Raw genomic sequence first — 72,089 nt, forward strand, 5'->3', positions numbered from 1 at the left:
CATCTCCCCTGGCTCCCCAGGGTGTAGAACAAAGCCTTCCCTATTGTTGGCCCTGAATCCAAGTTTCTTGGAAGAATGAGTGCATTTTCAAGGTCATTCTAGATTTTCCTACTCTTGTTTGTTCTGCTTTGAAGCGCTCTAAACAATTCCAATTTTTCTAGAAAAGTCCTTTGTAACAATTTGGTATAGCAAAGCTAGGCACATTTCATGCAATGAGCAACAGCATGCAAAAGCAGAGTGCGTTAGATTCCTGACATGGGTGAGGTTTCCCCATGTTTCCAGTGTTGATTCTAGCCCCTCAATGAAGAGAACGATGAGGTTTTAGTCACCCCAATTCTAAGCAGCCTATAATACAACAGAAGCTAAATGCTGTGAGAACAAGTTCAGTCTGGAATTTTCCTTAAGATCATGTATAAAAGACACCATATGTACCGTGGTGTTAATGGATGTCTCTGGATGGATTTTTAGACAAATCCTGGATTTGTCCAGAACTTGCCTTGGGCCATAGCCTCTGTATTCTTGCTCCTTACTCTTACTACTGGGCTTTTGTAACATCCCAGTTACAGCTTTTTTAAAAAAATAAATAAATTTATTTATTTATTTATGGCTGCGTTGGGGCTTCACTGCTGCGCACGGGCTTTTCTCTAGTTGCAGTGAGCAGGAGCTACTCTTCATTGCGATCTGCGGGCTTCTCATTGCGGTGGCTTCTCTTGTTGAGGAGCACAGGTTCTAGGTGCACGGGCTTCAGTAGTTGTGGCACGTGGGCTCAGTGGTTGTGGCCTGTGGGCTCAGTAGTTGTGCTGTGGGCTTAGTTGCTCCACGGCACGTGGGATCTTCCCGGACCAGGGCTTGAACCCGTGTCCCCTGCATTGGCAGGTGGATATTAACCACTGCACCACCAGGAAAGTCCAAAGGTTTTTTTTTTTTTTCTCCTCAACTTCCTTTTTTCCCCTCCAATATTTCTAGAAGAAAACACAAAATCTTCAGTCTTATTGCCTGTACACACAGGAGGTTAGCAAAGGTTTTCAGTGTGTGTGTGTGTGTGTGTGTGTGTGTGTATTAAGATACGGAAGTACAGAAAGAAAGAAAAGTACTGCTTTTTTCCAAAACTTAAAGGAAAAATTAAGGCTTAAAAATTTGGGATGCTTCTAACTTTGTACTATATCTGGCATATAGCAAATGCTTAAAAAATTTTAGGTACAATTCTATTTATAATTATTAATATTACTCTTGGTAGGCATAGGATCCAGTACTTGGAAGCAGGTTGTCTTTATAATAAAGCAAGTGTGGGGAATATACTCTCCTGGCCCTACATTCTCCATAGGAAGTGGAGATTGTATATATTATCTGGAGTTCACCCAAGCTACTTTTGGGACAAACAGGATCATGTGTTCTGAACAGAGGTCAACAGCTGTTACTCCTCTGTGGCATTCCAGAGATGAGGACAGATGTATTCAGATTGACCTTCCTTATTCAATGAGTGTGGGAATGGTTGGAAAGCGTAGGGGGGGAGGAAGATACAAGAAGGGGGAGGGTGGGAAGTTTCCCATGGGCGCCCAGTAACACGAGAGACCATTGAAAGCAATGTTGAAGTTAACAGTCCTATTTCCTGTAGGTTCCGTGCTAAAAAACATGTGAGGGGACAAAGCCCCTTACGTTTTTTCCAAAAGGAGGGAAGCCAGGCATGATGGTTTTCCAAAGACCTGGACAAGATTGTACTTCCTGAAGAGGTCAGAGGTTGCCTCCTTACCATTCCACCGATTGCAAAGCCGGGTTATAGAGGAGGGTCAAATCAGGTTCAAGACAAGCTGTGGAGTGAAATACATTCCTTACCTTGCCCTCCCAACCTCAGTCATGTTTAATTAACATTCCTCTTTCTAGAAAATATCCAAAATGTCCCAGCGGCTTTAAAAACTCAGCCAGCTCAGGGCCCTTGGTACCTTTGTTTAATGCCGACAGTAAGGCAGGGGGTGGTCTTCTCTGAGACTGAAGGAACGTGGCTCCATGAGACCATTAGATTTCCAGAATAATAGGACTGGAGAGCAGCACAGTAGACTTCTTTGATGACAACATCTTTGGGTCCTAAGACTGTCCCTTGTCACACTGTCCTAATGGTTTTGCCCAAGTCTGATTGGCAATAGTCTCTCTCAATCTTTAACGACAGTGATCGAGGTTTTCTGTATTTACCACTCCCCTTCTGCTTTTTTTCAGATTACCAAGTGGATGAACTTGTTGTCATAGAACCGTCCTAAAGCTCAGATCAGCATTGTCCGGGCTCGTGATGTATCCTTGCTGACAGCACACAAATTCCTGGTCTCATCAGGATTCATTCCTCTAGGATGATGTCAGGCATACACAAAATGTGTTTTTTCCTCTTGACTGGGTCTCCATGAATATAGGGTCAGCAGGGGAGTATGAGAGTCCCATACTCCTGACTGAGGAAGACTTTGCAAGTCCTATGGAATTCTTGCTGAATTTTTATGAAGTTGGTGCTGAATCATAGATGTGTCTATCGAGAGGATACATGCCTCTTTAGAAACAATGCTCCTACCCACTGCACTATCAGTCACAGATTCGAGCTGTTGGTTGATTTGATTGGGATGGTGTCTACTTCTCCCATGACGTTCGACTCTAGTTTAAATCCCTGCTTTGCTACTTACTGCGTGATTGTGGGTAGATTACTCAACCTCTCTAAGCTTCTGTTTCCTTACCTATGAAATGGAGATATTAATAGTAGCAACCTCTTACGGTTGTTGTGGAGATGGAAGGAGATAATGCATGCCTGATGCTTAGCACATACCTGCTAGCTGGCAGCCCCCCAGGAAATGTTAGCAACTGCTTTTACCATATGGAGAGACAGGCCTGCCTCTGTTAGTGGTCAAAAGATTTTTAGGTAATTGTTTTAAGCTACTTTTCACCATATTTTTTCATGTAATCCTTGGTAAAGCCTCCCAGATTGTTCCTGCAAATATATCTTTCTGTAATATTTCTTTACTTGGTGGGATTAGTCAATCAGTATAGCAGTTATTTCTTGTTTTTTGCTTTTTTTAGTGGTAGCCTAATTTTTTTCAGGCTTTGGTCCTGCTGGCTTGTGATAATATGCATGACTTTTTAGACTTCATTTTTGTCTATTTTTCGAATAAGATTTTCATACAAACACCTGGGGTAGAATCAAAGCTCAAAGGGAGAATCTAAGACCTCATTATTTTCCCACAATCGCCATGTGAGCATTTGAACCTCTGTGAGACAGAGGTTTGGGAAAACTTAGAAACTAAAATGAAAGGCAAGCTTCTAGCTGGAATTTAGATCAAAGAAGATATTATCCTGGTAGGCTTGCTCTATATGAGTTAGAGATTGCCAGGGCTTTCCCACTGACTAGCTTGGCCACTCTGATTCTTGAAGACTCTTCAGTGATACTTTGTAGCTTATACTGGTTTGTGTAATTACTAAAGGATTGTCCGGCAAGGAGGAATACTGGGCTAATTTCTAAAATGATTCTGATGGCACTCTTGCTATGAAGTAAAATCAATCCACAGAAATAGATGGAACACATATTCAATGGTCTATTTTGGTTGATCCAACAAACATTTATTCAGCCCCTTATAATAAGAATGACGTGGAGATTAATTAAATCTTATTGGGGAGATTCACACATTGTGTGACATGTGAGCAACTTATTGAGTGAGGCATTTTGATCCCCATTTTACACACGAGGAGTTGATATTATGACTTTCTAAGATTATATGGCTACAAGGTGACCCAACTGGGATTTGACTCCTAAGCCCATGGGACTTCATGTCCTGTGCTTTTAGCCACTGGAATTCCCAAATGTGTGATTTTTCACCCCACATCAGCTGGCTGTCCTACAATTCAATTCTGTTCTGACACTATTTACCTGGAGTTAGTGTCAGATCCCACAGGTTAAGGGCTCAGTCCCATAAGACCGGCCCCATTTCAGAAGCCAACTGCACGTCCCAGGTTATCACTTGTATTTCTGACCAACTGGCTACAAGTTGGGTTCCCACAACCCCCTCCTCAGGTTCAATAATTTGCTAGAGTGGCTCACAGAATTCAGGAAAACACTTAGACTTACCAGTTTATTACGCAATAAAGGAAATGATAAATGAACAGCCAGATGAAGAGGTATGTAGGGTGAGTTCTAGATTCCAAGTGCAGTAGCTTCTGTCCCTGTGAAATCGGGGTGCACTACCCTCCCAGCTTGTGATGTGTTCACCAACCCAGAAACTCCCTAAAGCCGGTAGTTCAGGGATTTTTATGAAGTTTTTGTCACTTAGGCATGATTAATTTTTAACTCAATCTCCCTCCCTTCTCTCCTCCCCAGAGAATAGGGGGTGAAGCTAAAAGTTCCAAGCTTCTAATCATGGCTTGATCTTTTTGTGGCCAGCTCCCATCCTAAAGCTCTCTAGGAGCCCACCAAGAGTCCCTTCGTTAGGACAAAAAAAAAAAAAAATGTTCCTGTCACACAGGAAATTCCAAGGGATTTAGGAGCTCTGTGTCAGGAACTGGGGTCAAAACCCAACTATTAAAACAAAAGATACTCCTAGCATCTTTATTGATTAGGGAATTTCACAGGTTTTAGGAGCTTTTGCTAGGAGCCGAGGATGAAGACCAAAATACATATTTCTTAATATATCACAAAAAAGAGTCTTTTTCTTTTTCTTTCTCTTTTTTAAGGCTCTTACCCCTAGGCTTAATTCTTATTATGTTTCAAACAGCCTATAGAATTTGGTCATGTGTATTACATTTTCCTTTGACGAGCCATGTATTATAGGTGGGACTTCAGTATACGTGTTGATTTATTAAGGTCATTTGTTTCATCACAGAGCATCTGTCCTTGAATCTCAAGAGCACGTGTGGATTTAAAGAATCTGGAATTTCTCCAGAAAAATACAGGTGGGTTTTTATGAAACACAGTTTGATTAAGTCTGCCCAGTGCCCTCTTGGGCCACTACCCCGTTTCCTCTCCACCCTCTGGTCACTCAGGCTCTAATAAGACATAGTGTTAAATGACTTGTACCAGAAAGGTAATGTACATTCCCTATTCTTTTGTCCTGAAGGAATTTACAATCCTGGAGAGGGTTGAGAGTAGGGAGGCAGTCAAGTACTGTGATTATGGCTTGGTAGTTCAAGTTAGAAAGGTGTACATTCTAATCCTGGCTCCACTGCTTCCTGAGACTTCTTAACCTTCTCTCGGGATCAGTCTTCTTATCTGTAAAATGGGGATAATAATAGCATGTTTCTCACAGGTTGTGTGTGTATTCAATGAGATCAGGCATGTAAAGTATTTGGTTCATAACTGTTATTATTATGGGAAATGTAGGAGGGTCTCAGTACTCCATGCATTGATGGATTGAAGGTCCCTTATTTCATCTCTATCATTTCTACTTCTTAGTATAAGTGAATGCCATTGAATTTCAAGAGCAAATGTGAAAGGACTCTAATGAAATGATTTGTTTCTTTAGTGTGTTAAAAAAAGGAAGGTGGGCTTCCCTGGTGGCGCAGTGGTTGAGAGTCTGCCTGCCAATGCAGGGGACACGGGTTTGTGCCCCGGTCCGGGAAGATCCCACATGCCGCGGAGCGGCTGGGCCCGTGAGCCATGGCCGCTGTGCCTGCGCGTCCGGAGCCTGTGCTGCTCCACAACGGGAGAGGCCACAACAGTGAAAGGCCCGCGTACTGCAAAAAAAAAAAAAAAAAAAAAGGAAGGCAAATGCCAAAGTTTGTGTTTCTTTTTATTCTAAGGAGTGAAAACCAAATACGGTTAGTCAATTCATAAAATCAAGTATACTTAATTATTGTTTGTGGGTTTGTGTAAATCAACTAACCTCTCTGGTCTTCAGCATCCTCCTTTCCAAAATAAAGGAGCTGGACCAGATAATTGCACTCCTTCTTTCCAGCTAATGTTGATTCAAGTAAGCATTACCATATACATATTATTAACTACATGGTACATGCTTGAAGCATATTCTTTTATATGCTTCACAGCAGCTATTAATTTGCTCCTTAACTTTTTGTTATCAATCAGAGGAAATCTGGGGGAGTCTTTGTTTCTACTGTACATATTCTTCATCTCTGTGATGAATTTCAGAGCCTCTTGTTCTAGATCTGGGTGGTCTGGGGACTCCTGAATAAGGGTAACCTTTTAGAAAAGGGCATACTGCTTTCTATAAATTGTCCTTAGAAAGACATCAGGCCCTGGGTAAGATATAACTTCCCCTATATCTTAGAGAGTCAGAGCTAGGAATACTGGGTCAAATTCTAGAAGTGAATCTTCTCTCAGACTGGAGACATAACTTTATCATTTACCTTTAGTTCAGAAGTGTAAGTGAACCATAACCAAGGACAAATTGCTCCAAAGGGCAGAAAGATATACTGGTATGGGTGGGGGTCACAAAGACTGTGTTTGTGAGAACATTGAAATATGGACAAAGAGGGTCTATTAGGAGGGAAATACTTTTGATCTGTCATTTATCAGGCAAAGAGGGAGGGGCACGAAGCCTTCTTTCACTTCAGCTAAATCATGAGAGATGTTCAATGTGGCATTTGAAAATAGCAAAAATTTGGTGACAATACCAGGGGATTGTTAGATAACTTATGAGGTGATTATATGATGAAATATTATGCATCAGTGTCAAATGATGTTTATAAAGAATACTTACAGGTCATGGAAAAATATTCAAGATAAAACAGATAATAGTATAGATCTGTTGAAAATGATAAGTAAAACCTCATATTAAATACGTAAAAATCTTAATAGGAAAACACATGGAAGGTGAGGTGAGTTTTGTTTTACTGATTATTTTTGACATTTAAAAAAGTAAAATGTATCTTTTTTCTAAATTTTCTATATGTAATATGTCCTACTTTTATAGTCAGAATAAAAATCAATACAAATTGTGTTTTTTTTAAAAAACCACATACACAAACCCCAAACTAGGGTAGTCATATAAAGCTTAGGGTTTTCAGGAAAGCAGAAAAATGTTACTGGAAAGTTTTTGAGAAAGCCATCGAGTACAGGATCCTGACCCAGGTGCCAGAAGAGGAGAGTGGAGCTGGCCACGCCAGGGGGATGGCCCTAAATGCAGAAGTCTTGGCCAGAGGGCAAGGGCACCAGCCTTGGGGAGGCTGCTACGGAGCCTCCTTTCATGCCTGTCACTTAGCCTGAATGATTCCTTGAGGGACATGGAGACCATGAGGTACCAATGGGCTTTTGGTTACCTTACTGTCCTCCTAAGGACATGTGATACTTTTTTTTGTTTGTTTGTTTTGCTGTACGTGGGGCCTCTCACTGTTGTGGCCTCTCCCGTTGCGGAGCACAGGCTCCAGACGCGCAGGCTCAGCGGCCATGGCTCACGGGCCCAGCCGCTCCGCGGCATGTGGGATCTTCCCGGACCGGGGCACGAACCCGTGTCCCCTGCATCGGCAGGCGGACTCTCAACCACTGCGCCACCAGGAAGGCCCGATACTTTTGACTCTCCCTTTGCTTAGGGGACCTCCTCCAGATAGTCAGTAGGTGGGGTGCTTGCAAATGTGTTTCTCAAAGTTCCTAGAAGTGAGACGGGAAAGGCTTGGCATAAACTAAGCAGTGTGTGCGCTAAATGCTCCATGGGGCCGCTTACATCCAACACAAACGTTCAATTTCTAATATTCATAACTCCTTTCAACACTGATAACAAATATTTCTCAAATCCTCAATATAATTCTTATTGGTGCCTTTTGGACACAGTCTATCTCCATCCTATGAAACTCTCTCCCCTTTTAGAACACCTTGTTTTTCTACCCTTACATTCCTGCTGGATTTCAAGCACCCATTTTTCACAGCGCTGACGCCCGTCCATGGAGAATGATTTCCATGAGCCCATTATAGAGTGACTGACATTGTCTTTCAGTGACAAGAAAACACTTGCCTTTAAAAGAAGAGGAAAAGTCAAAAGTCATCAAAACAATGTGATATCCTGTGTGAAATGTTGCAGTCACAAAAGTTTGAGGTTTGAGTCCCTTGATCATGTGCCCCGAGGGAAGTAAGTGGTTTGAGTCCCTTAATCATGTGCCCTGAGAGAAGTAAGTCGGTGGTGGTGGCTGCGGATGACGAGTCAGGTTGCTCAGGTGCGTCTCCAGCTCACCTCACACTTGGGCTTCTCAGGGAGGAGGGGCGGAAGCCCTGGCCCACCGTTAGCACGATGATCCTCAGCCTGCTCCTGGCTCTCAACTTCTTCCCCTCAATTCAAGTAGCAGGTAAACAATTTTGATTTCTTTTCTCCCCCAACGTTTTCGTTTGAGGTCTTCGGTTCATTGTCAAATTTCAAAGAACTCATGAAATTTGGGCATTTGAAGTGTAGTTTTTTCTATGAATGGCAACCTGTTATTTAGAAACTCACTGATTCTCAGACTATGGCCAGCAAAATATTTTAATGAACTGCCTTTGGAATTAAATCAGATTTATTTAGCTATCAGTTGATAGTGTCCCAAGAATTGTTAGCTTTTGTCTATACATATATATTTTGAAATGTAAGAAAATTGCTGTAAGCAGGTTGGTTCTGAAAGCTCTGGACTTGGACTGCCTGGATTCACAGTACAGATCCATTTCTTGCTAGCTAAGCTTAGGCTAGTATTTAAACTCTCTAAGCCTCAGTTTCCTTGCCTGTAAAATGGAGATGATAATAACCTCATCTCAAGGTCATTGTGAGGATAAAAGGAAACAATCCATGTGAAATGTTTAGCACAGTCAGTGCTTGGCTAGCAAGATAAAGGTTGCTTGTAATTACCATGTCTACCTGAACTGAATGAGTGCCAGAATGAATTCTGGAGTTGTCACAGAAGCTGATACAATACAGATGCTAATAAATTAGTTTTTTTTTTTTTAACAGCTGGCTGAAATCTGTTTTCTTAGTTGAAATTCTTTTACGTTTCCAGTGGTGATGGGGAGAGACTAAAAAACTTGACACTATCACAGTTAACTGCATTTCAGATGAGGAGACGGGAGTAGGCATGTTAATTTGGCTAAGGATATACATTATAGGAGTTATTGGAACCAGGGTCTGAACTACTTTGGTCTGACTCTAGAGCCTGTGCTTCTCCGCCTAACATGATGTGCTTTATAATTTCTTAGCTCCAGATATGTCGAAGGTTAAATCGTCTTTGGAAAATTACAGTTCCAAACAGAAAGAGTTTGTTGCTTATGTGGGCTGGAGTCCGATGTTTGTTCAACTCGTTCTCAGAGTTAGAAAAGGGTCCCACTTGGCTCAAAAATTGGACTGATAGGGGTTAATCAGCATATTGAAATAAGCAGAGTTATTTTCCCCTTGAAGATACATTGAAAAGCCAGTATCTTCCATTTTCTTTCTCACTTATTTTGGTAATGTGGGGACTGCATGATTTTTTGTTGTTCTTAAATATCATGTACATGACTTCCAAAGAATATAACTACCCAACCTGCACAAGTACGCCAGCTACATATATACCCATCCATTTTGTTGTCTGAGGTGCCAGTAAGCACGTTTACAAATTGTGTGTATTTATAAAAGGTGTTGATATAATAAAAGGCATGAACAGGTGATGAGACAGGTTATGCTCCAGTATCTGGAACCCAGTATTGAGAGTTACCAAGTATATTTTAAAAGAATCTTCGACATCGATTTAAAAAAACTTTGTTTTTAAGGGATCTCTAAAATTTATTTTTAAAGAGTATTTAAAATTTCTTAATTTATTAGGCAGTAAAGAATGGGCAGAAAAGAGAGAGAAGCCTCACTCTGACAGAAAACTTTAAAATTGATAATTGTACACAAAATACTTTCCTCTGTGGAAAGCCATCCATCATCATTTCATTCACTCTCCTTTGAAGATATTTTTTGTAAGACTCAAAGCTTTATATTCTTCCTTTAGAACATTTATTAAAAGGGGGATAGCTAGAAAAGCAGTGAAGAGATCACACACATGGAAACTGTTTTTGACTTTGAGGTGCTTCTACTTTTCAAATGCCAACTCACCCCCATAAAAACTTTTAAGATTTGATGCTGAGTGGCCATCTAATGAAGTAGGAAAGGGGTAGAGAAGGCCCTTTCAAAATGTCTCTTCCAGTAAGAAAACTTATGAGAAAAAATAATTACAACATACAAAAATGTCTAATGATCCAGTCTAATCAGTGGTGCAAAATCGTCCATGTGCTTTTTGTTTCTGTCTTCACCCTCCACAAAGAAGTTACAGTTAAGGACATTTGCTGGTCACAGTGTACTTGTCCTCCGTAGGATTGTGAGAGACTACTTCTATGTCTGTGTTGAGATATGTGTGTGTATGTGTTTGTGTGTGTGTGTGTGTGTGTGTGTGTGTGTGTATGAAGAACAGTTTTTCCCCCGACTAATTTAATAAGTCTAACTCATTGCCTCACAGCAATGAGTAACCTAACCCGATGCTTCATGATTAATAACACTATAGAAAGATCTTTATGGCTAAATTAAAGAAATATGACTTAGGAAGCATGAGAAAACCTTAACTTACAGTTTCTTTACTAACATGACATGTTTTCTACCAGATAATTGTGCAATTGAGATCCACAATAGAGGATTTTGTTGGATTTTGGAATATGAATCCAGCATAGAACTGCAGCCCTTGAAAGGGAATCAATTCGTGGTTGATGATAGAAGTGTGCCAATAATATACAGCATTGTTCATAGGTTTTTCAGCCAATATTAGTTATTTTTCAGCAAGCTAATCATCCATGATAAAGGCAAAAATCAGGACAACACATTTTTTTTTTCCACGAGAGCATTTCTTTTCATTTCTTCCCAAACCTTAGCAAAGAAACAGTCAAAAACGGCCAATTCGAACACAACTGGTTTCTGCAGTGCTTCTGCATTCCCCCCAGCACTTCTTTTTCTGAGACAGGCACAGACGGCAGGAAAATGATTGGTATTTAATAAAAAAAATCAGCAAAGCAAGGTAATTAAAGACCTTATTTTTAGTTCAGCAAATGACCCCTCTGAGGTAGTTGTACACAAAAAAATCATTTACTTCTCTCAGGAAAGTGTTGCTCCAAGGCGGGGCTTGGGAAGGTAAGGTAAAAAGATGGACATAGAAAATGCAATGTAACCAGCAGCTTGCTGTGTCTACATGACACCCCATACACAGTAGCCAGTTCTTCTGACTGTTAAAAAATTGACTGGGTGTTTTGTCAGTTCCAGTAAATTTGATGGACATTTCAAAAGTGTAGCCATTGCTTAAGAATTGGTTTTACTCTGCTTTCACACCCTAAGATACTTTTTTTTTTTTAAAAAAAGGCAACCATCCAGAAAGAACTTTTACAGCAAGGAATGTAAAATTAATACCAATATATCAGTACCAGGAAATAGAATGAGTCATTTTCACAGATAGATCAGAAAAAGAAATGAATCTGTGATCGTTACTCTGAATCTCTCACGTTCAACCCTTTACTATGGGGGGTGGGGGAGGATCTCGCTGCCTTTCCTTTAAACATAAACCTTCCTCCTTTTTAATATCCTTACTCTGTTTTCATGAGTATCAAAATGCCATGTGACTACCATTCACCTTTTATCATGGGTGGCTATCTTCCTCCAAGTACTGCCTGCATGCAGTGTGTTGACATTTACAAAATGAAAATTATGCCACCAACATGGCAGAAGAAAATTCCGTTTGTGGTTTATCATCTCTAAAACAATAGCTCTTTATTAATGCATATAGGCATTGATAAGGATACACGGTTCATTGCAGACTTTCTTGTCTGAAAATCAGAGGGCAGGCCCTCCTTCAGAGCACAGTTATTTATCCTTTTTCCTTTTCATCTTGGTTAAAGTTTTGTTTGCCTTTTTCTTCAAGACATTTCTTATTTATAAAACTTCACAGAGGCTGGGACTTTTCTTCCCAGTAGATAGTTTAGCTGAACTTCAGGAAAAAAAAATGATATCTGGGTGGCTTTGTGACGGACTGAAGGGGTCTCTGGTTTTCTAAGACTTGTTGAGGAATCTACGTCTCTTTTATGTTAATTTCTTTGACCCTTTTTGGTCAATGACATGATGTTGTCATCCAAAAATGTACCCAGAACTTTCGGTCTGAGAATGGTTGCATGAGAATTGGTCCCAGAAGCTGGAGGGAATGTAACCCAAGCCCTACGGAAAGTAGGTGCCTAATTTCTTGCTTATTACTCTCATTTTAATGACTCTCAACACTAGAAGAGAGGTGTCCTGGATGGGTTCGAGGGCTACTCAGCCCATTTTTAGAGGATGTGAAAAAGAGAGTTTAGACTTCTTGGGCCTTAGGATTTCAATGCTGATTTCATAGGCATCTTAATTCTGTGTGTGACCATTCAGGTTATGTGAGTTTATATTTTCATTCTTGGAAGACGAATGCATGGTGGTGGTGAATTTCTTACTTAACTCTGAGCTGCAGCTTTATCTCTGCATCACCATTACCATCATCTTTTTCATTTGTCATCATCTTTATTATCTTGGGGACTCTGGTTGCCAAGGTAACCAGGTTAATGGTTCCTGATGGTGTCATAAGAGTCACCCACTCACCGTTCACTCTGACCTCTAATCTAATTGTGAGCCCCTTTCTGCAGTATCTGAGTCACCTCTCTGGCTCACAATCCACTACTTAATGTATTGATTATAACAGTAACTCCTAGTCATTACCCACTCTCTCACACACAAGAATCTAAATTAGTGACATGTCTTACATTTTTAACAATGACATGGATTCCCGTGTTAAGGACTTAGGTGGGTGTTTCTTTTTTTTAAACTTGAGAAGATAAAGGGCTGTGCTTTTCATTTCTTAGGGATACTTGACATGTGATAAAATGTCAGAACATCACTGTGGCTGTATTTGCAGCTTCCATGTGACCTGACGACTTGTGTTGAAATTCAACAGTACTAATAATAAGGGTACATAATTTAAGACCAGCTTCAGCAGTGTTGAGTCCAGGAGGGTTCCATTTCCAATTCACAGACTCTATCCCATAGGAGGTGGATGAGAATGGGCACATAGGAGGAGGAGGAGAATGTTTCCTCCCACCATGAGGCTCCTGTGGGGACTAAAGCAGGGTGTTAGTAAGTTACTGTTCTCTAAAGTTCCTGCTCCTTCTTATGCTTTGGGAAGACAGATCTTCTTTCATGTGCTCATTCCATAGGTATTTATTAACATCTTCTACGTGCTATTTTAGGTTCTGTGACTGGTACAAAAACCCAGTTTGAGCTACAATGAAGTTAAAAATGAGAACTGTGAAACCTTTCCAGAATTTTTTTTCTCTTTCAGTTTAGGACCACTGTGAATGATTTCCTATCCATGCTAATTTATTTCATGGAAAACAATGATAAGCCAAAGCATCCACAGAACTGTTGAATTCAACCACGGACAGTTTTTAGAGATGGGAGGGAACTTAGATATCTCTCGATTTATAGAAAAGGAAGTTGTGTTGATGGTTCCTCGAAGATGCTAATAGAAAGATGACATTGCAATGTTTCCTGACATTTTGGGATGCTTTTAGGCTGGACCCATTTTACTTATCCAATCTATCTCCTTTTATACCCCAATACAAGATCCTTAACCTAAATACTGAGGGTTTCTTCAGTGTCTCACACACCTGCACTTTATGACCTTTCTGATACTGTTTCCCTTTTGGAATTCCCTCTCCCTTTCCACACATCCAAATCCTACCTGACTTTCACTTTATATCTTTAGTGCAAGATCCAGCTCCCTGAGGAAGCTTTCCCTGGGTATTCAGCCTTTACTACGGTCTTATAAGAGGAACCCCAATGGGAGTGTAACACAATCTAGCAAATATTTATTAAACCTCTGTTATATTTTAGTCTCTATTGGGATCTGAAGGAATATAAAAAGAGGAAAAGAACTATAAAGACTTCATTAGCACACAAGAACTGCTTGTGTAATGAATCAAGTTCTCTGTGCTTTTACAGATCTAGTTGAGAAGACTATATGTGACAGGATATAACAGCTGGAAACATAAATAAAACTTGGCAGTTTCCTACCTCATCATGCTATCCGATGCCTTAATGGCTTTGCATATATTATTCTTGTAATCTGTTATGTCCCCTAGTCCTCTCATCTGAAGAAGTCTTCTCTGAGACCCTACATGGCCAAGTGAGGGACTTCCTTCCTCATCAGGGTTCCTAAAATTATTATTGTGTGTTGATACATCTGTTTTTTCCCCCTAGACTGTGAGCTTCTTGCAGACAGGATCATGTCATATCCATCCTTATAACCTCGGTACTATGTACAGTGCAGGAATCATTGTAGGTGTTGGACAAATATTTGTTGAAGGAAATGAATGAATTAGTACTAAAATGGGGCAGGATAAAATAAATAGTAAGCTTTTACGGAAAGCTGGGAATTAAGCTGGACTTTAAAGCTAGATAGGATGTGAATGCATGATGTTATTAATAATAATTGTCAGCTAATATTTATTTTGCACTTATAATGTGCCAGACACTTCTATGTGGTTTTCCCTGTATTAAATCATTTATTCTTTCCTTAAATCCTTTGAGGTAGTTACTATGATTATCTTGTCTGTAAGATGGGAAGACTGAGGCATGAAACAGATGGAACGACTTGCCTGTGGTCACACAGTAATCGAGCCAATCCATACACACTTGTTCCAGGGTTCATGTTCTTACCAATGCCATGTTGCCACAGGAAGGAGAAGAAACACAAATGAAGAAATTAAACCAGGAATATCATTGCATGTTCTTGGAACAGTTGACCAGTCTGAATGTATAGAGGCTTGGAGAGGCAGGGTAGAGTCAGGTCCAGCAAAGGATTGAATACTGATAATAGAAATTCACACTTCATTTTCAAGATATTGGGAAACAGCTGAAAGTTTGTGGAAGCAGGATGGTCTAGAGTGTATGGAGACTAGTGACCAGGAGATCATGTTAGAACACTCTGTCACTTTGTCAGGAAGGAGTGACTATTCTGAGAGATGTTTTGAAAGTAGAAATTTCAGGACTTAGTGCCTAGTTTGTGAAAGAGAGGGAGGGATAAAGAATGATGCCAAGATTTTTGGCTTAAGAGGAATGGTGGTGTCTCCGCCTGAAATCAAGATGTTGTGTAACTGAGTTCTGGAGGAAACTAGTGTTTAACTTTAGACACACCGGGTCTGAAGTAAGGACTTGAGGTATCAGAAAGATGTTTGGTACAAAGCTGAAGACATGGGAACTGGGTAAGAATAAAATATTTAAGCATCCTCAACTTTGGAATAAAATTGAAGCCGTGGAAATGGAAACAGGCAGCTAATAGAAAGGAGAGGGTATAACTGTAGAAAAGCAGAGTGTTGAACGGAGTCTGGAAAATAGGCCTGGTTTGGAGTCAGCTGAAGAGGAGGATGAACTAGTGAAGGAGACAGAGAATGTGTTTGGGGAGGGAAGAGGGGAATGAGGCTCCTGGAATGTCACTAGAGCCAAAAGAGGAAAGAGTTTCCAGAGAGACAGTGATTAATGGCATTCACTGCATAAGGGAAGAAGTGCGTAATGACTTGGAAAGGCCATTGGTTTTGGCCAAAAGGAAGCCATCTGGGGCTTCTGAGTTTAGGCAAGTGATGGGGAAGGAAGATAACACTTCGAAGGTTTAAGAAAAGGTGGAGGGGGACAAAATTGAGAGAGTGAAAAGGAGAGGAAATTGCCAGATAAAGTGAAGACAGTCAGGAACTTATAACACTTATAATGTTTACCACAGTATTTTGTACATAGTAGGTGTATAATAAATGTTTGCAACTGAGTGACTTAATTATATTCGACAGGTGGAAGGAGCCAAGTGTTGGTTTTGAGTGTGTGTGTGTGTGTGTGTGTGTGTGTGTGTGTGTGTGTGTGTGTGTGTTGCATGGGTGGAAGAGAGAGAGGGCTATTAGGAAAGACAAGAGGAAGAGGGAGAGAAAAGCAAGAGAATGGAGGCAGTTTTCTTGAGGAGATGGGGATGGAGATTTGGAGAATGGGAGTATTAGCGAGAGGAGGACAAATGTCTAAGAAGAACGGGAGGAAGGGTAGAGATTTATAGGGGTAGAGATGTGTTAGGATGAAGCCAGGGTAGATGAGTGGTTCCATACTGGCAAATATATATTTATATATGTTTGATTCTCTCAAGACAGGTCATAGTGTTAAACCTGTCTCAACAAGGGCCACTGGGATAGAATATACCTCGACTTTGAAGAGTTAACCTGTTTGTACTGTAAATTTGCTTGACTCTTCAAAACTGCACACTGTGGCTGGGCTTGGCCTCGGCTCACGGCTGTGATAACAGGGTCACAAGGTTCAGACCAAGCCTGCCCAGCGTCACAGGCAGGGTTCCAGTTTCCAGTCAGGGATGTTAATCTTAGCAACTCTCTGTGCTTTTCAGAGAAAAGACATGGTGGCTTGCCCTTGACCTTAGGGAGGCCACGTCTATTATTCGTTTTCCAAACTCAAAATCTAAAACCCCTGATTTATCAAGGTAGGGGGATGTAATGAAGAGTTTTAGTTTGTTACACTCTGACAACTTTTCTAGGCCTTCATTTCCTCATCTGGTGTATGAGTGGGTTGGACGAGAAGGCATCTCAGGTCTATTTCTGGCTCAAAAATGCTTCTTAAGTGGGATAAAAGCTCCAGCTTTTATCAGCTCTAGCAAGGCAACCCCACCCCTTTGTGGATGCTCTTATGACATGATAGAGAAAATACAAGAACTGCAACCAGCCATCTTGGAAATTGTTTGAAGAGATTGTGAACCAGCATCTTAGATGCTAATGTGCTTAGAAATGACTGCAGAGTTTTGGGGGACAATATTGCCTTTGTTCTCCCCTATCTTCCAACATAATGTTAAAGTTTAACACAGTAATTATTTTCAAACTTCCAGGCCATGACTCTTATGTAGAAGAAGCTGAATGTGCTAAGGTGGCCCTAAGCAGACTTTGCAAAGGTATAAGATATAGGGAGAATGAAACAGACAGGAAAAATGTACTGTCGTCTTCTTTACAGAGTTGTTTTGAATGAGGGTTTAGAATGATGGTGGCTCAGGAGGAAAATATGGTTCCCAAATTTGGTCACCAGATTAAAATATGTATTTAGGATATAATATATTAATACCTGAGGTCTCTAGATACCTGTGGGTATCTGTTAACTGGACTGCTGTCATAATATTTGTGTAGAAAGCTATAAAGCCCTGATTACCTCCTATCTGAACTACAGGTAACCTTTTAAGGTAATAAAATTTGAATTTTGGAATGGTCTGGTGGCTTTTGGTACAGGCAGCTCTTTCACATAAATTAAGGTGCTCTGTCATGTTGTCCTCTCAGATGGTTCTTCCAGCATTAGGAGCTGAGAGGACAACACAGACCCTTGAATGGTAGGGCCTGGGTCACATCACACCCAAGTTTATGTTGCTTTGTGTTTAGGAAGTTTTGGTCCTAGAGTGCTCATACCCTGCATTGCTGGGTAGCGTCTCTGAGTGGTAGGGATGGGTTGTAGTACAGGTAGTGGTTTTTTAGCAGGTTTAATAATAACTGTCACCCTAATACAGATGACATCCCAATGTACATGTCTATCTCTGACTTTCTTGAGCTCTAGTCTGACTCATCAAACTCCTGGACCTTTCCTCCAGGATGCCTTACCTACCCCTCAGACCCAACATATCTAAAACCCAACAGCTTTTTTTCCAAACAGATTTCCTTTCTTCACGTAGCTAATTTTGTTAATAGTCCCTTACCCATTCCATGTACTCCATGTCATTTTGATTCCTGTTCACCATCACCAGGCATAACCCAGCACCAACACCTTGTCCATCCTTTCTATCCCAGCTGCTACCTCCACAGCTCAGGCCCTGGGAGCTCACACTGATGCTATTGGCTCAGCCTCCTGACTAGTCTCTGCCTCAGCCCTGCCCTCGCTCCAAGCAAATGCACGTGCCCCTCTGGCTCCAAGCAAATGCACGTGCCCCACTGTGCTAATCTTGCCAAAGCGGTGCTTACCATCCTAGTCTCAGCTCAGGTGTTTTCAATGTCTCCCATTGCCTTTCTAGTAAAACCCATGTGCCTTTTTCTTGGCATTATAAAGGTTCTCCATGATTGGTATCAGCCATCTTCACTTACTTCCCCCCTATGTAAATGGAATGCTTAGCTTGTTCCCAATAAACCCTTACCCTAAAGGGCATTTCCTTTACCTTAGCCTGTCTAAATGTACTCCAAAGTTCATGGCCCAGTTAAAGGCCAGTCTGTACAGAAGCAGACTCATCTTGTCTGGAAACAAGGGGTCTTCCGTGTGACTGTCAGTGACCCTCTACAGGGCTCACACACCAAACCTGGTTTTGGAGTGTAGCTAATTGTGAACCTGCTTTAGGATTTCTCCCAGGAGGAAGAGGCTGCCGCTTCTTTTACAGCTTCCTATCTCCCAAGAACCTAGTACTATAGACCCCATTATTTACTTGCTGAGTGAATGCTTGACTTTGTCAAGGCATAAGTCAGAATACCAGAAGAGTTTTCTGACACACTGAAATTTCTTTTCAGAAAGAATTCATTGATAATTTTTCTCTCTCAATAATTAGTGCCTTAGGTCTAGGTGCTTGGATGGGACCTTTTGCTACTATCTGGCCTCTGAGTTACTTTCTGACAGTTGCCTGGAGCACAACAATTTTTTAAAAGGCCAAGGGTGATGGTCCTCTACATTACAGTGTCTGCCTGTCTGGAAACACAGATCGAGGCTGAAGGTGGTGCTTAGACTGGTGCTGGCCAGTAACAACTTCTATTTCTATTATCATCTGTAGCCGTATGTACTTGTTTGAACTAAGGTCTCTTTAGATTTTGTTTGAAAGTCACACTTGCTCTGGGTAAGAGTTAATGTGCTTGATAGAACTTGCTAGTTGTGCATATGCAGTCTTGGGCAGGGCTGGTTGCTTGGCCTGACTGTTTTTCCCTATAGAAGTCATTGCTTCTGTCGTGGTGGCCTCCTCTACACAACTCTCCTTTCCTTCTGATTCTGGAACCTCTTCCTCCCCTTGCCCCTTTAGATCTGAGCGTGGTTATAACTCTGCTGCTATGAGCTACAGGTTCTAGTACTATCCCCTGTGGTTCCAAACCACTGCCAAGAGTCTTTTTATAAATAAACCCACCTCCTATCGCCCAGTTTTGAGTGCCGTCTGTTTCCTGCTAAGATCCTGAATGAGACCATGTATACGTATATGGACCATGTTTTTCAAAGCTTTTTGTTTTTTTTGGAGAGGCTTTCCTTACATCTCTATTCCTTGTGAAAATAAGGAGAGTTTCAAGATGACAGTCAACAGAAAACTAGATGAAATGACCACAAAGTTATTTTGAAAACATAATCTGAATTACATTTTTTTCCCCCATTTTGACATGGATTTCAGAGAGTCTGGAGCCATTCAAAGTTTGATAGCGTTGTTTTTCTCTCTGTTTTCGCTGAGGAGGATGGTGAAAGATGCTGTAGTCTGAGTGTCTTGTGTTCCTCTTTCTCACATCTCTATGAATCCAAGCCACAAGCTAGAGTTACCAGAGCCACAGATGGTTGAGCATTCAAGTCCTCCCAGAAAGCACAGTTTGTCTTACGAGTTCCTGAGGCCAGCACTGCATTGGCCTATGGTCAGCCTGCTCCTTATGGAGTCTGCAAAAGGAGGAAGTGGTCAGATGGCCATGTGCTGAAAGGTATCCTGGGCCTGAACAGGAAACGTGCTCAGAGGAAAGTTACGGTAACTTCACCAGCTCTGTGGTCAGGAAGGAGGTGTTCTGTGCCAGGGAAACCAGTGTCACCTTCACAATGTGTTCACAAACATCACAGGGCAAGATGGTTGAAAAGAGAAAGCTTCATTTTCTTTGGTTCCTGCCTAACATGCTAAACTCTGTTCGGTCAGAATTTTAAAAAGGAAGCAACGTGATTAGGATCTTTACAACCTGATTGTTAAACTGCAGAAGAAACTCTGATCATGGTGTGCAGAGATGGAACCCAACAAAGTTCTTAAGAGGTCAATGGACATTGACAACAAGGTCAAGAGGTCAAAGGACAATGACGTTGCTAAAGAAACATGTACTCTATCTTTTTTAGGGCTTCCTTAACTTTAGTTAAGGAATGCGGCCTTCAGTCTTGAGTGCTGCGTATTCCACTCTCTGGTTCACCAGCCTCTGTGTGCCATTTGATTTCTCTATGGTGCTATGATAAGGAAAAGGAAAGATGGAATATCCTAAATTAATCATGACAAATAAATGTAATTCACAAATGCCCTGAAGTTAAGGGTTTGCCCAATGAGGTTTAGATTGAAAGTGATTTTATGTATTGACTAATGTTTGTGTTCAAACTCTTTTGGACATGTGGGCAAGCTGAAATGGAATTGTTGCAATGGTGTAATTATTGCGTGTGGATCTGAAATAATTTATAAGAGGCATTTCATGGGACCATATTGTCTGTAGGCTTTATCTAGGATCCATCTATGACCTTCAGGAAGTCTCTGCAATTGTAAGCAAAATCTTCTGTGTAGAGGCAAAGCAAGTTTGGTAACAGACTTTTTCTAAATATGAAAAAGTCAAGATTGACATGAAATCAAGTCAAACTTGCTGAATGTACAAAATTGGTTTTCTATTCATTCATGATTTAAAATATTACTCCTAGAATCATAAATAAATAATATCTTAGATCTTCCACAATTTCTGTGACCTTGTTTAGAAAGCCATTTACTTCTTTGGTTTTCAGTTGCCTCTTGTGTAAAATAAGGGATTGGCTGAGATCATCTCCAACTTCCCATCCAGCTGAGCACTTTTTGCGGGATGGTATTCCAGCAAAACGGGGTAGAAAAGGAAATTTATCTTGGTCCTGTCCTCTTCCCACTCCATTTACTCCCCTGCTCAATGATATTCTCCTCCTAAGTCTCACTTCTGTGCCATCCAACTATCAAGTCCAACTTTGAGAAGGTCTAGAAACAATCACCAAAATTGATTGAAATTTTGATGCAACCTGGCAGAGGGAAAAGAACACTAGCTTAGAAGTCATGAGGCTTGAGCCAAGTCCTAAGGGTCATGTACTTGTCCTGTAACCTTGAGCAAGAATTAGACCTTTTTGACCTCAGTTTCCTCATCTATAAAATGGGCATAAAGATGACTGTCCTGCTTATTTATTTCACAGGTTAATGTAGAGTTTATATGAGATAAAATAGGAGAAAGCACTTTGTAGCCCTATGAATATAGACCATAGTTACTAATTTGTCAATGTATTTCCCACATTGCATTTTAGGCTTCACCTTATTTTGAAATCAAAGCATTAACTGAGCTGGTGGGGAGTGTCCTTTTAGGGTCAGGGCTCCTTCTCTGGTGTTTGGAGCCACACCTTAGAGATGGTTATCCACTCCACCTGTGCAGAGAGTTGTTTATTATTATAGTAGTTGACCTATTTACCATAGGCAAAAAGGGAAAGTTTTGTTTTGTTTTGTTTTTGGTAACCAAGCTCCCTTCCCCCCTTTCTCATGGAAGCACAAGCAACTTTCAATTTTCCAGAAGTCAACTACATCACAAAATTCACAGATTATCTGTGGGAAATCTTTCAGCTCTCACTGCCTTGCTCATAGGTAGCAGATAAGTACCTTCTCACCTCCAATCTTACTCTTCATGTTGCCTGTTGTCAAGGAGGAGTTGTGAGGGAAAGAGGTTTGAGGTTACTGCTTCCTGTCTCCACACCTTTAGCTAGTTTAGCTGCTAGGAAAGGCTTTGAAAAGCAAGGCACTAAATTCATCATCAAAACAACTTGCCAGTTCAATTAGAGCCATGTCAGTCAAGCCAATCTTTTGCCACCAGAAGCAAATACAACTGATAGATTGACAATGTCTCTCTTTTAACCTAGTAGGTTTGACCTAGGCAGACCTTGCCTAACTACTCACAAGAGGGAAAACTGAATATTTACAGGGAAAGGGGTAGGTCTGCTAAGAAAAAAATTGACATGAGAAGGATGCTTCCCACTCCTAGCACTAACTGGAAAGCAAAAAGGAATCAAACAGAAGCTAGTATGGGGAAGCTAAATATTTCTCTTATTTCTTCTTCTGAGTCTAGATATGTCCTTAAATTTTACAATATGTCCTTAAATCATTTAAGTACTGTAGATTCCCTGAAACTCAGAGAACCAAAATACGTATCAAAGCCAAATGTCATTTGGTGTTCTGGTTATTTGTTGCTTTCACTGATCCATGTTATTACTTTACTCTCGCAGAGTAAGGGGTATGCATTTTCACACTTGCTCCATTTTTAAGAAAAAATGAGAGCAATCAGAATTACTGTTTCTATGGGAAGTCATAATGATCACAAATATTCAGTATCACTTAGAGCAATTGATTATCTTTTCCTACCACCCAGAGTGAATTTCCTTCCCTTAGTGTCTCTCCAAAGCAGATGTGGATTTTGAAGTCCTATGAGATGGCTTCTCACTTAGGTTTCTCTGAATGACTGACATGAATCAAGGTGGAAGCAAGTACTATAAGGAGATACATGTTAAAAAACAAGAGGTTCTATCAGTCAAACTTGAATTCAAGTTGAACCCTCAGCTAGGAGGCTGTTGTCACACCCTAGCACATACTGAGAGAACTATTGATACTTCAAGCATAGTACCTAATTTTAAAATGATCTGTGCTGACATAGAAGAGGGAGGAAAGTAAACCTTGACGGATAAATTGGACATCTCTTTCCCCTCAAATGACCATGTAACCAATATATTTCAAGCTCTTTCCCAACAAAATATTAGTACCTAGGGTCACACAGGAAGTGACTTTTCCTTGCCTTGCTCAGCTGTTGGATAGGCCATCAACCAGGGCAATATTGAACAGGTAACAGCCAGCCTAGATCCTTGGACCTCAGATTACTCTTCCCTAAGAAGCTTCTCACTTTGTAGTGCCGAGGGAGAATGGGTTCAGGAGAAATGTGATCCGTTTTAACAATGCTGAGGTTTGAATTTGGAGGCCCCATCATGAACAGAAGGGAAATCTATTTTCCAGTTATCTCATTATATCATGCTCTGTGAAGGGAAGCAGAGGAAGACCACTGCTTCTCCCTCTTCTGAAAAACAGCAAACACTGACTAAGACCCAGGGCGTCGACTATGTGCCCAGGAACCTTTGAGGTAATTTCCTTTTTCTTTGCAATGATCCCCTAGGCTGGAAGAATGTCTTCTTCACAGCCCAGATGTCCAAAGGTCACCTCAGTTTCTGAGCTGTCTGCTCCGGTCACGTAATGAATGAAGAAAAGACATAGGCAAAAGGAAAACAGTGTTACTTACTGGTTGGTCTGTGTGGCCTGAGGACAGCATTTTTAACTCCCTTACTCATCACATCTAAACCCATGCTGAGTTCTGCCAACTTCAGTCTGGAAATGTTTCTTGAGTTCATCCACCTCTTTCTAACCATAGTTCAGACCCTTATCACCTCTTCCCTAGACTACTACAATTGCATCCTAACTGGTCTCCACGTTTTCACTCTTGTTCTCTTCAAATTCACCTTCCACCTTTGTGCTAAAGGGATCTGTATAAAATGAAAAGTTGTACGTATGACTCTTCTGTTTAAAATCCTTCAAAAGGTCCTCATTACCTGCAGGAGAGAGTCCAACCTATGAACTATGCTTACCTTGCCAGTCCTGTCTTTTACAACTCAGGTCCAGCAAATTCAGGTAGGTGCAATTCCCAACACCTGCCATACTCTTTCTTCCCTCCTCATCTGCTCTGCCTAGACCATTCTTTTTTTTCTCTTTGTCTTTATCTTCCCCACAGTCGCCTACCTCACCCCTACCCCAACACACATTCTCCTACCTCCCCCGCACCCCCTAACACAAAGACTCATCTTAGCTAGGATAACTTTTACTTCATAAAAACCTGTTGAATCAATGTGTGCATAATCCTTATAAGACTCAGGTCAGCAGTCACCTCCTCCAGAAATCCTTAGTTGGTTCCCCAGTTGCCCTCACAAACACTTGCAGATCACTCTGTTTAAAGTTGCTGTCTGTTTTTGTATCTTTCTTCTCCCACCAGATTGTGAGCTGCCCAACGATAGTCACTGAGCCCTGCTTACCTTTGGGAAATCAATTTCTCTCTCCCAGTGCCCCTTGGGACGGTGTCTCACCCTGAGTTATGCAAGAGGCACTAAGCAAACTACTGGAGTGTAGATGCTTGAGCTACTCTGGCCCCCCTCCCTCTCCAGCTTGCTGTGGGTGCTGGGAGAAGGAGGCCACACTGAGCAGCCGTCCAGGATTTCTCTTCAGCCTTACTCAGTTTCCTTGCCCATGCTTCCCCTCCCCGCTTTTAAAAAATCCCTGCAAAGGAGTCCTATTCTCATCTTTTTTCTTACATCAGCTCTCAAAGGAAGATCAGGAAGAATTTGAATGCCCATTAGAACAGAATTCAAGTAATTAATAACAGAAACACACTTCTTGGAGTCCTCAATAGGCAGAAACACAGATACCTAAGCTGAAAAGGAACGCAGATGTTGGCATTTCTTGCTGGGGTTGGCTCTTCCAATCAGAACCGGCCCAGTGATTCTTGCTCAGTAAGCACAGAAAAAGGCCAAGCAAGATACAACAAAACAGAAAATGAGTTGGATTTTCCTATCAAGACAGGCTGAACTTTTTGAGTCTTTACGTGTTTACTTTTCAGTGCTTTTAGAGAGTATTTGTTATAATGAATAATAAATGAAGCTAAAGTTGTTGTTGAGACAGATTTTGAATGAGGACTTAATGAGATGCTAGGCAGAGCTAGCTGCTGCCAAGAATGGTACAGTCCGATCACCGTCTTTCACTTATTATTTAATGAGATGCTATTGTTTGCACAGTATCATGCAAAGAAGCATAACCCCTTGTCCTTGCTCAAAAGGGACTTGGGAACTAGGGGTGTAGAGGAAATACACACAAATCAAAAGTTAAACAAATGGAAGCCTATGAAACAAGAGGTGTTCAAAATGTAGAACAGAGAGTAATCATTTTGAGACCTGAGAAGGGAGAGACATTGTAGGCCGTGGAGTTGGTGAACAAAGTACAGAGAGATGAGTACTCACAGTGTGGCCCTAAATGATCTGGCTAATGGGGAGGGTTTTGGTTCGAGGAAATGAGATTGGAAATGCTAGTGGAAGCCTATGAATTGAGGATTAAAAGTGAGTTTCAACTGTTAAGCCACTGCTTCGCAAACTTGACTGCAAATTAGAATCTCTGAGAAACTTTAAAAATATTGACGTCTGGGTCCTACACCCAAAGATTCTGATTTAATTGGCCTGGGAATCAAGGGTTTTTAAAGTTTCCAGATGACTTTAATATGCTGTCAGCTTGAGAACTCTGTTAGGCTATAGTGGTTTTCAACCCTGACTGAATATTAGAATCAACCAGGGGAATTGTTAAACCAATGCCAAACGCGACATATAAAATAGGAGAAAATATTTGCAAATCACATATCTTGATAAGGAACTTGTATCACAAATATGTAAAGAACTCTGATAATTCAACACTAACAAGACAACCCAGGTAAGTGGGCAAATGATCTAAATAGACATTTCTCTAAAAAGGGTATACAAATAGCTAATAAGTACATGAAAAAAATGCTCAAATCATTAGGGAAATGCAAATCAAACCACAATGAGATACCACTTCATAACTCTAGGATGGCTATAATAAAAAAGATGGACAACAACAAGTTTTGGCAAGGATGTGGAGAAATTGGAACCCTTATACACTGCTGGTCGGGCTGTAAAATGGTGCAGTTGTTTTAGGAAGCAGTTTGGCAGTTCCTTAACAAGTTAAATACAAAGTTACCATAATGACCCATCAATGCCACTCCAGGTGTACACCCAAGAGAATTGAGAACATTCGTCCACACAAAAACTTGTACATGAATATTCATAGCAGCATTATTCACAATAGCCAACAAGTGAAAGCAACTAATGAATGAAGAAACAAAATGTGGTATATCCATACAATGGGATATTATTTGGCCATGAAAAGGAATGAAGTTCTGATACATTTACAACATAGATGAACCTTGACAACATTCTACTAAGTGAAAGAAGCTAGATACAAAAGGCAACAAAAAACTAAAAATAGAACTACCATACGACCCAGCAATCCCACTACTGGGCATATACACTGAGAAAACCATAATTCTAAAAGAGTCATGTACCACAATGTTCATTGCAGCTCTATTTACAATAGCCAGGACATGGAAGCAGCCTAAGTGTCCACCGACAGATGAATGGATAAAGAAGATGTGGCACATATATACAATGGAATATTACTCAGCCGTAAAAAGAAATGAAATTGAGTTATTTGTAGTGAGGTGGGTGGACCTAGAGTCTGTCATACAGAGTGAAGTAAGTTAGAAAGAGAAAAACAAATACCGTATGCTAACGCATATATATGGAATCTAAAAAAAAACAAAAAGTGGTCATGAAGAACCTAGGGGCAGGACGGTAATAAAGACGCAGACCTACTAGAGAAAGGACTTGAGGACACGGGGAGGGGGAAGGGTAAGCTGGGACAAAGTGAGAGAGTGGCATGGACATATATACACTACCAAACATAAAACCGATAGCTAGTGGGAAGCAGCCGCATAGCATAGGGAGATCAGCTTGGTGCTCTGTGACCACCTAGAAGGTTGGGATAGGAAGGGTGGGAGGGAGGGAGATGCAAGAGGGAGGGGATATGGGGATATATGTATAGTTGATTCACTTTGTTAATAAAGCAGAAACTAGCACACCATTGTAAAGCAATTATACTCCAATGAAGATGTTAAAAAAAAAAAAGGCAACATATTGATGATCCCGTTTATATGAAATGTCCAGAATAGGCAAATCCACAGAGGTAGAAAATAGATTCGTGATTGCCAGGGGCTGGAAAAAAGAAGGAATGGGGAGGGGCTGCTAATGGGTGTGGGATTTCTTTTGGCGGGTAATGAAATATTCTGGAATCAGAGAGTGGTGATCCATTCACAGCTTTGTGAATGTAATAAAAAGCCACTGAACTTTTTTTTTGTGGCCTCTCCCGTTGCGGAGCGCAGGCTCAGCGGCCATGGCTCACGGGCCCAGCTGCTCCGCGGCATGTGAGATCTTCCCGGACCCGAGCACGAACCCGTGTCCCCTGCATCGGCAGGCGGACTCTGAACCACTGCGCCACCAGGGAAGCCCAAGCCACTGACCTTTTAAAGTTTACTTTAAAAGGGTGAACTTTCAAAAAAGGGTGAGCTTTATGGTACATGAATTATATCTTAATAAGTTGTTATAAAAAAATGAAAAGAATGGATCCCTCTCTCCACCAGCATAGACCAGTTAAATCAGAATTTTTGGGAATGGGACCCAGGCACAGGTTCTTGATGTACAGCTAGCATTGAGAACTATGTAAAAGATGAAAAGCTATTAGTGATTTAGTTCTATGCAGCTCCGTTTTCTCCAAAGCAAAAACAAAATACTTGAGTACATGGATTCAAATCCAGGTTAAATTGTAAATTTCATTTTAATAGATGATTTGACCCTTTAGTATGGGTATGGGGGATATTGCTTCAAATAACCCTTAAAAAAAATGTGAACAGGCGGACAATTGTTAGTATACCTGAAAACAATAGCAAAACTGTTTTTTGTTTGTATTGAATTTTTAATCAAAGACACAAAGTGATTTATTGTTTTAAAGAAATTTGGGAGAGTGTTGGTTGCAAAGTCGATTCTCAGTGCTTGAGTGGCCCATTGCTCAGGTGGTTGTAGTTTACTTGGGTTTCAGTCCTTGCTTTGCTCACCATCCGCTCAGTGATATTAGACAGATCATCCAGTGTTTCTAGGCCTCACACAGTCACTACAAGAAAAGGGAATATATTGTCATGTGCTAGGGAATGGGGTATAGTGGGGAAAAAACAGGATAGAATAGATATGTTCTCTTCCATCATGCAGATTTCAGGTTCTTTGCTTTAAAAGTGAAGAGATTGAACTAGGTTGTCTCCAGATTTTTTGATCGTTTACTAGGATAGCATAAAGGTAGAAGATGGGCTAGAGAAAGAACTCTTGTGGGCCTCTTGGGCCTCTTCCATCTTCTGTGATTTAAAGAAACAAATATGCAAACTTCCTGACAAGGCTGTTTTCAGAATTTGCTATGGAGGATAAATTAAATTCTTTGGATTACATTTTTCTTACCTCTTTATCCTACTCTTGGAACAGCCAATAAAAAAAGTCAAAATGTTTCAAAACATTTAAATTCCTTCACAAAAGGCTGAATCACAACTTAAAATACAAATCTATTTGTTTATGTCAGGTGTTAAAAGCCATTTCCAAGTAAAACACTCAATTAGAAAATTAATTGAGCATGATTAACATGTTAGGAACCTCAGCACAGATTCAAAAATTCCAGATGCATAGCTGTGATGTTCAATGCCAACAGAAGGCCACGTTCTGCCTTCCAAGTGAAAACATGCTCCACTGTTCCATTCAAAGGAGGATGAAAATAATATCAAAATGTAAACTCTCAGGATAACTATCTTCCAAAGAGCTCCTGCGTGTTCATCTGCCAAGAGAAATCCTTTGCTGGAGATCTGTTTATTTTGTTAACTAATATATCTTGACTACAGAAAAAAAGTCCTTATATCCTTGTTCTAAGCAAATGATTTTTTCCCCATCCAGAAAACAAGATTTTGGTGAATCAGTCGCCCATGCTTGTGGTAAACAACAATGAGGTCAACCTCAGCTGCAAGTATACCTACAACCTCTTCTCGAAGGAGTTCCGGGCATCCCTTTATAAGGGAGTAGATAGCGCTGTGGAGGTCTGTGCTGTGAATGGAAATCACTCCAAGTCACTTCAGTCTACAAATAAGGAATTCAACTGCACTGTGAACTTGGGCAACGAAACAGTGACATTCTACCTCCAGGATTTGTACGTTAACCAAACGGATATTTATTTCTGCAAAATCGAGGTTCTGTATCCTCCTCCTTACATAGACAATGAGAAGAGTAATGGGACCATTATCCATGTGAAAGGTAACGCACGGCTCGACCAGTGTCCACTCTCAAGTAGTGGTTTTCAACTGCAGTCTTGAAAACTAGCTCATGATCAGTGGTGGGGTTGGCTAACTCCCAAAGAGGACAGACCAACGAGGAAGTCTACACCTCTTAAGCCAGTGATATTTTGCATATTTTGATTCCTCTCACATTCTCCTCTAGGAAGAAGAAAGGAAATGTACCCAAGTGCCATTCCCATATCATTTAATCTAATCTATTCTATTTTTCAGAGAAACATCTTTGTCCAGCTCCCCGGTCTCCTGAGTCCTCTAAGCCATTTTGGGCACTTGTGGTGGTAAACGGAGTCCTAGCTTTCTATAGCTTGCTAGCAACAGTGGCTCTTTCTAACTGCTGGGTAAGAGAAACAGCATTGTTTTCATGTAACTTTTCTATTGCATATGCAGTTGGACATATTCAAGAATTTTGCCTATGTGGCTTATTTTCTGTTGAACATGTGATTATTTTCGTTTTCCCTGCTAGGTTTCAGTAGGTTCTCTTTTAGCCTATCCAACTTTATCTGAGATAAAAATCTGATGTGAGTTTATGTTCAGAAGACACTGATTAGGTGGCCAAGCAGAGTAAGAAGCTAAACAGGTAAATAAGTGTGGGAGATAAATTAGGGTAGAAAATTACCTTTCTTCTCCCCACTTTGCAATGTCATTATGACATATAAAATAGCTCTAATATATACATATGTATAAAAATCTAAGCGACTTGGGAATCTAAGAAACAAGCCAATGAATAACTTTGGTTCGGGGTCAAAAATCATGGGAAATTTGTCTACTGAAATTATGCATTCAAACCTAGCAAGGAAACTAGGTCTGTTTATCTGAGTCATATTTTTATCTCCTCTGAAGCAGTTGAATTTTGTGAGGCCAAGTATGGTGCTGTCATTATGAAACTATAACGGGAGTTAGACTTTTCTGAGCTCTTACCACTGAATTGGAGTTTACGAACTTTTGCAAATGTTCATGCAATAAACTTGGTGTGTTTTTCTCTACCTTCTTCCACGTTGAAGTTTTGGCCTAGATTTGAGTGCGTATTGATAACCATATCTACTGCGAGGCAGGGACCTCCTTATTTTCTCTCCTTTCTCTTACTCAGGAACTTCCAGTTCTTATGTACACAGTGTGGCACTGATTCCATATTGTCTTTGAATTTTTTTCTAGAAGTTAGATTCATGTATGAATCATTTCCTCAACAGGATATGTACGCTTCTCAAGGATAGAGGAGTATTTCTCTTGACATTCACCATCCATCTGGTATTAAGTACATTTAGCTTAGTGCTTAAAGAATGCTTATGAACTGATGAATTGATAATCCCCATAGAGGCCACACTAAGGACTTAAATGAGTATGCCTGAAGTATCATACTTATCTTTAAGGCATATTCCATACATCTAACTAATTCATACATGGATCAGTGATTTCTGGAAGCCATGCCATGTTGAAGCCATCCTATTTACTATAGCCTTGGTGCTGGGCAGGGTCGGGGTGGAGGAGGAAGGAAGCCCTGGGTTCACAGTCATGCCAAGGATAGATTCAGCCTGGGATCCTTTTAAACTCTTGTCAGCCTATTGCCAAAGTTTGCCTCTCCCTTGTTCCCCAAATGCTACTCCCATTTTGGGAGACTAGGGGGCAGATAGATGCTTGTCAGGCTTCCTGTTGCCTAATCTGTACCTCCAACAAAATCTGTAACCACCAAAGTGGCTGCTTGTCCCTGAAAATTCTTTATATCAGATCATGAGAATTTGCCTATCTTGCCTTCTTCAAGTTGCCCATCCCTGATGGGGGCTTTTTATGTAGTGAAATATTGCCTAAGTTCTTCCTCTGATGTCAGTTGAGTCTGGATCTTGGTGTCTTCATCCTAGTTACCTTTCATCTTTGAACCTCTGTGGAGTTTGCCAATAACATTAGAATTTAGGCTCCGGACGCGCAGGCTCAGCGGCCATGGCTCACGGGCCCAGTTGCTCCGCGGCATGTGGGATCTTCCCGGACCGGGGCATGAACCCGCGTCCCCTGCATCGGCAGGCAGACTCTCAACCACTACGCCACCAGGGAAGCCCTCAGGTCTTGTTTTTATCTTGATTCCCTTGGAATATCAACTTCTTAATCTAAAAGCCAGGAGCAGTGCCTTTTGGGGTACATTTCCAGGACAGGTGCTCCCCTGTAGTATGCTGACCTAAGTCAATGTACTTTACCAGCTTTGTAAGAAGTAGTTTTGGAAAACTGTTTTAACTTTCAGTGGCCAGAAGGGTACTGCTCGCCATTTAAAACTTATTGTCAATATACACTAGAATATCAGTTACTATAAGCAGGGACTAATTTGCTAAGTGACTCGAGTTACCCAAAGGGACAAGAGTAGCTTCTATTTTCAATGAGTTAAAAAAGTTTACTTTTAAATTGGAAACATCATAAATGCAATATGTTTTTCTTTGGCAGCACTACTAATTCCTAGTGAGGTTCATCTTCCTTTGTCTTGAGAAAACTTACTTTGGTCTTATTCTGTCTCATGAGCTCCCTGAAAATTGGGAAGTCCCAGTGCTTGGCATACCTTATCTTCTTCTGTGGCCTCTTGTGGTTAATTAGGTTACCCAATAAGAAGTACCCTTTATCTGCATCTCAAGCATAGGTCTTTGTATTCTCTGACCAAATGGGCGTGAAATAAATATATATGTATATTTCATAGAATAACAGAGGATTTTTACCCAGGGCTCATCTTTTCTGGATACTGTTTAAGCAACTTGCTGAGATAGGCAGCCCGGTCATCAGGGATCCATCCCTGGAGTTTAGCCATTTCCAGGGTACTTTTCTGGGATCCTATTTTTGGCTGGTCTGCATTGTGCCTTGGTGTAAGATGCTGTTTTCTGGAACTTCCTGAGGGTCTGTGATGTACTGCCGTAGGCAGTTCTAGGCTGAGTGGGTTTCTGGGAACAGCTGCAGATTCTATCTCAGTTCTTGACCTGTAGATGACATTTGAATAAAGAGAGAGCTCCCCTCTGCCAGGCAGCCACAGACCAGCACCTGTCACTCTCACTCAATCCTCAGTTCACTCCGTTGAGATGGTAAACCCATCCTCCTTCTTAGTCTAAAGGAGCCTTTAAAAAACACAGTTTTCTCCACTATAAATCACACTGTGGGCAATGTAGATAGTGTGTGTACAGGTAGTATCTGCCTTTAAATCCAACGGGTTCTTGAAGACCATGTCCTTTAAATGAATTGCCCTGTGTATGCCTGTGTCTTTCTGCTGTTTCCGAGAAACAAGTTGGTAAGGATGGGAGTAGAAGGAAGAGAAAGGGAGGAGTGGTCCTGAAATCACACATCTTTAGCAGGCAGTGAATGTTGAAGGGCTAAATGACTTAGTCACAGAGACATGTAAGGTGAGTACTCTGCACACGTATATGCATATGCTAGATGAACATGGACACTGTGGGTTCTGTATACTGTTCCCAGCATGTCTCATTTCCATCCCACTGTTGTGTTTACAGTTAGGGTGAAAATGACTAAATCTGCTATCTGATAACAGCATGAGGGTAAGCATGGGAGCGGATTGCAACAGATCTTTCATAAGTTTGGTGCAACCCAGAGAACCTCAGAGCCAAGGCATCTTCATTATGAGGGCCCCTCTAACTAGCTATAGTTTAATTTGAGTGTCCAGAAGCAAAGTCTGTCTCTTAGGAGTCTGGCAAGGGAAGTCGTCAGAGTTAGAGTAGGTACTCTAATGCCTCCCAGGATATCAGCAGCAGCCTTCCACATTTATCTGGGGGGCAGACAATTCCTTGCCTTACTCCTGCCCTGCCATAACCCTGTGCCCAGGAGGACTCTAGTCCTTTATTTATAGAAAGGATGTAGAACCAAGATGTTTGAAGGGCAACTTCCCTCACCCCCTTGGTTTCCATAGCTACCTCTTCCTGAATGCATCCCCCAATTATGTCTGTTTAATGATGTCCTCTTCTTACTTTCAGCTAGATAACCTCATCCATCATCTCAAATCCCAAATGACCGAAGCTGAATTGATAGTCTCTTTCAAATCCACTTTTCCTATCATCTTGCCTTATACTTATGGATGGACCATCAACCTCCTGCTCACCCAGGCTCAAATCATCAGTCATCTTTGAGTATGAGCAAGAAGGAGGACTCAGGCAGTCTAAGAATATTCATTCTCACTTGGTGATATATCTTGTATCCATTGCTTCATTTTCATTCCTTTCTTTTTCATGATCAGACTCTTCAGATCAGGATTTCCTGGTCTTGGCACTACTGACATTTGAGCTGGATAATACTTTGTTGTCAGGGGCTGCCCTGTGCGTTGTAGGATGTTTAGCAGCATCTCTGGCCTCTGCCCACTAGATGCCAGTAGCATTCATCCCAGTGTGACAACCCAAAATGTCTTCAGATGTTGTAAAATGTCCTCTGGGACAGAGGATAAGGGAGTTGGAGGTGTCAAGGATGAGGCTTAGGAGGTCTGGTATGGGCAACTGTGTATATGGTAGTGTCACTCACTGGGACGAGAAACACTGGAAAAGACCAGGTTTTAGGGGAAGATCTTGAGTTTCTTTTTGGACATGTTGAGTTTCAAGTACCTTTGAGGTCTAGTCCAGAGATATAAATTTGGGTGAATAGGTGGCAATTGAAACTGTGAATGTGGACGAGGTTGCCTAGGGGGAGAGGATGGCATGAGTAGAGGAGAAGGCTTAGGACCAAACCATGAGGAACTCTAACGCTGAATGGCTAGTTAGAGAAGAAAGAGCTTGCAGAGGAGGCAAGGAGGGAGTGGCCCCAGAGCGGCAGGATGAGAACTGGGGTGGTAGCACCTCACGGAAGGCAAAGCAGAAGCATGTCAGAAGGGAGCGGATAATCTAGAATGCTGCTGAGAGCTCAAAAGATGAGGCCTGAAGGCATGTTAGTTTTATTTAGTGATATGGAGGTCCATTTTTTACCAACCTTTAACACTTACTCCTGCCCCTTTGATAAGGAAGGTGGGAAGGGCTCAGGTAGGAGTGCATGGAAATTAGGCCAGTCTTTGGCTTATTTATTCTGGTGCTCATGACATTCATGTCCAACGTATCAATATTTACTTATGCATCAGGCCAGGCCTATGTGCCAAGAAATAGACTTTTTTTTTTCATTCTGGAGAATTCTGGATCCAGAAATCTGGATGGCTTTCTACTTTTAGAATTTTTATGGAACTTTTATCAAACATGTAAATTTTACCATCACACTGATTGAGAAAATATGTTCCTAACCTTCAGTCAAAACTTTGCTAAGATTTGTGGTGAGTATAACTCTAATTCTAGGGTTAGTATCACCCCTCATTCCTGGTAGAAATTCATCCAGAGGGAGCTGTGTCTCAGGGATGGAAATGAATGACGCTATTGTCTTTATTTATGGAAATATACATACATATAAAGGGATAGGACTGTAACTAGTTGTCTAGAACTGTAACATCCAATTAATTTGGACTCCACTGCTATGAAATTGTGACTATTCCAGACTCTGGAGGGCTGAAGGTCCTCTTTGGTTAATCGTGAAAAAAAATGGCTTCTTGAGCAAATGACTAACACAAGAAGATTGCATTGGGGATGCTTAACCTTTTCAAAGGAGGAAGGGCCTTCAAGAATATTCACATATCAGAGTTGGATATGTTAATTAGATATGCTTTTGGAATTCAGTTCAAATGGTTGCATTGAGAGTAACAGGAGTGCATTTCTCTAACTTTCTTTGATTCAGATTTTTCAGGTTAATTTGGAAGAGTCCAAAGTAGTTGGGTTTGATTGGTCATTATGCAAGTCCAAGGTGCTCAATGAATTCTGGTTTGTTCAGCTTCCTTTGACTGTGTTCTGAAGAGTTGCCCCCAAATCTTAGCACTCCTCCCAGATATCTCCCTCTGTGTCCCTGTCCCCCTTCACAGTGACATTTCTCTTTTCTGCAGATGAAGAGTAAGAGAAACAGGATGCTTCAGAGCGACTACATGAACATGACACCTCGCAGGCCGGGGCCCACCCGAAAGCACTACCAGCCCTATGCGCCAGCACGGGACTTTGCAGCCTACCGTTCCTGACACGGACGCCTATCCAGATGCAAGCCAGCTGGCCCCTCTTCACCTGCTCAACACCATTGCTCTGGATAGGAAAGGACTGCCTCGTCTTCAGCCAGCCACCTTGGCCTCCTGTTAGGCCACCAATGCTAATTTTTCTTGAACAAATAGGCCGAATAACATCATTTTGAGACTCTGAAATGAAGTTAAAGAATATTACTGTGGCAGACTCGTGTAGTGCCATGGCCCAAATTCAAACTCACCATGTATTTATTGACTTGATTGAGAGGTTGGGGTAGAAAACTGAAAGTGAGCGGATTCTGTTAGCCCTGACATCTACTTCCAGTTCCACTCCTTTCTAACTCACCTGCATATTGCGGTCAAGTGAAGTGTGATATCGAAAGACTTTTTAGGTGGAGAAGAAAAGGTTAGGAAATCATTCCCTTTGATTAAATGGGGGTTTTGGGTGGAGATAAGTTGGAATGGGGGAGGGAGACATAAACATTTAAAAAACCCTTAAAACACTGTCTCTCACTCATGAAATGAGTCACTTAGTTCCTATTTAATGCTGTTTTATTTTAGTTTGTAAAGATGTAGACATTCTTTTTGATGAATTCTGGTCCTATTAGTCATTTTGACCAATGGAATCCCTTCAGAGCAATGGGAGGTAAACCAACTTGCTTTCCTTACTCCCTGTGATGGGAATTCAAGGTAATCGTCACAATATGATTTCAAAAGAATAAAGTAGTCCTCCCACACCAAGGAAGGATGTGTCAGGAAATAAGGTCACTTGATGTCAAAATTATTTGAATACTATGAAGGGTTATTTGTTTAGCAGCTCATTTCAGTCGAATCATACAGGGGCCTTTTCTGTTCCATGTATTTTAGGTTTGCTCAGTTGGTTTCTTTATTGTCTGCATGGAGATCTACAGCAGGATGCTGAGAGTGCATCTCCTGGAGAAGTGACGTTACTGTGAAAAAGGGATGTTAGCATCCATTAGAGTATGAGGGATGGGTCTCGAGAAACTTCTGAAGGGAACAACACAATTCTTGCCACATGCCGCAGGGGTGGCTGGCATCTGGTAGGAGTTTTCTAGAAGACAGAAGGCAGAAGGAGAAATGGTGAGAGCTTCTTTCTGGGACTTTCTGTGCTTTAGGGCTCAGAGCTCCAGAACTCTGTGGTTCAGTTGCCTGTTTACCCTGGAGGTCCACCGACATGGAAAAGTGTTTGATGCTTTTGAGATAGCATCAAAGTTCTCAAGATACCAGGCAAGGCCAGACCCTGGAAACACCATGAATATTTTTCTGGCTCCAGTTTGGGTCAACTGGAGTATGTCTGGGGACCTTGAAGAATGGTTTTACTGCTGCCCTTATAATTTGTTCAGTGCTTCGATTCATTCAGACGTTGGAGAAGTCTAGGTTTTAGAGGCAGATAGGCCTGGCTCAAGTACTATTGCTAGTTGGCCTCAGGCGAGTCACTGCCTTTCTAAGACTCTGATTCTTCAACTATAAAATGAAGATAGTGATCACAAATGTCTGTTCCTATACTATCATTTCCATGAGGGCATGTCTCAAGTTTGTCTTTTTTTTTTCTGCTTGGCCCTGGCACATAGTACCATGCCTGACATATGTTAGCTATTATTATTATTGTCATATAGATAAACTATGTATAAAAATTAAACTGGGCAATGACCTGAGAAGGAAGAGACTATTATAACACAAATTTAAATTCACTACCCAGGGATGAGGTGCTACAAAATTTGAAAGCCTCTAAACTCCCTCCCATTTCCTGTTTCAAAATATTTTAGCTTGCAATAAGATGTACAGCATTCTGCCTCTCACTTTTATGTATATAAAGAGGTCTTCTCTATTTTTTTTTTTTTTTGTAACATGGGGAGGGGTAGAAATCTTATAATTCCATTCAGAGGATATTGTACTTTGGTTGATTTTTAAATGGGCTTCCATTCCATGAATTAAATTATTTCAAAGAAGGTCAAACTTAGCAGTCCTTGGGTGATGAAAACTGTTGAATTTATACTGACACATGTGCCAAATCGCCAGCCTCTTGGCATACAGAGTTCCTTAATCCAAGTTATCAGATTGAATTTGAAAAGGACAGAGCTGGAGAATTTTTAGAAAGGGCAATGACAAAAAATAAATTAAAAAATGGAAAGATTTGCTCTTTGGTAATAAATGGTTTTATTTTCTGATGGGAAAAATAGGTTTACTGAAGATGAATCATACTTCAGATTTTTCTTACTCACTCTGAACAGAACCAAAGTAGAAATGTTAACAGGGAAGTCCGTTTTCACTATTACTGTGAACCAAGAAATGGTTTAAGAACAGTGGTTGAAGCAATGCTGGTACAGTTTCAGATATGGCAATTATGAAGAAAACAATGCCATTTGCTGCTATTATTGTAAGAGTCTTATAATTAATAGTGGTTCTATAATTTTTGATTGTGAGCTCACTTATTTGGGGATGAGCATACCAATTTAAAGAGACCAAGTGGGCTTCCCTGGTGGCGCAGTGGTTGAGAGTCCGCCTGCCGATGCAGGGGACGCAGGTTCGTGCCCTGGTCCGGGAGGATCCCACATGCCGCTGAGCGGCTGGGCCCGTGAGCCATGGCTGCTGGGCCCGCGCATCCGGAGCCTGTGCTCCGCAACGGGAGAGGCCACAATGGTGAGAGGCCCGCATACTGCAAACGAACAAACAAACGAACAAAAATAAATAAATAAAGAGACCAAGTATACATTATGTTCTGTGTTCAGTGATAAAATTACTGAACTACCATGTGCCTGTTTTAAATTTGTGCTTTAATACTGTTTTTCAGAGCAGGTATGCTTCACTTTTGGTGATGAATCTGGAGAAAACCTGTTATTTAAAAAAGGTATGAGATAAACCCTTTTTATAAATCTCTAGTTTAGCCTTGAAAAAAAAATCCAGACTTTTAAATATTAGTTTCATTTCAAAGCAAAGTACACTTCTGGTTTGTTTGCTTGGCTTTAGTCACAACTTCTCATCAGACCAATGGATTATATCTCTGAGATGTCAGGCTGGGCTTACCTGTGCATTCTGTGTGATGTAAATGTTCTATCAGGGAGATCAAACTTCAGCCTTAACTCAATCAATCCCTCAGGTTAACTAACTGAGCCACTAGTTCTCATGGCTAATTTAATGGGGATGTTGGTGGTTAAATGGATATCATATCCCTCATCCTGGCCTTTTGTACTGCTGCACAGGAGCAACAGCAGGCCTGGGGATTGATCGCAAAGTGTTAAATTTAACTACATGCTGCAGGTTGGAGATGGTGGCAGTGATGAACCTAGAACCAAAATCATCACTGCTGTAGACCTGTTACTGCCCAGGTTTTGGTATCTGCAAGGGCTCTTGAGGCTGAGGAAATCTCTTTCTTATAAGTATATACATTCTTTCTGATATATTCCTCCTCAAATATCACAGCCATGTTCCAACCTCAGGGCCTTTACACATACTGTTTCCACTGTCTGGAATGCTCTTCCCCAGATATCTACCTGGCTTGCTCCTTCATTTCCTTCACGTCCCTGCTCAAGTGTCACCTTCTACCCTAGTAAAATCTCCCCAAGCCCCATCTACTTTCCTTGCTTGTTTGTTTTTCCATAGCATTTCACCATTTCTTATACCTGACTTTTAAACTTATTTGTTCACTGTCTAATTCCCCAAACTAGAATGCAAGCTCCAGGAGGGATTGAACTTTGCTTTGTTTATTGCCATATCTCCAGTGCCCAGAACAGTGCCTGACAGGTAACAAATATTTATCGACTGAATGAGTGAATTTCACATGCCTTTATGAATTAATTGTCAGTCTAAATGTACTAATCAGACTCTGAGAAGGAGAGAGTCAGTTCTGTTTTCCACTTTCCTATTAATAAGCTCAAAAATCCATTTTATTAGTGAGACAGGATGTAAAACATACACACAGCCAAGCCTGGTGAAAGCAAACCTGGTAGCTATAAGTTCATTTACATTTTAGAAATGTTTGTGCAGTGACGAAAACCAATACTGTTAGAGTCATCTTAAAAAGTCACGCTAAATAAGCCACAGTTGAAATTAAGTTGATTTCCCATTGAAGTCCCCAACTTCCCTCTTAATGGAGTATTGACTATGTTTTAAACATGCCTTTAGTCTAAGACTTCTGAAAATGTTGCCTTTGTTGTTAAAATCCCATCCGACTACTAAACTGCTGCTCTTTCTTTTTATTTTTTCTCCCTTGGCCCCCAACAAATTCTATAAATGCTTTGCCTGGCTGTGATTCATAAAGAGCTCAAGGATGGGAATGCTGGGGACAGACAATTTCAGATTCTTCACCTGTCATGCTCTTGTCATAACTGAACATGCTAATGGCTTGCAATAGTTTTAAAATAAAAGAACAACGACAAACAAAATTGTGGCATTTGGAGCAAGTTGACAATTCAAATCAGACATATCAGTCATCACACTCACACACACACACACACACACACACACACACACTGCTATCCTCTTGTGGGTAGGGAAAGGCCCTTGAACAAGAGACACAAGAGCTGGTCTGATATTTCATGTAATAACTCCTATTACTTCATTGCAAATTGTGCTTTGAGTGTGGCCTGACGTCACATAGGTGTGTTATGAGTTCATCTCCAAACGGACTATTTTCTTCGTCGAAATGGAGCTCATTAAACTTAATAAAGATAACCAAAACCTGTTACTCCAAGAAAGACTTAGCTCATGAGTTTGATTGGACAAACCAAATCAACTGGAGAAGGATAAGTTGGTAAAAACTCCGGCACTGAATGTATCGGCTCAATAAGCACTCCTTTACTGGGCTAATATAAATAGTGTAACCTAGTTCTGTGAGAAGGTTCTAGCACCTTGAAACTCAAGTGCAAAATGAAATAAAATGCAAACTTCATGACTTCACCTAACAGACCTCCCACCACGTTCTAACTTCATAACTAGGTGAAGAGTGTAGTTTGCTGCAGCCCTGAATTCACTTTTTTTTAATCCAGTCTGATAAAAGAGATTGATTCCTTTTAAAGCAGTACACTTTCTCCTCTCTCCCCTTGTCTGGAACAGAGATAATGGATGAGTGAGAAAAATCAAAGAAAATTCTGGACCCATCATAATGGGGGCCCTGACCACTGCCCTAAGCAGCAGCAAATGGGATGGTCTGGGAGTCACACCAGAAACTTGTTTGTTACCTTATCTGCATCTCCTTAGCTGAGGCACTAACTCTTGGCTTTTCAATAGTGGTGCTCAGAAGAAGTTTGGTTCTTCTGGAATGAATCTGATTGGGAGGACCTCCCAACTTTCTCTGATGTGGCATTCCAAAGGAATGAGTGCTTTCCGCTTGAAGATTCCCAGGCTCTCAGCACTTAGAGACCCAGGCCACTGTCCAGGGAAGAATGGAGCACACTTCCTCAGTGTGCCTTTCGTTCTTTTCAGGGTATGGACACTGGGTTCCACGCTTGAAAAACATTAAGGATTAAATATGGATGATCCAAGGATATTTCATCTGTTCTGAGCTGACCTCGTTATTGAGGCCACTCTAAAGGCCAGAATGTGGACTTCCCGAGCCCATTTCCTTATCTTATTTGCCTGTGTAAACTCGGTGAAAAGTTTTGGAATGCTGGGAATTCTAGGGGACAAAAAGTCACAGAAAGGTGAATTTATCTTCGCGTAGGGGTGGATCGGGTTCTACTTACACTTCAACTGGCAGAGCTATCTCAGTGACAGATTGAAATTCTCCTCTGGCTCCAAAGAACAAATTGTGAGAGCTGGGTGGAAATGTCAGTTGAGACAGAAGAGCAGCAAACAGCTTTGTTTTCCTATAGTTGTGGTTTTGCTTGGTGATGATGACACACGACGATGAAAATGTGCAGCATGAACTCCATTTGTTATCTGAGTGAGCATCTCTGCCAACACTGAAGGATATGTGTGGGTGTCACCTGCAAGCACACACAGAGAGAGAGAGAGAGAGAGAGAGAGAGAGAGGCCCTGGTTCGGAAAAAAGAGCGAGTTAATCAAAGATCAACAGTGACAAGTGGTGCTGTTTATTTCATGAGGTTCAGATTTGATTTCCTTCCCCTCATTAATCTCCAAGTCTGAAGTTAGTCTCTGGACTAAATAGACGAGTGTCTGGTGACTGCGGAAGGGAGTGGGACAAGGTGGGCTTGAATGGGCATCATGGCAGTCACCGTAGTTACGTAGTCATTTCTTAGTCTCCTGGGTACACACTTAGCATTTGATATGTTAGCTTCCAAAACGTGCATTTCTATTACCTTTTAAGAATCGTGACATATTACATGAGGGTAGACAAGTCGTTGTACTTGGGGTCCCTTTTGCACTCCTAACCCTATGCAACTCTTGCTTCACTTGTTTATGTTTCTTCCTACTCCTTCCTTTTCATTCACTGAATAACTATTTAATGAGCACCTGCCCAGCTCTAAGAAGTGGCCTAGGATGGAGATGTGGCAGCAAGCAACACGGTGTTATTATCTCCACGCTTACCAAGTGCAGAGTGTAGACGTTGCATGTCCCTTCTTTTTTTTACTACCCTAATCCTCAGGGTAATCACTTAGTCTTAATTATGGGTTCAGACTTGAATGTGGCTATTTGATAGCCTTTGTCTTATTGGTTTGCCTGAAACTTATTTTTTGAGATGTTCTTATCTACCATCTCTAACATGTTTAATGTCTTAGCTTAGGATTGACAAATTTTTTCTGGTAAGGGCCAAATAGTAAATATTTTAGGCTTTGTGACCATACGGTTTCTTGCAGCTACTCAATTCTGCCATTGGAGTGCAAAGGCAGCCACAGACAATATGGAAACAAATGAATATGTCTGTGTTCCCATCAACCTTTATTTGTGAATATTTGAACTTCATGTAACTTTTACACATCACACAATATTAGTATTCTTTTGACTTTTTTTTTCCCAACCATGCACAATGTAAAAACACATTCTTAGCTCATGGGCTGCTCAAAGGCAGACGGTGGGCTGGATTTGGGCTGCAGGCTGCTAGCTTGGGCTTGGACCCAAGCCAGTTTTAGCTACAAGCTTGTCTTTGAGTTCCAGCCACTATTTGCACTGGTAGGGCTGGAAGGAATCAGTTTGGCTGTGTGACTATGTGTGAACTTGGGAGTTGGATACCTGGCTGCCATTTTATGGGTGACCAAGAGTGACCCCTCTGAAATCCAAACTAAAGCTCAGCATTTCCCAGGGTAATTGGTGAAATCACTTTTACTCAGATAAGAAAGGCATTGACCCTGCCCTTACCATTCCTTCACTTCCATTCCCCACTCCTGTCTGCAGCTGCTGGTTACACCCAAGGTACAAATAGTCCTTGGAAGTAGCCCAGCCTATGTGGGCACCCTGCGCCACACACCCATTCACACCATCTGGGCAATTTAAAAATAGGGCCAAATGTAGCATTTAGCCTGATCTGTCCAGCCAAGATGAGGAAATTGCCTCTAAAAGGTCAGATGATTAAGATTATTGTGCCAACAGTTGAAGATACCAGTAATGAAAAAAGATTTTGGTAGAGTGGATTTATCCTGACTTTGTACATGGCATTCAAGTTCTGGGTCTGGGTGAACAACCTCAGAAATTCCAAATTTTTGTCCTCCAGCATGCATGGCCACTGTGTACATTTATGTGTTGTGTGCCCTGAGCAAGGGCCCCTAGCCAAGGGGACGAGGGGGCTGAAATCCAGTCAGGATCCCCTTATTAAGCTACTCTCCTGGAAAAGCTATTCCCACCTGGAGAGCGTGCCTTTCTCCAATGCCCACACCTATGGGCTATTGAGGTGCTGACAGAATGGTTACCTTTCTGCTACTTGATTACTGAGCTCTTTATAGAATAAGTTAGATACCCATTTTCAAAACAAATTATCCAGGATGAATAATAGTTAAAATAAAATAAAACAAAAACACAGAATCATTCTTAATACCATCACAATTTCTCTCTGGGTTCCCTTCTTTAGTCTTCTCTTCCCTGCATTTCTGCATATTTTAATTCAGTTAGTTGGTTTTTCCTGACATACATCTGGTGGGGTTGTCTTTTAGGAGTAATGTGAGAAGAAACTTCCTGGTTCAGATCTCCAAGGAAAACAAATAAGTTTTTGTGTCCTGGAGAATACCAGGTTTGGGGTTAGTCCTTAGGATGTCCCTGGAATTTTTCAGTTAATGGCAGAGTCTTCTCTTATTCCCTACTTATCAGTACATGGAGGGGCTAGACTAAATAACCTCAAGTCTAATTCCTATAATAGTTTTCAAATTTGTTATTGTAACTCTTCCAGGATAATCTTCCCAAAATAAATGCCATTGTTTTGGGTTTTCTCCCATCATCACATTCCCATATTTTACAGACATAAATATTTTATGTTTGATATTTGTCAATCAGGATTATTGGAATAAATCTACCATTTCCCATAACTCTTTTTTTGGGTTTGTTTTCTTTTTCCTTTTTTTTTTTTTTTGTTTTGGCTGCACAGCACAGCTTGTGGGATCTTAGCGGGGCTCTGGCAGCGAGAGGACCAAGTCCTAACCACTGGACCATCGGGGAATTCCCCTGTAACTCTTAAATTCAATACTTTATCCAAATTGTTTCCATTACTTTCTCTTAAGAAAATTGTATTTGTAAGTTTAGGCTAGAAACCTTGAAAATGTTGTGGAACTTGGGTGAATTTAATTTGAAAGTCATCTTCACATTACAGCATGAGAAACTATTACATCATTTTTAAAGTTTGGCGTTTCCCAAATAATAAATTTAGTGATGACATAAACTTTGCTTTATTGAGTCTTCCATAAGTGAACTATATCTTGAATATGATAGGTACTCAGAACATCTTAACTGAATGAATAAGTGGATGGATGAATATCTGCAAGCTGTTTTGGTCTAACTAAGTACTATAAAAAGACTTGGGAAAAGTGAGGCCTACTGATAAAGATTTACCATTTCCTAAATTGTTGAAACGGATTGTATGAATACACATTTTAAGACATTGTTCAGACATTCAGAAGCAGAAGCTGTTTACCCTTCCTTGGCAACAAACAGAACTCTAATTGTGTTCACTTATCTACCCGCCATGTGCTTCTAAGGCGTCCCAGGGAGCAGATAATGATTGGTTTAAACCAGAAAAGTGGTCCCAGTCTTCTCATTAGTGATTGTTTTAAGTGTGGACATATTACAAAATTCTGACCAATAGCCCTGATATTTTGTTCTGAGGGGCCTCTGGAGAAGTTTCTCAGTACTCTTAGAAAGAGATCTATGAAAATGAACAGTTTCTTTTCTGCTCCAGAGCATTGTGTTTGCAGGTGGCATCTGGACAGCCATCTTTGGACCATGAAGGGAGTTAGCCTGAGATGAACATGCTGGTGTAGGCAGAGCAGAAAGAGGGAAGGAACCTGGGTCTTGAAGACATTGTTGGGCTGCAGATTGAACTAACACTAAATCTGTTCTTCCTTCAACTTCCTGTCATATGAGACAATGCATAGCTTTATTATTTAAGCCATTTTGAGTTGGATGTTCTATTGCATGAAGCTTAAAGCATTCTAACTGGTAACTCCTTCTTCACATTTATTGATGTGTATAAATACTCATGAATTATATTACTTGAGGATACAAAGAACTTGACTCAATATCTTGTCCTATTGACATGCTCAACTTAGTCTCTGATAACTTGGAATAAATAAGTGCTATAACTATACTTGGAACAGTATCCATAGTTACTGATAACATTGAATCTGGGCCACTGGCTTCTTTGAACACATTGCCTCTTAAGGGTGCTATAGACCATAGAACAGCAGAAAATTCAAGGCCCACGCAAGAGGTCATAAAGACTTTACCTTCTTTTCCTTCTGTTACATGAATTAATGAGAAGGAACACCTCCTGAAAGGAGCCTGAGGAACTTATAGTCATATTTTGAATTAAAATATATATGTGAAAAATGGGAACAATGGCTTATTTCCCTGCAGTATAGGATACCACACACCAGTAAAGTCTTTCAATATTCTTCTAGCTGAGCGGTCTCTTTTACCCCTGTGTTCCCAAATGCCACCCTAAACTGCAGGGGCCAATAGGAAAGATAGGTCTTAGTAGGTATAAAATAATAAATATTTCAAAAAATATTAAAATTCAAAATATACTTATAATAAAAAATGTAAATTTAAAAAATCACATTGTTAATTTAGATCAGTGGCTTAAATTTTTTCTTTAAGTAGCAGAATCCTTCCCCATTTTTCTTCTAATGAAATCTTATCAGAAGGTCAAAGTAGGTCTACTGGGCCTGGACCCTTATCCTTTCAGTCTCTCTTAGCTTCTGGTAGTGGTTCCCCAGGCAACACTGATCTTCTTTGGGGTTCCTGTTCAATGAGACAACTTATCTATATTTGTTGTCATTCTTAGTCTCAATTGAGATTGTGCCTTGATCTCAAATGGCCAGAAAATAGTCTCTAGAGAAATTAGTTTCAGGATTATTTATAGGTGAATCTTCTCCTTCACATCTATGCAAACAGATTTGGTTTTTGTTCTAATTTCTTTCTTTCTTTCTTTCTTTCTTTCTTTCTTTCTTTCTTTCTTTCTTTCTTTCTTCCTTCCTTTCTTTCTTTCTTTCTTTCTTTCTTTCTTTCTTTCTTTCTTTCTTTCTTTCTTTCCTCCTTCCTTCCTTCCTTCCTTCCTTCCTTCCTTCCTTCCTTCCTTCCTTCCTTCCTTCCTTCCTTCCTTCCTTCCTTCCTTCCTTCCTTCCTTCCTTCCTTCCTTCCTTCCTTCCTTCCTTCCTTCCTTCCTTCCTTCCTTCCTTCCTTCCTTCCTTCCTTCCTTCCTTCCTTCCTTCCTTCCTTCCTTCCTTTCTTCCTTTCTTTTTGCGGTACGCAGGCCTCTCACTGTTGTGGCCTCTCCCGCTGCGGAGCACAGGTTCCAGATGCACAGGCTCAGTGGCCATGGCTCACGGGCCCAGCCGCTCTGCGGCATGTGGGATCTTCCCGGACCGGGGCACGAACCTGTGTCCCCTGCATCGGCAGGCGGACTCTCAACCACTGCACCACCAGGGAAGCCCTAATTTCTTTATTCTTAATTAAAATGCCACTTTTTTTTTTTTGCATTTTTCCATATGTAATTTCTCTTCATCTAGAAAAATAATTTACTCTAAAATGAAAATACTTCAAATTTCTTTTAAAAATAAAACATCCACATTTAGATCTCTTTATTTTTATAATAAATAATAAACAATAGTTCATACCAAATAAGTAATCAGAACAAGTATAGAAATAATTTCATTTTCTAACAAAGACCACAATTTGCTCTTTATTTGAGGATTTTCTGTTGTTTCACATAATTATTCTAATGTATCATCTATTTTAGACTTAGTTAAGTCTAATTGCTTTAGTGTAATAGTATTTAGTGGGCATTCTTATCACGTGTTCAAAGCAGTTATAAGGTCAGATTTGCTATGCGTTTCATCAAGATTTCTGTCTTTTAGAAGATCCATAAAATTTTATGTGTAATCTTTGAGTTCTTCCAAAGAATGTCATTACTTGCAGCACATTTGAACTCACAACTCACAGTGCCAAGTATAAACAGTGAGACATATGTGACTTCTCTATTTTTGGCCAGAATTCTGGCTTGTATACATTTTTCTTTTCAACCATGTTAGTGTCATTTTCATAGGCTTTCCTTTGACAATTAAAAAAACAACAACAAAATAAAAAGAAAATTGTTTAATTTTTTCAAGATTTAAACAAACGGTATTAAAATTTTAATAAATATTATAGAATTTGCAATTCTACCATCTAAAGTCTATTTAGCTGCCCACATCAATGTTATGGACACTAAGATGTGCAATCCAGATTCCCTGCAGGACTGAGGCCTCATTTCTGCAGCTGCTGCAGTGTTTGCTTCTGGTGGCTCCCTCTCCAGGAATTGCTCTCTGCTGAAGGGACCTGCCTCACCCTAGGTTATGCCTTCTCCCTGGGAACTGCCTTTGTTCAATGGTAGGTCAGTTTTGAGGTGCTACCACTGGGATAATTCTGAGGGGCCAACCATCCCTGCTCCGAAGCTTCTAGTAGTATTGACCGAGGCTCTGCATCAACAGTTGCATCAAAGTTCAATTTCTCCCTTTGCCCAATCCTGCTTCCCTCAATGCCCCTCCCCACTGAGTGTTTTTTCCCTGTAAAACTCTAATAGATTTCAGTCTCAGAGTTTGGTCCCAGGAAACCTAACCTATGATAGTTAAAAATCAGCATCAATTTTCATGCGTGATGTCTAGGTTTACAGATATACATATTTTGAATCATTTAAATTGCTTAATATTGCAAAGTGTTCTAAAATATCATGTGGAACTGTTGCAAACACTGTGCTAATTTGTGAGCACCTCTGGAACCACAAATCGGAACCCAAAGAGAAGCAAGAAAAAGGATGCTTGGCAGTAGTGGGAAGTTACATCCTCTCATAAAAGAATCTATTGCATTCATGTTATCTGAGAGGAAGAATTTAAAAGGCTAATTTTTCTTTTCCTTTGATGGAAAGTTCCTGGCACTCGATCCTCCCCAAACTTGGAAGCAGTGTTTGTGTCTGAGACTGGCAGAGATGCAACCTACAGCCTTCATGGCATTTGGAGGTGGTTGCCCAGTATTTTGAGGTCGTAGGATAAGAGATGTGGAAGAGCATTTTTGGGAGCCTGATATGCAAGATTCTAATGACAGAAGGCTTTTTCCTGTGGGGATCTCAGAGTGAGAAGCAAACACAGAACCCTGGAGAACACCAACAGCTAAGAAAGGAACTGAGGGAGGTAAGCCTGAAAAGACCTAGAAGGAACAGCCAGAGAGGAAGAGAGTAGAACTGTTGGGTTGAACCATGTAAAATTGCTGATATTTGGCCTTTTTAGAAAAATTAATAGATGAATTTTTAAAGAGCAGTTTTAAGTTCACTGCAAAATTGAGTGAAAGTACAACTAGTTCCCTTATACTCTCTCCGTGCTCTCATCACACCCCAGACAGCCTCCCGCACATCAAATCTCTCACCCAAGGGGTACATTTGTTACAATCAATGAACCACCATCAGCATGTCATTACCAACCAAATCCATAGTTCATATTAGGGTTCACTCTTGGTGGTGTACGTTCCACAGATTTTGACAAATGTATAGTGATGTGCATTCATCATTATAATATCATATGGATAGTTTCACTTCCCTAAAAATTCCCTGTTGTTCCACCTACTCATCCTTTCTTCCTCCAAATCTTGGCTATTTGACTGTTTTTGATTTACAAAAACTGTCACTTCATATAGTTTAATGTAAAGAAGAGAAAGGAGAAGAAAATTCTAAGTTTGAGAGTGTGGCCAACAGTGTTTGTTAGGTAAGTGAGATGAGGGATGAAACCAGCTCTATGGATTTAGCAACTAACACCTTGGCAAGAGTAATTGCAGTGAGCTGGTGGGACTAGAGGTGAGGTCCTAGCAGGGAAAATTGTGATCAGACAGTGAAGAATAGTCTTCACTGAAGACAGTCAACAGAGTTGAACTTATGGCAAGAAGTTTCCTTGTGAAAAGAAGCTTCTTGGCACCTGAGCTCCGTTATTGGTCTGGGAACTCCTTGATGGCATCTCCAAAGTCCAGCACACGATGTAGTAACTGGGCCATGGCAGGCTCACAGATATTTGTTGATTGAAGAGCAAGAGGAAAATAATAAGGTAAAGGAAAGTTTTGTTTTTGTTAGAAGGCAAAGATTTAAGCTGTCTAAGGAAAGGGGGCATCTAGTAGCAATGGAGAAATGAAAGCTGAAGGAATAAGAAAATAATAGATGGTAAAGATCCTTGAGCAATGAGGTGGGGTGGTAGTGCTGGGGACGGTGAGAGAGTAGAGGGTTGGGAGGAGGAGCAATGAATCTTGGGCTGGAGAGGGATGCTCTCCCACTCATCCATACACATATGTTCAGAGTGCACTGAGCATCCATTATTTTTAGAGTGTGGGGAAAGGACATTGCATTCAACTGCTCCTGACTTTTTTGCTGCACTATGTGCTGAATGGAAAGGAATGGACTATGGGGGATTTGTTTCCTGCAAAGCAAGCTCTTCTATTCTTCTCTTGGTGCAAAATGCACAGGGTGACTTGATATTAGAGAGGCAAAGACAAATCATCAGAGCTTGCACTATATTCCTTTTATGTGTGGGCAGAGCAGTTGAGCCTTGCCTACAGGGGATCAGTTGGTTCTGTGAAGTTTGTTGCCTACACCTACAAATAGTGCCCAAATGTATGAGTGCTCTCTCTGTACCCCTGCTCCCATTCTGTTATCTACATATCTGTTGATATGTAACAAACCATCCCAAACTTAATGGCACACAACAACAACAATATATTATTACTATCTCTTACAGTTTGATGGTTGACTGGGCTCAATTTGGTAATCCTCACTTGGGTCTCTGGAGCCTCTTGAAATCTTCTTCAGAGTCTGGCAGCCAATGTTGGCTTCCAGTTAGGGTTTCAGAGGATGCTGTTAGCTGGAGGCTGTTGGCCTACATACAGTTTATCCATCTGGTCTGGGATTCCTAATAGTATGGCAGCTGGGGTCCAAGGGCAAAGATCCCTTGAGAGATCCAGACAGAAGCAGTTTGCCTTAGAAATTAGTGAAGTGAGTCACTAAGACCAACCCATATTCAAAGGGAGGAGAATTAGACTCTATCTCAAGATGGAAGGAGGGGCAAAGAATTTCTAAATAACCATATCCCAAATCAACAGCAATGCAATGAAACAAAGCAAAGTGGATACATTATAAAATTTAGAATCAGGAGACTTAACTTGGTGACTAATTTGCTATGCAAGATCACTTTAACACCCTCCATAGCCTTAGAAGCTTGGAGGCAGAGATGTCAAAAGACAATATAAAAGTGAGTGTTTGCTGGAAACCCTTCACGAACATTCAGCATCTCATATAATGTCTAAATTCCTTTCAAATGCCATGTATATATGTATAGCTTTCACATACTGGCATTCAAGAAGCAAACATTTGAAGCTTCAATCATAATATTATGGTCCATGTTTAGAGAATGCTTGTAAATATCAAGTCCATAACATGTGCATTGTATACATGGTTTTATCCAATCTTCACAACTCTTCTATGCACTTGGCTTTATTATTATTTTGTTTATTTTGTAGGCAATGAAACTCAGAGAATTTAAGTGACTTGTCAAGGATTCAAACTTAGGGAATTTATTTCCAGAGCCACATTTTTAATCATTTTGCTTTATATAGTCTCTTTCTTTCAACTTGTTGAGAACCATCAGGGCCCATGTCTTATGGTAATTTGTAATTGTTCTTAGACGTGAATATGAAATTTTTGCCCATGAGGTTCATCTGTGGAGGCATGTCACTTACCCAGAGAATGAACTCCGCTAAGAGCATGCCAGGGCAGATATCCTCTTCTTGTGAGGGTATCTTTGTTCCTTTACTGAGAAGGAGCCTGAAAATGAAGATAACTGGTAGAGCTGATGTTGAAAATAAAGAGTTCAGGACTCTTTTAGTTGAAAATGACAGAAACATGACCTCACCTAGTGCAAGTAGAAAAAAAAGGGGGGTTTAGCAGCTTATGTATGTAGGGTAGGGAGGAGACAATGGAACAAGGACCCCCATGTTTCTAGGACTTTATTCAACCTCTTGCTTCTGCTTCTTTCTAGATGTAATCTCCATTCTCTCATTCTCTTTCCTCCTCAAGATTTTCAGCCTGAAAAATTTCAGGGAATTATTCTGACTTACTTAGCTTGGATCAAGTGCCAATAGGAAGGGGGTCTTTGTTGGAGGAAGGGAATCAGAGGACAGGCATGGTTTCTGGAGATATCATTGTCAGCTGAGCTGCCACCGCATTTGTGTCTAACACAGGTCTGAGAAATTCTAGTTCTTCAAAAGAAAATAAAAATTTTGGAATGTCACATTAGCTTATTTACTAGCAAATTTCATGAATCCTCCTCCATTTTTTTTTTCTGTGTAAGATATATTGTAGACTTGCTCATATTACATATGTGAGCCACCAACAAATTCAAGTGTTCTTAATTTTTGATGGGTCATGGACCCTTTTAGGAATCTTTTAAAAGTTATGAATTTTTTTTCCCAGAAAAAAACCACATACACACAAAAGTTTGTCTCTTGTTTTATGGTATTTATTGTAGTTCTTGGACCTGTGGAGAAGTACTCCTAAAGAAGACAGTGCAAAAGCTTCATTTTAAGAAGGAAAATTGTATGTCATGGTGTTTGTGACTTTGGGCATCTTTACAATTGTCAAGGGATCTATTGTTGTTTGTCCTAGGAATGTGTATTCTTGAACTCATCCTCATGATGAATCATAGGAGGATATACAAGTCTGAAGTCATTTCTGTCCAAACAAAAAGAAAAATTCAGTTAATTGCTTGTGTATTTCCAGAAATCATGTGTTTGACATACTGTAAACAAGATACTTGAATATTATATTTGATCATGAATTTGTTTTCAGTCTTCAAAATCTTCTGAGTAGAAGAGCATTAGATGAGTTTCATTTTTTCGTGGCCCAGAGATGTAGAATGAGGACCAATGAGTTGAAATCCTAGAGGAACCAATTTAAATTCAACAACATGATTGAAGCCTCTGTCCCTTTCATTCCAAAATGGCAAAAGATATATGTTTAAGGCAAGAATGAGGTGCTTTGCTTGGGTTCAGGAAGGGTGATCTCTTTAAAATGTGGGACCAGGATGCTGGTCCTCAAATTCCTCATCCCAATCCAAAGTGTTAGGGGAAGATGCCTGATCTATTAATGGGCACATGGCTCCCAAAGAGTATTCACCTATTTGACATCAGAGCTTTGGTTAACAACATCTTATAAGAGGGACAAATATCCAGTATCTCCTAAACACCACTTCCAAACTTCCTAAGATGGCAGTATGGGGAAATAATGATTCCTTGCTTTAATTCACACTGCCTTTTCTCCTCCCATCCATCCACACAGGAAAGGCTGGAGAGTGAACCTTCTTTGAACTTTGAACTTTGAACTAGTGAAGCTTCTAGGGGACTTGAGGGGTAGGTATGCATACATGTGTAGGAGAGAATGAGCACAGGTTGACCTGATTGAGCCTGAATTTTTTTCTCTTCCGATGGATCTGAATCCACAGCCTCCTCTGTTAGTCTTTTACATAGGCCTTACTGCCATCCACCTCAGTCTCTTCCTCCTTGGGAAGTTGGCAATTCCAACAATAGGGAAACACTTCGTAACTCTTGGAGGACTTTCCAAAGATGGAATGGGCTGACTAGGAAAGCAAAGAGTTTCTCATCCCTGAGGGGAAGTTAAGGCAGCTGGATGGTCATTTGTCAAGTATGTAGAAATTAAATAAGTAAGTAAATAAATAAATAAGATCATAGCTACCATTTGTTTGGTGCTAGACACAACATTAAGCATCTTAAGTACATAACCTCATATCTTCATGATAACCTTGCACATTATTTTCTTCATTTTTCATTTGAGGGCGTTGAGACTCAGGGAAGTTAAGTAACTTGTCTAAGGCCATGTGACTAGGAAGTGGCAAAGCCAACCCATTTTGTGTGGCTTCAAAGCCTACTCTCTTTTCACTAGTACACATGTCAATTTCATCATGGGTTAGGTGCTTTAAACCATCTTGACCTTAAAACCCCTTCTCATTCAGAGATTCTACAAGTCTGTGAACTTTTGTGTCATGGCATGGTAACAAAAGGAGATGAAACAACACTGTAGGTTTCCTTCCCACTTGTTTTTCTTTTCTTCATTTTTTGGGGGGTGTAGGGAGGTCCAGAAATTGAAATGATTAACACATCTTCATAAGTCCTTTAACAAACAAGTGAGTACAGTGGTTTTCACACTCAAATCAAACTCAGGTTGTTTTCTGACTCCAGACAGGCTTTGGCAGATGTAGTCATTTGTAAATTAGGTGGAGCTTGTGCCTGGCTGCCCTAACTGGAGTGGAGAAAATGAGCCATGAGGGTCTGTGGGAGTGTGGAGGTCACAGTGGGGGAGGTATAGGTGAAGTTTAGAAAGACAACTGCCACAATCAGAGATACACCACACCTGGGTGGCCTCTGGGTGTTCGGGAAGGATTATAAGTACTAAATATGCTACAAAAGGAAAAAAAGAGGGGCAAGGGAGTTGAGTTTGGCCCCAGAACTTATGATCTGACTCATAGACATGAAAACATTTGAGAGAAGGGGAAGGTGTGTGCTTCAGGCATCTACGAGTGCACACACAGAGGAGAGCAAGTTTGTGACTTTGACAGTGTGCTGGAACTTTCTCATGCCCCAAATAAGGAAGTGAGTGTCACTTAGGCTATGCTAAGGCCTAAAATGTGCCAAGTGCAAAAACTTACTTTGCACTCTGTTTTTATATTAGTGTAAAACCAGTGCCTGTTGAGCTCCATGTCTTAGAGTACAACCCCCTAAAATTACCATGGAACTTGAAAATATGTAGCTGAGATGGTAGGTCTTAAAAATCTAAAGTAAAGAGACCTGTGATTAAGATTTCATATCATAGTATTGTTTCATAAGAAGGAATAAATATAAATTATGATGATTGATTAATTACCTTTATGGAATCTTGCTTTGTAGGTCAGAGAAGGGTAAGTATTGCTACAGTGCAATTCATGTTTTTGATGTTTTGGTTTCCTGTTAATATTTTGTTCCCTTGAGTTCCTGTAACTATGTTATATAGAGTGGGCTTTACCATGTGGTTTTTGCTCCAATAAAACATTGTTTTGGAAAATCTTTCTCTGCCTGTTAACAGAAATCCAACAAAACAGAAATTAGAGAAAGTGTTCTAAGAATTAGGTAACAGAAAATAGGAGTGCAGAAATTGAAGAGAGTGAGCAAAAGATAAAATTGTACTTGCTGGAGGTTGCAGTTTACAAAAAGAAATTGGGGGTGCAAATATTTGGAGTAAACACTACAGATGATATTCCTTTTGGAGTGTCACCAACTACATTACATATTAAAAGTTCTGAGAAATCCTGTAATTAAAAAAACCCTGATTTACCTTTTAAACAAATATTTCCCAACTAATTTTGATCCTTTTACTTAAAACAAACACACACAATATCTATTAATAACTCATGGAACTAGTGTTCTGTACCACATTTTAGGATGTTGGTCTAGGACCCTCCTTGGTTATACCCTTGGCCTCTATACAAGGTTGCTAATACCAGTCTTATCCTGTTTGAAGCTGAGAATTAATATAGTAATAATAATGATAACAAAATCACATAGCACTTTTCAATTTATGAAATGTGATCACATATACTTACTCTGTTGATCTTCATGGGAACACGCTGAGGTAGACATTATTGTTTCAATTTTATAGATGAGGAAACTGAGGCATAGAGAGTTTAAGTAGTTGTCATGGTAACACACATAGAAGAGAAAAGAGCTGAACCCTAGTCTTCTGCATTTAAATGACAAGCCCATATTGATCATGCTATTGAAAATGTTTTTTGTGAATCTATTTACTTGATTAAACATGTGTAATGGGCTGGGTTGGGGATTGATGAAAGAGAGGAAAGAGAAGTGTGTAATTGCATATATATCAGTGAACTTCCTAGTCTCTCTCTGGATGATCACCACTCCCTGCTAGAGATTTCTTGTTCTCCTCAGGTCAGTATCCAGCTTCAGGGAATTGCCCTGAAGAAGACCAAAGTAGTTTAAGGAGAGAAGAGTAGGCTGGGTTATTCTGGAAGGGGAGACCAAAGGGTGCAGAATCTATCCATCTTCAATATCTCCAATGGACATTAGACAAAATAGTTTATTTTGTTTATTAACATGGATTCCATAATGACTCCATGCTTAGTATGGTTTGAATTAGTCTTAATTTTTAAAATCTAAACCAGTTTAATCACTGAGAAGAAAGGACACAAAAAGCACTGCTGCTGTATTGCAGAACATCTTATCCCTGTAATTGGAGCATGGCTAAAACAAGGACAATAATATTTGTTAGTTCCCAGAAGGATTTCTGAATAGTCAGAGCCAAACGTTTTTATCAAGGATTCTTTTTTTTTAAATTTTAATTTAATTTTTTTATATGCAGGGTCTTATTAGTTATCTATTTAATACACGTTAGCGTATACAGGTCAATTCCAATTTCCCAATTCATCCCACCACCACCCCCATCCCGCCACTTTCCCCCCTTGCTGTCCATACGTTTGTTCTCTACATCCGTGTCTCTATTCCTGCCTTGCAAACCAGTTCATCTGTACCATTTTTCTAGATTCCACAATACTGTTCTCAAGAATCAAAGTGTTGATCTTTAATACATATGCATGTGCCTCTGTGTGCGTGCATGTGTATGTCTTTATACAGCTGTGTGAGGCACGATATAGTTAGACTAAAAGATCTTGATGAGTCAAGAAACATAATTTTTAGGTCAAGCTATTGAATTTAAGGGGGGGAGGAATTTTCATAGTATGAATCAAAAAAGAACCATAAAAAGGAAAAGCCTTATGAATAATGGAGGAGAGAGATTTAGGTCACACTAAGCCCAGAAGCCACACTTTTTTCCTGCCTCAGGTAAGGAGATCTCTAAAAATATCATCTTTATAGGTACAAAAACCATTTTTTTTGGTGGAGGTCTTCTGGAGGAGATAATTTGAAGATAATATCCTAGAACGTATTTCCCTACAGGAGCTTTGCTGAATTTTTCTGAATTTTTGGCATTTACATAGAATATATATAATAACATTCAGGAGTATAATGAGCTACACCAATAGAGACATAGTTAATGAGGCAAGTGGTTGAATTAGAAAGTGTGGGTTGGGGAAATTCTAGCAGGTAGGGAAATTGGGAACGTGTTGTAATTGGTCTGTGCCTGTTAGATTTGATACAAGAATGGGGTATGAATCAACGTATCACATTGACATTAATGTGACCAGAGGATCAAGACAGAAGACTCTAGTAGGGACTAGAATCCTGAGAGTTTCATTAATACTCTATCTTCGAAGACTTCATTCGGCTGAGAGTGAAAGACAGCCCTGCTTTAGTAACAAATTGCCCACATCACAAGAAGTTTCCTAGGCTGCCCAGGGATGGTACAGGAGCTCAACCACATGATCAAAAGCAGGCTGCTTCTATCCTCCTGTGCCACCACCTTCAGCATGTGGCTCTTGTTCTCAAGTCTGCATGTTATATGCTTCATTTCTTTTTATTTATTTATTTATTATTTTTTTGCGGTACGCGGACCTCTCACTGTTGTGGCCTCTCCCGTTGCTGAGCACAGGCTCCGGACGCGCAGGCTCAGCGGCCATGGCTCACAGGCCCAGCCGCTCCGCGGCACGTGGGATCTTCCCGGACCGGGGCACGAACCCGTGTCCCCTGCATCGGCAGGCGGACTCTCAATCACTGCGCCACCAGGGAAGCCCTTATGCTTCATTTCTTGAATCGTCTATATAACATTCTGAAAGAAGGTTGAAGGGTCAAAAGCCTTCATGAGCTTGTCTTCTTTTGTGTGTGTGTTATTTTTATTACAAAATATATCATACATACAAAAGAGAACAAATATTGTACAAACAGTGTGTGTGTCTGTGTATACACACATACATGTGGTTTAAAATAAAGCAATATAATGAAAACCTGTGTACACCTGTCCTAGAATAAGAACTAGAACATGACCAGTATCCTGGAAGTTTCCTGTATCCTTCTTCTCTTCCACCTCCGTCTCTCCTTGCCAGAGCAAAATATTGGCTTGCATTTTGTTATTCTCTTGCTTTGTTTTATCGTGTATGTATGCCTCTTCAAGCAATATATTTTTTAGTTTTGCATGTTTTTGACCTGTATGTAAGGAGTCTACTGTATGTTTCATACTGCAACTTGCTTTTTGCTCACTATTAGACAGGAGATATTTATCCATTTTGATACTATTCATTTTCACTGAATTACAATTTTTCTGTTTGACTATATCTCAGTCCAGTCTCCCATTTAAGTTGTTTTCTGAGTCCCCCCCCCCCCCATTTTAAGGAAGGAGGCTATTATCTCTTTGTGTGTACATGAAAAATTTTCTTTAAAGAATATATATACCTAGGAGTAGAATTGCTGTGTTATTGGTTATACTAATTTTCTCCAGATAATGGCAAAATGTTTCCAATTATTGTATCAATTTTCTTTCCCATCACCAATGTTTAAGATTTCTGTTTCTCCACATCATGGCCAACACCACTGTCATTTAATTTTTGCTAGTCTGACGGGTATAAAATACTATCTTAATGTGTTTTACTTGTATTTCTCAGATTACAAATGAGTACATTTCCTTCAATTTTGGGGGCTATTTGTGCTTTTTCTTCTGTGAAATAGCTGTACAAGTCTTTTCTCCATTTAAAAAAAATTTTTGGAGGGCTGTTTTCTAATTTACCTGAACAAATCTTTATATTTTCTGAATTCCAGTTCTCTGCTATTTATATGTGTTACAAATATATTCTCCCATCTTGTGGCTTACCTTTACCTGATTTTTATGGTGTCGCCTAATAAATTTGGCTGAGATAAAATTGATAACTTCCATTTATAAGTCTTTCCCCTCAGTTTTATGTGTTTTGTGTTTCATCTAAAATTTTTTTCTCTCCCCTGAGATCATAAACATATTTTCTTCTAAAAGTTCTTAAGTTTTGCTTTTCACATTTAAGTTCACAATTTATTTGAAATTGACTTTTGAAGATAGCATGAGGTTGGGATATGATTTTATTTTTTTCTGTATAGATCCCATTTGTCCCACTGTTACACTGATATTCAATGCCACCTTTTCATCAAGCTTCCATATGGGTATGCATCTATTTATGGGCTCTCTACTTTCCTCCAATTGTCTAGTTATCTGTTTTGATAAGCTAAAACTACCCTCCACTAATTATAATCACTTTATAATCTTGCTTTCTGACTTTCTTCTTCAGGGGTACCTTAGCTACTTGGTCTTCTATATTAATTTTAGTTTGTCAAGTTCCATGAGAAATCCTGCTGGGAATTGGATTGGAGTTTCATTGAATTTCAAGGTCAATTTGGGGAGAATTAACATATTTGTAATATTAAGTTTCCCCATCTAAATACATAGTGTATCACTTCACGTATTTAGCCTTCTAAAGACATACCATTTTAAAAAGCAAAAAAAGGGCTTCCCTGGTGGCGCAGTGGTTGAGAGTCCGCCTGCCGCTGCAGGGGACGCGGGTTCGTGCCCCCGTCGGGAAGATCCCACATGCCGCGGAGTGGCTGGGTGCGTGAGCCATGGCCGCTGAGCCTGCGCGTCCGGAGCCTGTGCACCGCAACGGGAGAGGCCACAACAGTGAGAGGCCCGCGTACAGCAAAAAAAATAAATAAATAAAAATAAATAAATAAAATAAAATAAATGGTACCTAGGAATCAATCTGGAAAATATATAACAACTTAAAGAAGAAAAGAGCAGATATATTTTCTAATGTTTTATTACTGGTATACAGTAATGTAATTAACTGTTACACATTGATCTTATATCCAATCACCTTGCCCAGCCCTCTCTTTAATCCTTATAATTTTCTGGCTATCATTTTGTGTTATATATATTATACAGTCACATATGAATAACGATGGTTTCCTTTCCAGCGTTAATGCCTTTTATTTCTTTTTCCTGCTTTTCATTGTAACTAAGAGCTTCAATACAATACTGAATAGAAGTGGTGAGAGCAGTTATTCCTATATTTGTTTTTATTTAAAAGAGAATGATTTCATCACCATTAAGTTTGAGATTTGCTCTAGTTTTGCTTTGTTTTGATGCTTTTTACCAGTTAAGTATGTTCACTTCTTTTTTTTATTCTTTAAATGATACATATGTATTTTATTTACACTTTGTATTTGATATATTTCATGATAAATAATTTTTTTTCCATCTTAATCATTTTCTAAGTGTATAGTTCAGCGGTATCAAATACGTTCACATCGTTGCGCAAAAATCACCTCTGTCCATCCGCATAACTGTTCTCATCTTGTGAAACTGAAGCTCTATATCCATTAAACAATAACTCCCCATTACTCCTTGCCCCCAGCCCCTGGTAACCACCAGTCTACTTTCTGTCTTTATGATTTTGATTACTCTAAGTACCTCATATAAGTGGGATCATATAGTATGTATCTTTTTCTGACTGGCTAATTTCATTTAGTATGATGTCCCCAAGGTTTATCCATGTTGTAAACATACTGCAGAATTTCCTTCCTTTTTAAGACTGAACAATATTCCATTGCATGTATATCCACATTTTGCTTATCCGTTCACCCACTGATGGACACTTGAGTTGCTTCCATGGTTTAGTTATTATGAATAATGCTGCTATGAACATGGGTGTACAAACACCTCTTTGAGATCCTACTTTCAATCCTTTGGGGCATATGTGCAGAAGTGGAATTGCTGGATCATATAGTAATTCTATCTTTAATTACTTGAGGAAATACCATATTGTTTTCCATAGTGACTGTACCAATTTAAGTATGTTTACTTCTAATCTTATTTGCTAATGATTCTTTTAAAATCACAAGTGGACATTGAACTAAAACAGGTATTTTTTCCTACATCATTTAAAGCTAATAATATAGCTTTTCTAGTCGTATCAATTAATGTGGTTGTCATGCCCATGAAAATGCGTCACTTGTCGATCCTGCTTCAAGGAGCATGATTGGCTATGACCTCAGCTGCCCTCTTACTGGATTAGACAGTGTTCACTCACACCAAGGCCTAAACTTCCGATGAGTTGCTCCCAGCAAATGACTAAACAGGGTAAGAATACTAATACAGGTTTGTGGAAACAAAATGTAGGACTCCCTAATGAATCACTGTGGCTTGAGGATTCCACATCAGTGTGTTTATTACGTTGATGTTTATTATCAGGTATATATTAAGTTTGTTTATTTTATGCACAGAATAGCATAAAATTTTATGCACAAAATAGCATAAAATTGAGACGTTGACAGAAGTCTCAGTCTCCTAAAAGAAACAATTGATATGTTGTTTTTTAAAACACAGTTTACTAGTGACCCAATCCTTCAGGATAAAGATGACACAATAAGAAGAACCATAACTCTGGAGTAACTGAATAGCAATGGAAAAATAGTTACAGTGAAAGTTAAGCCAACCTTTGGGGAAAAAGTGACTACACTCATTTTAGAGCTCATAAAATAGTCAATGAAGACAATTTTGGGCTTAGTCTGTTTTACAGAAACTGATTTCAAATGTTTTGGAGGTTTTTCTCATGGTCAGAGACTGCAATTGGGAAGAGAATTCAAAGTGGATGGCAATCCTGTAAAAGGAAATGTTGACAAAGTGATATAAAATGATCATAGTAAGGAAAACATAGAAACAACTAACAGAACCAATGAAGTTGCAGGAGGGTTTGCTGGTGCGCTCAGAGTTTAAAAGTCCACATCCAAAAGATGGGAGATGAGAAAGTAGCCAAATGTCACTGGGTCATAGCTCTAGTCATCTTTTTCTTGTTGGTACCTTGATAGATTCAAGGTCTTACCAGCTTCTCATCATCTCTGGTGCTTTACCATCCCTGTTTGTTTCCTCAACTCTGCCCACATCCCTATCAATTGTCCTTCTGTTAAAGTCTCTTCTCTGGGAGTAAGGAGGGGATTCTGTGTCCTGCCAGGACCCCGACTAATACACTAAGTGAGGATACAGTGAGACATTTCCTTTTGCTTTTAGGACATTTACATTCTCAGACACATACAGATTGTGACCCATGGAACTGAGATCATTTGCATCAGCACTCTGGGAATTATTGTTAATAATTCTTAAAAATTGTGGCAGATAGGAGGCATGACAGGAAACTAGATATGAACATTTGTGGTCCTTAAAGTCTCCAAAAAAGGACAGAAAATTCACATTCATAGCATCCCAGAAAAATGACAGAATGAACTATTAAGCAATGAACTATTAACTATTAAGCAGATATTTTATGACTACTTAAAAAGAAAAGTAGTCATTACTAAGAAGCCAGCATATGTTCATTAAGAGAAAGGAGTAAACTCTATACATTTTACAGAGGATCTTCAGTCTAAAGAGATAAGAGTGGCACAAAGGGTATGTGGATTTCAAGTGAAATTTGACAAAATATCTTGGACTATTCTAGTGAAGAAATGGATACCGGCTGAGAGATGTGTGGGTGAATCAAGTGATGATAGCTGAACACTTGCCTACAAAGAATACTAATTAATAATTTCAACTTGAAAATAAGTCTCCTGGGGCATTCGCCGTGTCTTTGACTCAGCTTTTTCTTGTTTAAAAAATTACTTTTGGACACTGATTTGAATGAGCATATAAAATGCATGCTTATCATTCACAAATCTGAGAAATTGTTGGGGAAGCAGCTAATGTGCTGGCTTATAAAATCATGATTTGAAATTACCTCAACCCATTGGAATTTTGGACTTAAAACTAAAAGATAAAATGCAATAGAGATAGGCGTAAGGACTAGAAAGAAAGAAAAAAATTGTCTTTATTCACAGAAGACATGGTTGCCTATGTAGAAAGTCCAGAAGACTCTACAAGCTATATTAATATGTGAATTTAGCAAGGTCTTTGTATACAAGGCATATACAAAAATCAATTGTATTTTTTTTTTGTTTTTTTTTTTTTTTGCGGTACGCGGGCCTCTCACTGCTGCGGCCTCTCCCGTTGCGGAGCACAGGCTACGGACGCACAGGCTCAGCGGCCATGGCCCACGGGCCCAGCCGCTCCGCGGCACGCGGGATCGCCCCGGACCAGGGCACGAACCCGCACCCCCTGCATCAGCAGACGGACTCTCAACCACTGCGCCACCAGGGAAGCCCCAATTGTATTTTTATATACTGGCAATGAACAGAATAAAGTTAAAAAAAAGATACCATTTACAAAAGCATCAAAAAACATTAAATACCTAGGAATACATTTAACAAAAGATGTGCCAGACTTTTACCCTAAACACTACAAAACACTGCTGAGATTTCAAAATGTCTAAACAAGTGAGGAAAGAAACCAAGCTAATGGGTTGGAAGACTCAGCATGGTTAAGAAGTCAGTTCTACATGAGTTAATCTATGAATTCAACAAAGTTCCAGTTAAAACACTGCAGATTAATTTGTGGAGATTAACCAGAAAATTCAAAAATAACGTATGGGAACAAAAAGAGCCAAGAATAGCCAAGGCATTTCAGAAGTAGAAGAAAAAAGTTGGAGGAGATACACTACCAGATACATCAATACTGAGCTAAACAGTGTGGTATTTGCAAAAGAGAGGCAAACTGACCAAAGGAACAGAACATGAAGTCTAGAAACAGAATCTGCATACATATATTACCTGACTTACAGCAAAAGGGTAACTCAATGCAAGGAGGGCAGGATGGTCTTTCCAATAAATGACACTGAGTCAGTTGGGTATCCAAATGGAAAAAACTGTATATTGATCATTCCCTCATACCATACTCCCAAATTTAATTCTAGATGAGTTGCCAATGTATTAGAAAGATAAAACAAGTTTTTAAAAGGAAAGGTAGAGCAACTCCATGATCTTGCATCAGGCAAGGATTTCTTAATAGGACATAAAAAGCGCTAACTATAAGGGAAAAATTGATAAATTGGACTACATAAAGTTAAGGAATTCTGTTTTTATCAAAAATACCATTAAGAAAATGACAAGGCAGCACATTTACATAATGAAGTATTATCTAGCAATAAGAATGAACCAATAATAGCCATGCATGACAACATGGATGAATCTCACAAACATAATATTTGCCCCAAAGAGTACATATTGTATGATTCCATTTACATAAAACACACAAACAGATAAAAACTAATCTTTGCTGCTAGAAATCAGGGCAGTATCTACGCTTGGGCAGATAGTGTCTAGAAGGGGCATGAAGGGGCTTTTGAGGTGCTGGTAATGTTCTCTTTTTTGATCTAGGTGTTAGTTATGCATGTACATTCAACGTGTGAAAATTCATTAATTCACGTAAGATATGACACTTTTCTGTAGGAATATAATCAATAAATAATTTAAAATTGATGGCAGTAAATACAAAGTTTTGAATTAAAGTATAAATAAATGAATTGCACAGGTACCAGGTTGGGGAGTCAAGTTAATTAATGTCAGATGCCACAACAAACTCTGAAATTTTAGTGTTTTAGTATAATAAACATTTATTTCTCATTTATGCCAAGTCCTTTACAATTCAGGTTGTAAAGGTTACCTTCATCTAACGTATGTCTTCCAAGTTCACTGCAGCAGGGAAGAGAGTGATGGAGGAGACTGTCTCCTAACTGTCTCAGCCCAGACACATGCCATTTCTGCTCTTAGAAATGTAAACCTGGCCCCAACCAAACCGCCAGGGAGGCTGGGAAATGTAGGGGAGCAAATGGCATATTTGGTGAACACTATCTGGGCCACCCCTGGCTTAACAGTAGTTGGTTTGAAAAAATATATCATTTTTGTTGTCAACTAGAAGTTTAACTTGTGCCACCTGTGTACGTGTAATGTGTTGCTAAGCATAAAGCAACTTTGGAAAGCATTGATAAAAATGTGGTACCGGGCTTCCCTGGTGGCACAGTGGTTGAGAGTCTGCCTGCCGATGCAGGGGACACGGGTTCGTGCCCGGTCCGGGAAGATCCCACATGCCACGGAGCGGCTGGGCCCGTGAGCCATGGCCACTGAGCCTGTGCGTCCGGAGCCTGTGCTCCACAACGGGAGAGGCCACAACAGTGAGAGGCCCGCGTACCGCAAAAAAAAAAAAAAAAAAAAAATGTGGTACGCAGAGAAGCAAGGAGGTAGTTTTCTTTCATTAGGGCGAGGTCACATTTGAAAAGTTGTATTCGGTTTTGGTTACATTTGAAAAAATTATATTCAGATGATGCAAAAATTGTATCATCTTTTAAGAGAGCCACTGACAAGCTGGTATATATCCAGAGACTGGTAACTACAAAGATGTATTAGCCTTGGTATGGTAGGATATGTCGTAGTAATGAATAAATCCTTGTCTTAAAGGCTTAATACAATACAGGTTTGTTTCCCACTCTTGTCACAGACTGGCAGGTGTTTAACAGGTAGACTTCTATGTAACGATTCAGGGATTCAAGCTTCTGTCTCTGGCATCTGCATATCCTTGAAATCCTCCACTGGATCCTCTGTATTAAACAGGCCAATGAGTGAAAGAGAGAAAGGAGGCTCTCGCAGGACATTGGACCTGATGTAGAAGTGGCACGTGTACATTTTGCCCTTGTTTTCTTGGCCAGAACCCAGTGCCATGACACCAACCTTACATCTAGGGAGGTTGGGAAATGGGATGTTCCTGTGCCCAATAAGAGGAAAGAGGATTGGTAAGCATCTAGCCAGCTCTGCCACAGGTGGTGATAGATTCAAAGGCATATGGAAAACAGTTGAAGGGATTAGAAATAGTAATACTGGAAAAATGATAGCTGTCCCCAAATATATGAAAAGAGGTACATGATAGCTTCCTCAAATATTGAAAATGCTGTTATGTGGAAGAAGGAATATACACATTCAAGGTAGCTTCTGAAGGCAGAACTTGGAACAAAGAGTGATGTTATTATGAAACACATTTTAATCTGTTTAGTATAAGAAAGAGTTTGCTCTCAATAGACCTGGTCATCCCAGAACAGATATTTTGTGAGTACTGAGAAATAATAATTTATTAAGTACTTACTATGTGCTAAATTCTTATTTTTAAGATATAATTGACATATAACATCATGTAAGTTTAATGTGTACAATGTGTTGATTTGATACACTTATACATTGCAAAATGATTATCACCATAGCGTTCTCTAACACCTCCATCATGTCATATAATCACCATTTCTTTTTTCCGGTGAGAACATTTAAGATCTGTTCTCTTAGCAACTTTCAAGTATATAATACTTGAAAGTTATATTATTAACTATAATCACCCTGCTGTACATTAGACACCCAGAACTTATTTATCTTATAACTAGAAGTTTGTACTCTTTGACCAGCAACTCCCTGCACTAAATTCTTTATCATTTTAATCATAACAACCACTCCTGAGGTAGTATTATTATAAATATCCTTACTTTTCAAATGCGGAAACCAAATCTCAGAGAGGTTAAGTAACTTGCCCAAATGGCACACAGATGGTAAGGGGCAGAGTCAGGATTTGAAGCCTGGTCTTTCTGAACCCAAAGCCCATGCACTTCAATCCTATGCCATACTGTCCTTAGGGACCTAACACTTAGAAATGGATAGACATGGAAGGCGTTTCATGATAGGAATGTGTAAAAAGCTTCTGGAACATTGAGAAGCTCTGTTGAGTAACTAGTGCTTTTGTGTTGGAGGGTGCTGAGGAAACTGAGGAATCATACAGGGAAGTAGAGTTAAAAGCTACTGCTGGTCCAACCCAAACTTTGCCGTAAGTATGTGGTTGCCATAAGTGGTAAACAGTATCAGGAGATTTGGGGAATGAAAATGACCCATGGCGCCAATTCCCATGTGTGAGGATTTAGCCAGTACCAAAGCAGACCTTGATAGAGCCACTGGAAGGAGTGTTGCTGGGTTTTCATTGGATGCTCAACATCTCCCCCTGCAGGGCTTGGAGATGCGAATTATCTATTATGCGCTGGCTCTAGTGATTAATTTAGTTCATAGCCAAATAGGGGCAGGCTCCGGCAGCCTTAGTAATTTTGTCAGGTAGCCATGGAGACACTTTGTTGCTTCAGAAATTCATAGCTTACAAAGAAGGAATAGATTCTGAAGGCATTGGAAATGCATCATAACTTCCTGTCTCTGGCTTGTATTTGTAAAAGTAGATGTGTAAAACCAACACAACTGGACCCAGTATCCAATCCAATTAAGAGACTCATCTGCACAGAATACAGTACTACTAATCCCACATATTATAACAAGCAAGTGTTTAATCTTGATTCAAGTGGCCATTCAGGAATTGCTTCATGCTGAGAATTAAACACTGCAAGAAAAATGTACGCTGTCTAGTTTATAAAAATTTATACCCTGTGTCAGTGGTTCAGAGGTGACTACAGACCACAACAGTACAATATGTCATTTAAATGTAAAACAAAACAGAGTTCATCTACAAGGAGGATAAAGAGTAAATATATTTAGACAACAGAGCTGAACAGATTGCCACACGGGCAAGAAAATTGCTGTAAGATTTCCAGTTGCTAAAGCTACAGGAGAAACACAGACTTATATATTTTTCATTTTCTGACAACAGGAAGCAAATAAATCCATCAGCAGAGATTTTTCCCCTCCTGAAACTAAATGAAATCACGAATGAATGGCATGGGGTCCTTGTATAAAACCCAAAGATTTATGGAGTGAACAGAATCTTAACTTCAGCAGTGTAGAGGATACTGAAACAAAGCCTCAGATGGTTCTTTTATTAAAAAAATAAATTCATTTATTTTATTTATTTACTTTTGGCTGCCTTGGGTCTTCATTGCTGTACACAGGCTTTAACTAGTTGTGCCGGGCGGGGGCTACTCTTTGTTGAGGTATGCGGGCTTCTCATTCCAGTGGCTTCTCTTGTTGCGGAGCACGGGCTCTAGGCGCACAGGCTTCAGTAGTTGTGGCTCGCGGGCTCTAGAGCGCAGGCAGAGTAGTTGAGGTGCACCGGCTTAGTTGCTCTGAGGCATGTGGGATCTTCCCAGACCAGGGCTCGAACCCGTGTCCCCCACATTGGCAGGTGGTCTCTCAACCACTGCGCCACCTGGGAAGCCCCTCAGATGGCTCTTCAATAAGCCATCCATAAAGACAGAGGGCACAACTTTAAGAAGTAACAATAAAGTCATTTTTTGCAACAGGCTTTGTTGTTACAGAGCAAAAATTCTTTTTCCAGGGTCTAAGTTAATAGAAGGTTAGAAACGTGAAGCTCTGTATCAGGGATTCTCAAGCTTCACTGCATCACCTTGGGAGCTTGATAAAAAGGTGGGTCCTTAGGCCCTTTCCTAGAGCTGCAGATTCAGTTGGTCTGGGCAGGACCCAGAAATCTGCATTTTTAACCGTCACTCCACCAAGCTTTCGCAGTGGAGGTTGTCTGTGGATGTGATTTTGAGAAACACAGATGGGATGACATAAGTGGATTTGGGGCAGGTACTGGATCAAGATCTGTTTACAATGAGTGGAAAATTCACTGGATGCATTTCATAGCCTCTGTGGAGTTGAAGCTCATTTGCAAGGAGAAAGTTTCAAAGTCTAATGTGGGCCATGCACTGTGCAAGATGCGCTGCATCTGCTGACCCATTTAGGAACCAAGGAGCCGCAGGCAGTATTTCTCTTCACAGCACATTAGATTAGATGTTTCCTTAAAGTATCTGCCATGAATTGCTCAGAGCACAGGGTCTACCTCATCATTCCAGTTACAGAATTATGTGAGCTTGGTGTTACGTCCAGAGTCCCATGAATGTTAATTGTATCCTCAAATGGTTGCATTTTTTCTGTTGTTTGGTTATGAAAAACAGACGTTTATAGGCTGCATCCCCGTGGAAAGAATTCATGCTTCGAAGTTCTCTCTCCATCTGAGAAATCTCAACATGCCAGTGGTCATCATGACCTGGAGGGACACATGGGTGACGGTGCTGAGCAGGGAAGTTGGGGACAAGATCAGAGAGTTCCTTCGACTTCTACCATGGCTGCCAACACAGGCTGGGTCCAGGTTTTGAAAGTAGAAACAAAACAAGCAAAACCCCACCTGGCTCTTTGGGTCAAAGGGTGGTTAATCTGGGGGGACTTGGTGTTGGTGCACATAATTACATGCAGGTCAGAGAGCATTCATGGGAGAGGGAAAGACCCTTGACTCCTTTGGAGAGTCTAGTCCACATCCCAACAACAATGGTGGTACAACACGACACATTTGAAGGTCCACATAAGAGATTTCCAAGTCATAAAGCTTTAAAAAAATTTCTTTTCAGTGTACCAGAGCACAGGACATTGATCTTGGGGCAAAGTTACAGAAAATAGGGAAAAGTCCAGTCCTCTGGATTCAGACCATATACCAAGTTGAAAAGTTAAAAAATCTTATCAGCCATTTGTTTTGTTTTATTCTTCTCAACAGAAAACAATTAATTGGCCACTTCCACCCCCTCCTCTATTAGATGGCTGATTAAACAGCTGTTTTAGCTCAACACTCTGATTTTCATTATTTACCACTTAACATCTGGCCCTGTTAATATTATCAAATCTAAGTGCTAAGAATATGTTTAAATCAACGAAAATATTTCTGTTACGGTCCATTTAGGGATTTTTCTCTGCTTGTCTTTTAGCCTCCTAAAAGCAGGCAGCCAACCTATTAGTTCATCTCTTTTGGCAAACTAAAACGATGAATGGGTTTAAAAGCTTGGAAAATGTAAAACTTCAGACAAATCACAACCATATCCAGGTTATAATGCTGTTTATGTAATTTCTATGGGATGTATAACTTCATCCTGTGGAAGGATTTCCTTCACTCTGAATCCCCCAAGGTCTCTGACTGATTTTCCTCTTCCTTCGGCACTGTTTGTGTTTAAAAAATAATGCCCAAGAGAAAGATAACCATCTTGCTGATGTTCTATGGACACACGTGCATTCTCACACAATTTCTATTCCCTCTTCCTCGTAAGTGATCAGATGAAGAACGGAGTTTAAGCACATCATCAAAATTGCACAGTAAGTGGTCAGGAGTCTTGCAAATGGCACTAAAAGAAGCTGAATTATCAGAGGAGGGAAGCACAGCCGGAAGCTAGATATTGCATCATCTGGCCTTCCTCTGCTGAACAAAAAACATTATTTTGTAAAGCATTTACAGATGTTCTTATTTCAAGTGACATAATGCATTTGTTTCAATGGAGGTTATCAATCTGCAACTTTGAAATTTTCCTTAGTGTGAGAAACCCCGTAACAATTCATGGTATCCTGGTATATATTTGAGGGAAAAGAGTTGAATCTTAAAGCTAAACTAGCAATTTGTATAACCTCCGGAGGCCGACTTTTCTGAGACATTTCCATTTTCTGTTACAACACAGAAGTTCTGTCTTTATGACAAAGGGAAGACCTAGAAAAAGGGTCTCTGTAGCCGTGACCCTAGTCATGCTGTGTGATTTAAAATCTGTATTAAACACTATAGTGTGAGTATTGGAACTGATGCTCTTAGGAATTGTGAATTTTTGCAGGAAGGCAAAGATCAAGATGGATTTCTAAAATTAAAACCATTGTTGCCATTTATTAGGTTATTAGCTTATTAGTTTGACAGTTCCTTCAAAAATCCTACTTTATGCAGAGCAACAGAGACTGGTGACAAAAATCTAAATATTTTCATGTTGAATCTAAAGATTAGTGGTAAAGGGCTTCCCTGGTGGCGCAGTGGTTGAGAGTCCGCCTGCCGATGCAGGGGACACGGGTTCGTGCCCCGGTCCGGGAAGATCCCACATGCCGCAGAGTGGCTGGGCCCGTGAACCATGGCCGCTGAGCCTGCGCGTCCGGAGCCTGTGCTCCGCAGTGGGAGAGGCCACAACAGTGAGAGGCCCGTGTACCGCAAAAAAGAAAAAAAAAAAAAAAAAGATTAGTGGTAAATACATTGTTTGTTTGTTTTATGACCATGAATCAATTGCTTAAGAAGTGGTCCTTCGATTGAATAAAAGAAAAGAGATAGGTTCTCCAGGAGCCAGTTCAAATATTGAATGTGCCCCTATTACCCTTTGCTATCATGTAGGAAAGAAGCCTGTGGAAAGGAGAGGCGTGCAAGTTGTTTAAGCAGGCCAAGGAACTGAAACAGTGAAACAGCAGAAGGTTATCTCGACTGGGGTCACCCATATCTTTCTGCTTCAGAATCTTGGAGGAATTTCTCTGTGTATCTCTTGGCCTTTACTCGACAGACCCAAGTAAACAGGAATACCAGGAAGAGTTTGTTCAGATAGTTTAGTTTCAGTTTCCCAGTTTCTCAGAATTGGTGACCAATGATACTTCCTCCACATGATCCATCCTTCCAACCCCCTCATTTCTCTATGGCTTCTTGTCTTATCCAGAGTAAGTGCTGGATAAAATATGTGTTGCATTGGAGTCAGGTTAAATCAATCAGTTAACAAGAATTTATTCATTACGTGCTCAGAAAATGGCCTGTGCTAGGTCCTGTGTTGGGATCGCGCGGAAGTACCAGCCAAGATCCTCTTCAACAGGAACTTAGAGGTTTCCATTCTAGATTATGAGGGTCCTTCTGTTCTAGCCAAGTCCATTCACTTGCTGTCCAGACACAGGACTCAGATTCCTTCCTCTGGAAAATTGCTTGTGCTTTTGCCACCTGGAATGCCTTCCCCCACATCATTCTGGCAATTCGCATCCTCCAAGAATAGCTCAAAATTCAGTTCTTTCAAAAAGCCTTTACAGATGAGACTTATCCCACTTTGATTTTTCTGTGTCATCTCGGCAACTATGATAGTTCCCACTTTGCACATTCTTTATAAATTCTTTGAATGTGTGAACCATAATCTATTCATTTTGGGCTCCCAAATGCCAAAAAAAGCCCATTAAGTCCATAAAAATGATAACTACATATCTTTATTTATTTTCAGTAAAAGGACTGATCTAAAAATCTAGCCTGCCATTATTGGAAATAGAAGTATGAATCTCTTTTAAGAATATCATGTACCCTTATCTCTTTATCACCTTTCCCACAGAAAAGTATCTTTTGCATGAGGCGATGATAGCAAGAAGCCTCTAAGAATTTGGTAAGACTTTGAAACAAATTTGTTTAAAAATGTCTTTGAACATAATTTATATGAATTTATGTGAATATAATTACCAACAGCATCTTTTATCAATGCTGCCTAAAGGGAAATGTGACAATACCTGTATCTAGGGATTTATGCACCCAATGGCATAATTCCCCAAGCTCTTTAGGAGTTTTCCGCCCTCTGATTCGGAAGCACTGGTTTAACATATATATTGTTTGACTGAATTTAGTGGAGTTGTATGGCATAATTTTAGATTAACTCATAACAGGACAAGTTCCAGACCTTATAATCTTTTAACTTTACATTTAGGCTCTGAATTTTGTTTCCTTATTTCCTTTTCTTTCTCCATCCTTCTCTCCTCCTTCCTTTCCTCCTTTTCTTCTTTCCTCTTATTTGCTAAACTGGATGTCTTTACTCTTTGAATGATATATTAAGTCCAGTTCATTTTTGCTGATGCTAAAGGCAGACTTAAAACTCGCAAATAATAATATCAATAATAATCATTTACATAAGGTTTCCCATGTGTTAGGCAAAGGCTCTACACATATTACCTCATTTAGCTCTTATACCTCTAGGAGGTAACTATTGTTATAATAATCCCTTTTCTCCTTTTATATGTCAGTCTGAATCCAGATTCTCTTATCTTCATTATCCAGGTTGCAGATCTAGCAGTTGTTAAAAAGCAAAAATCAATGCAGCTCCTATTTCTGTTCCAAGTGTCCCAACTGTCATGAGTGTGTATTTACTTCGGGTCTTGATCTGCTTCTCTCTCTGTCCCCAAAACACACTTGGAGCTCTTTCCACAAATGTAATTTCTTAAGTTTATTTAGGGAGTCATGTTCTGGGTTTTATTGTAGGGGCAAATGCTATGATTTCCAAATAGATGTTCTGTAGGCATTGCTAAAGGTCATTCTGACAATTGTCCTGTGGCCCAGGTATAAGAGAAGCTGAGATCAACCTACCCTGGATTCCACCTACTGCTTTTTATGAGGGGACAATAATAATTTTTTTGATCATAAGGCAAGTCAGAGAATAACGTTTTAACTCCATCTTTTCTTAAAATATCTTTATTGGAGTATAATTGCTTTACAATGTTGTGTTAGTTTCTGCTGTACAACAGAGTGAATCATCTTTATGTATACATATATCCCCATAACCCCTCCCTCTTGAACCTCCCTCCCACCCTCCCTATCCCACCCCTCTAGGTGGTCACAAAGCACTGAGCTGATCTCCCTGTGCTATGCGGCTGCTTCCCACTAGCTATCTATTTTACATTTGGTAGTGTATATGTTTCCATGCCACTCTCTCACTTCGTCCCAGCTTACCCTTCCCCCTCCCCGTGTCC

General features: G+C 40.2%; 1 protein-coding gene across 1 annotated transcript; it reads left to right on the forward strand.

Moving 5' to 3' along the window:
• Window positions 1-8,183: 8,183 nt before the first annotated feature.
• CD28 (CD28 molecule) lies at window positions 8,184-35,051 on the forward strand (the record flags this gene model as incomplete). Its single annotated transcript, XM_082840961.1, has 4 exons — window positions 8,184-8,253; window positions 28,617-28,970; window positions 29,222-29,346; window positions 34,923-35,051. Exons 1-4 carry the CDS (start codon window positions 8,199-8,201, stop codon window positions 35,049-35,051), a joined length of 663 nt encoding a protein of 220 aa, XP_082697087.1. The 5' UTR covers window positions 8,184-8,198.
• Window positions 35,052-72,089: the final 37,038 nt, after the last annotated feature.

This window comes from Leucopleurus acutus (assembly GCF_964270905.1).
Source record: "Leucopleurus acutus genome assembly, chromosome: 6".
NCBI classification, from domain to species: Eukaryota; Metazoa; Chordata; class Mammalia; order Artiodactyla; family Delphinidae; genus Leucopleurus; species Leucopleurus acutus.